Genomic DNA, 72,089 nt, shown 5'->3' with positions numbered 1-72,089 from the left:
CGATCTCTAGGATCGTTAATAAACGGCAAAAGTGTAAAATTATGAAACATGTAAAAAACGGTTTTTTGTTTTTTTTACAATAACTTTTTTTGTAAGCGGTACAGAAAAAATTCCTTCCTTGGCACAAGACCCGACACCATAACGAACCAAATAGCGAAAAAAGTAGAACAATAGCTCTTAAGATAAAAAACTAGTAGCGTCGCAAAGTTAGCGGACGGACGGACGGACGGACGGACAAAGTGGCCACAATAGCGCATTTTTTTTTTATTTTTGTGGAAATGCGCTAAAAATTGAACCTGAAGTCTGAAAATTTTTTGTTGTCGAAATTTTCGAACTTTTGCCTGAGTATTGAAGCATAAGTATTAAGTATCCAATATTGCCAATAAGCAAACGGTTGCTAAAGACACTGAAGGAGCACGTCATGTACCTTGTTGGACATTGGTTGCATCCTCACTAGAGTGTAGGTGTTTGTTGATGCACACGATTAATATCCATAAATCCATAAATGTTAATTTAGGACGTTGGATTGGTAATTTGGGCGTGTGAATAATTTACATATAGAAGTATCCGTCATTTGAATAGTTTTTAATTTACAATCATACCGGATGATTAGTGTCAATTAGATGACAGTAGAAATAGATAGGTGCAGGTACGAAATCAACACAAAATTAATGTTAAAGTAATTATTACTTGTAAGATGATTTATTTAATTGTTGCATGTTTACATAACCGGCCGGATCTAGAGTGTACGTCCTTCATAATCCAACCTTTTTCGGGATGTAGCTTTAATTATTACTAATAATAACGGTGTAATTATAACGTCACATTTCCTTGTTTGACGATTTGTGTAAAATTTTGTCATTTATATTAGTAATTACCTACGTTCAGAATGGTCCTGGTTATTTAATTGACACCCGATTTCGATTTCCTTCAGGGTGTTTTTGAACATGTAAGGATGTGTATCGTCTTTGTTGGAGTTGTTAGAGAGTTGCAGATTTATCTTGGGTTGTGACATAGTCCTTGGAGGTATCGTCTTATTAATTTTGACTGTAGATACAGGCATTGAATATCCAGAGGAGTTGGATATTCAATTATACAGGTAACAAGGTTGAAATCCTTGTATCTTGTATGCTTTTCTCAGTCGTTGGTGGAGTAAGACTTCTTAGTCTGGATATCAATTGAAGTGGAAATAAATATTTTTGTCGGGTTATTATCAGAACTTTTCACGTTTACGCTGTAATTTAAAAGAAGTTGCTGCCGTCTTATAGACAGTGGTGGTTTCTCCCGTTTCACATAGTATGCTCATTACCTATAGGACTTGTTGTGAAAGCACCTGTTGATAATCGGATTGTATTATTTTGGATCGGGTCCGGGATTTTTAAGACTTTATCCTTGGCTGAGGAATATACAGGGTGTTAATTTGAAAACTTCCCACCACGGATTTATCGAAAACCCCTTTTTTAAAATCGGTCGATTCGTTTTCGAGAAAATTAGAAAAATCTTTATTTATTTAATCGATATCTGACGTGTCTCGGCGTTTTCGATAACTCCATGGTGGAAAGTTTTCAAATGAACTCCCTGTATAATACTGCCATAGTCGATCCTTGATCTTATAACTGTCCTGTATATCTGCATCATTGTCTCTCTATCTGCTCCCCAATCAAAATTTGAAAGTGTTTTTAGGATTCTCATCTTGGGGGTATAATCATTCTTGAATTTGTGTGACCCAACTTAGTCTTTGGTCCAGGGTCATACCTAGAAATCGCACATGATTCACACATTAAATTTCTATATTAGTATATATCAGAGACTTGTATATACAGGGTCATTCTTGACGAGGGTCAGTTAGAAAAATATGGAAAACCGTTGAAAATGAAAATAAACTGATAAGTTCTTTAAGGGTCTTGGTACATGATGAATTGAACTAAAATATTTTCAAGACGGTGCCACTTCCGGAAATATCGGAAGTAGCCATCAACTTTGTTATTTTAAATAGGGACCCCCTATTTTTTCTACATTTTCGGATTCTACGTTGAATTTGGAGTACAACGATACCCCATAGTTGCTCCAAGGGCTTCGTCGATATTCAAGTTTTTATGTCAAAAATTGAATTTGCAGAGGTAATTTTAAAAATTTATTATTCGAAAACGGTGAGAGATATTGCAAAACAGTTTTCAACGCTTTATTAAGGAAAGTTTGAATTTTCTTATGGTATACGAAACCGGTTAAAAAAGTGAGACTACGTCACTTTTTCAAAGCTCTCAACTTTTAAACCTTTAAATTTCGGTAACTCCATTTTTTTAAATGGCACCCCCCATTTTGTTCTTCACTGTTGTTTTCCTTTTTCCTAAACCTTTAATTTGATGCAAAATGTCAAAAGATGCTTCAAACGGTTTCCGAGATATTCCATGTTTTAGTTACTTCTTGTAGCAAATTAATAAAAAAATTAATTCGCTTGGTGTTATTCTTTTGTTTTTATTATGATAATGTTTAAACGCCAAATTTTCGCTTGTAGTAATTTGCGAATTGTAGCCTTTGTGGGTTGCGCATTGTCAGGGTAGGTATCTTTCGGAAAAAAGACGGCAAGTCCTGGCCGCGATTCGATTACATTCACCGTGTATTATTATTAAATTCAAAAAATCTTCATTAGTGTAACCCAAACGAGCCATTATTGACAAGAACTTCAAGCAACGAACATTTGACGTTTAAACATTATCATAATAAAAACAAAAGAATAACACCAAGCGAAATAATTTGCTACAAGAAGTAACTAAAACAGGGAATATCTCGGAAACCGTTTGAAGCATCTTTTGACATTTTGTATCAAATTAAAGGTCTAGGAAAAAGTAAAACAACGGTGAAGAACAAAATGGGGGGTGCCATTTACCGAAATTTAAAAGTTTAAAAGTTGAGAGCTGTGAAAAAGTGATGTAGTCTCACTTTTTTAGACGGTACCATAAGAAGATTCGATCTTTCCTTAATAAAGCATTGAAAACTGTTTTTCAATATCTCTCACCGTTTTCGAATAATAAATTTTTAAAATTACCCCTGCAAATTCAATTTTTGACATAAAAACTTGATAATCGACGAAGCCCTTGGAGCAAAGGGTCAACTATGGGGTATCGTTGTACTCCAAATTCGACGTAGAATCCGAAAATGTAGAAAAAATAGGGGGTCCCTATTTAAAATAACAAAGTTGATGGCTACTTCCGGTATTTCCGGAAGTGGTACCATCTTGAAAATATTTTAGTTCAATTCCTCATGTGCCAAAACCCTTAAAGAACTTATCAGTTTATTTTCATTTTCAAAGGTTTTCCATATCTTTCTAACTGACGCTCGTCAAGAATGACCCTGTATAGATTAAGAATCGGTGGATGGGAATTTTTTTGTGACGTCGGTCGCCTGAACATAATTATTGTCTGGGTTTTATGGGGTGAAAATTTAAACTCCGTATTTGAATACCAGTTCTTCTATTGGACTACATGCTGCTGTCCGGATTTTTGTTTGCTGTTTTTTTTATTGTTCTTTGTGCAATTGCCTTGAATTTTTTTATAATTTATGAAGTTGCCTTGATTGGGGTTGTTTTTCCATCGATTGTAGGCTTTTTTGTGTTTCTTTATTACAGTTTTACACTGGGGAGTCCACCATGGGACTGTTTGCGCATTTTTGTTTATCACCCGTTCAGGAATACTTTTACTCAGTTCAGTATTAACTCCGTTAAACTTGTCACTATTTGGTAAACATCCGCTTCTGCCGCATCTCTGTCTATTATGAAAGGAGTTCTTAGTTGATTCAGCAAGCCTTCCACTTCAGAATAGTTAAAGTTTCTGTTAGGAGGAATGTAGACATTGCAGATTATGATGGAGTTTTTATTGAGAACCTTACCACAACTGCTTCGAGATTGGTGTTCAAAAAAAATGTTCTCAGCTACATTTCCTGTTGTACAAAGATAGACAGAAAAGGAAAAAGAAAGGGAAAAAAAGAAAAGCAAAAAAGATAAAATAAAGGAAAATGACAGATATGATAAGATAGGTGTTAAGTTGTTTCATTAGTTTCTTGGGAAAGATCGGTGTCATTTTAAAAGGATTCCTCGTAGTCTTTGGGTTTATTGGATTGATTGACAGTGACACTGATTGCACTTGATTCATTGTTGGTGTGGTTTTGAGAGATGTCTGTACAGATCTGATATTTAGATGCAATTTTTGGTATTATTGAATAGTCCGTGCATGCCGATATTCCATAGGCAATGTCCTTATTATCGCGAATGTACCCAACAGCTAATCAGCTGAGGGCACAGGCTACGCTCTTTGGTAGAAGGCGTTTATATTAATCTTAATATTAATAACACTGATAATTTTCAAAAGTACTTCCCATATTTCTGCTTGTTGGCACAAAATTGAACTTAAAACACGCGGGCGATATCGAAAGTTGTCTGTCTCACGAACCGGACACTTCTTGCCTTAACTTATTTTCATACCTACACATAAATAGTCCGTTATATTTCGGGAAGTAGGTACTTACTGATCAATTCATGGAAAATGCGCTAAAGTTACTCATCTTAGGACAAAAACCTTTTGCCGTTTTTTTTATTAAAGAAGATAAGAAATTTATATAAGAATAAACAAGAATATATAATGTAGTAGTATAGTAGTAGTGGTGTAGTAAAAGTATAATGTATACTTTATTCTGCATATAATCACAGGAATAAAAACCCATACCATCATAATTTTACCAACTACAAAATAATGTCTAAAATAGTCTTTTCATTTCTGAATGTGACATACAAAAAAAGTTTGTAATTAGCGCAATGTTGAATTTTTAGATGGTAAAAGAAAGAGTCATTTTTTGATTTTAATAATAAAAAAGAATGTAAAATCGGCTAAAGAATAATTAATTATTAAACTGATTTTTAAATTAACTAAAGCTTCTTCACTATAATGTAAAAATTTTTACATTGTTAAAAAGAATATAATATACTTACTCCTGTTAAACATATATAAAAATCCAATATAGCGTGCCTTCCTTTTAAAAAAAAGTTGCTATTCAAATGCCAATATCTTGAATTGCATCTTTATATCATTTTTGGAAAAGTTTCCCATGTACTCCACTCGATCTGGGACACAGAGTATCTGTGTGCCTCTGTACTCATTATAAACTACTTATAAAATGAAACAAAGTTTTAGAAATGATAAGCCTAACATCAACACCCAACGACAATTTATCAATTACCAAAGTGTCATTTAGTATAACCTACAGGCCATCCAAAGTTATTGTTTTCAAAACAAAGTATTTTAACAATTTCCCTTTTGCTTTTAGTTTCTACATTAGAAATTAATACCCTCAATCCACCTGGCCTTTAATTTCGAATTGAGGCTTCATTGTCGCCGTTGTGCTGCAATAAGAAGGAAAATTCATTAATAAACGATTAAGCCGATAATTAACCGCTTTTATAATTACATAACGTTACCCTTTCTTGTCATTTAATGTGTCTTGAGCTTTTTTTGCAAATTAACGGTATTAATGAGACAAAAAGGAAGTTGCTTCTTGAATAAAGTTCACATCTCGCCAATTTTATTACACTAAAATTACCTAATTACATTTGAGATGTTTACGTTTCGTTTAATATTTAACTTCCTTAAACGGATCTGTAGGTATAAATCTACTTGAAGATCGACTTGACTTTCTTCTTTATGGTGAGAGTGTTATGTACACCCGACAATCACTGCAATTTTAATCGCTCATTTACGCACTGCACTATGTAAATAAATAAAGATCAAGCTGGATTCGCCGTTCATAATGACCGTTACTACTGCAGTCAATTTAAATACTTTCTACGTTTCCACTATTCATTTTTTGATTAAATTCACCTGTTCGAATAATGCATGTAATTGTTAAAGATAAAAGTAATATTTGTTGAAGACTTTCTATGAATCTCCCTGCGTATAGAAAAGCATTAGATTAAGGTTAAATGCGTTGTAAAAACAACGCAATTAATTTCACGGATGAATACTAATAAAATTTAATATTTTCATTTGCCGCCCCCTTGGTAACTACTCACATTACCCATCTGCCTATACAGTTCTTATTGCTGTGGGGAATTTGAAGCGACGCACAAGTTTAGAGAAATTAGAGAAAATGGTATATTGCCTTTACGGTAATTTGTAGTTCATCAGTTTGCAATTAATATAGCTTCATTGATACTGCTAAAATAATTATATTCGTTATTTATAAAGGAAAACGAGATCACTGAAGCGAAAAAAGAAATTATATTTACTGCAAAATTTGAAATTTGCATATTTTGCTGGCCAAGTAACGTTTAATTAAGAAATGATTCTTCCGTTGGACAACATTTGGGTGAAAGTATGTGCTTTTAATAGAAAATGCCATAATAGAACTATCGACATGTAGAATTTGCGCATGTTTTTTTTTGGCGAGATTAAGTAATCGATTTTACTAGTTCTAGATCTCACAAGTGTAATGAAGGTTATGAAAGTCATCAAGTGGATAAAGTACGATGCAGTTATGTAAATAATCCAGTTTCATCTCGGAAAGTGATCTGACATCAATTTTGCCTTAGAAAGTATTCAGCTTATGTGACACAAGTCAATAAAACTCGAACTCGAAACGCCAGAAGCTGTAGGTATTAAAATACGCTTTAGACTTGCACGAGTTGTTCTTCAAAGCATATTCTAGTATAGTCTAGGCACCAATTTAAAAAATATTTAGTTTTTGTGATGATTTTGGTCGAAAAGAAAAAAATCATTCGGATTAGCGGATCAGATAGAAAATCAATTAAAAATTATGAAATTCCTTGAATAATAATAACATTGCTGTGCGTGGTTAGTAGATAGATGCTTGTATTTCCTTTAGTATCCTCTAGCTAGTTGCTACTGTTTCCTACTGTGTATGTGTATTTTTAGTTTTCAATCTAGTCCTGATGGTGAGATTGTGTTCCATTTTTTGTTGATCTTTTTGGATATGTTGACGGAAATAATCTATAATTGGTTTACTCCTTGCCTAAAATCGTTTACTTTTCAGTGTATGAATTACTGAATGAATACGAATTCGTATTCTGCATTCGAGATCAAAGCCTTGTCTGTCTAATTTATGCAGGAGTTGTTGTTTCCAGTCATCCATACAAACATACTTCAGTTGTAATACGCGCCGACCAATTCTGGATGCGCTGCATATTAAATTTATGAACTTTTATTTGGTACAGAATGGAAAAAGGTACCTACGCATAGCGAACATGAACGAAAAAATGTCTGGTGATAACAAGAAAAATATTACGGAAAGCAGTCTTTTCGAACCTAAAAGTTTCCTTTCGTTTTGTGAAAAATCGAGCACGTGACGGAAATGTGGGTTTCCTATTCGCTTAAAAAGGTATGCGAGTCGAGATTGTTCCGTTCGGAAGATGGGTTCCATTTCAAAGGTTCCAATGGGAGAAATTAAAATAGCGAGAGAAGTGGGAGTGCGGTAATTTCTAAGCTGCGTTTTGCTAGTGATCACGTACACGGGTGAAAATTTTTCTGCCGTTGAAAATTCATTCTATGTGGATTTTTGAAAACCACTGAGTACCATTTTAAGTGCGTTGAAATTGAATTTTTAGCTAAGTTATAAAAACAAGCGTGTACCGTTTTGTGTACGAGCAATTTTTTACGGCCGAAATTCAAAAACGTGCAATTAATGAGTGAAATTTATCCGAATGGTAGTGAAGCGGTAGCAGTTTAACTTCGGGTGAAAATATTTTAAGTAGCGAGTACTCACAAATGTGTGAGTAAGTCGTGAAGAAACGTTTAGTTAAAGTCCAAGTGCGATTTCCATGTAATTTTAACTATCCGTCAGCGTCTTGTGCGACAAATAACATCTTGTATACAACGGCATTCGGCAGGAATCGGTCCGTTTACTCGCAATAAAACCAAGTTAATAAATTGGGGACATAAATATCAACACAATGAACTATTTGGCATTTTTTTTTCTGTGCATAAGTAATCACCATCTCGAGTATTACTTTCTCGAATTTGAAGTCAGTTTGCTCGCATTCGTAGTACATATGGACACTTTTGCTTGACATTATCACGGAACCAGCTGTACCATTGCGGTCTGTTTCCATGTTTCTAAAGGTTAGCAACAGTTTTAAAGAGATAGATCAATTTGTAACCTGAATCTCATCCACGTCAATGACTGGAAGCCATCTTAAACTGTTTGTTTTGTATAATGTAATGGCCGGTTATTTTTAAGAATTAACATATTAATTTTGTTTGAAGTGATTTTAATATTCCTAAAGAAATCGACCTATGAGAACCATTTGCATGAACAGATTTTGTGCTGTATTTATTGATAAGAATCGAATCCAACGACCACTGTGTTTTTAATCATTGACATTATGACGCGACGCACCATCTGCTTGCTCATGATGTTCGCGCGTACACCTGACAACGCTGACGATGAATTTCGATCAGCGCTATTTTTTGGGCACTGAGGAACTGATCGAACCTCGCAATCGACAGGAGAAAGAATAAAAACTGCCATTGTGGTTCACTGCTGCAATGCTAATGGCATCAGTTGCGATTTATTTATATACAAATCTTCGCGCGCATACCCCCAACGATTTCTCAAAGTTTCATCGCAATCAGATAAACGGTTTAAACAAGCATAAGAGACATACATGCATACAAACATTCATTTTTATTTATATATAGGGTGGTGTTTTTAAGTGGACCATTAGAAGTATTACTGGAACGGTTTGGAATTTCGAATCGGCATCTATTACCTTTTTTGAATAATCGATCAAAAGGAATCATTTAAAAATATTTTCAAGATGGTCCCTTTTCCGGTTCCGAAATCCAGCTTTACTTGACAGACATCTCCTCCCCTATATTCATGTTGATCTAGTAATACTTAAAAACGACAAAGCAAACGCAGTGAATGAGGTCTTCAAAAATGTTATCGAGAACTTTTAATGATTCTTCCCTTGCGCTTCAACAAAAACCGTATTCCGGATCATTTTGATGCCTACATAAAATTTAGTAATAATAACCCATCTATTAAAATTTAAAAAGATGCGGACGGCGATCTATTCCACAAAAAGTACCTAATACAGAATAGTAGTGCCTATGTCTTCCAGTATTCGTTCTCTTTTTTTGTTTCCTTATTAGATTAAGTGAAAAAAATTGTTTTCTATTACACAAGGATAATGCACAATTGCATACCATGAATAGGCCCCCTGTCGGAGTGGCAGAAAATGTATACTATTTCTTTAAAATAGTAATTGCAGATGTTCAGTACATGTCCATTGTACACTATACCATAAAAGCTTTTCACACGTGTTACGTACGCATTGACAATTACTTACATAAAATGTCGAAAGATGTATCCTTCATCTGATACACAACTTAATTACAACATCTGATATTAAAGAATAATTGTTTATGGTCTCATAGTTAAAAACAAATTTAGTTTTGTTTCACAATCTTGTCATAATTTTCGGTGGAATTAAAACGAAAAGTTTCAAAATTCTTTTTTGTCGCAATTACCAATTAAAAAGACGGATTTTTAGATTTCGAAAAAACCGGAAACACGCACGTTTGCACAATTTCGTTGTATAATAATAAAGTACTTACCTACTCCTGCACCGATCTATTAATTGGTATTTTTTATGTACCACTAAATCTATTAGCGCGATTCTTTTTCGGTGCCAAGGAACAAGATCAAAGTAACAATGCTAAATGAAGGGTAATCAATTACGTTTGTTGTTTTAGTTCTATTGTCGTCAGTTATTATTGATCTTTTCTTTTATGTTCTCATTTGTAAAAATTGTTCGGTTTACATAAACACATCTTTAATATACGAATGTTACGGTCTATAATCTCTACAAATTAGATGGTTTAAGGTTATCGTCAAACATAATTTTATTGTGTTGTTTTGTTAAAGACCGCCATATAATTTATTACCGCTACTTTTCTTTCATCGCAAATGTTAGAAAACGAGAGTAGGTCTTATGGAAGTTAATTACTTCACACAGTTTAACTATTTCTTGTACAATTAATTGACTCGGTGCAGGTAAAGTGTCAGTCATGATTTTCGCACCTTCGCTATTTACATTACGAACGACTGTTTCGATTTTCTAACATCAATTGAACTAAAAATCGAAAGTTTCTCTTTCTAATGTGAAAGGTAAATGAAATGATGTTTCTGCAAATTGACATGTTCGCAAACTAGCGATAGAAACGTTGGACATTGGAGCAAAATTACCATTTAATTACTTCAAAATTAAACACGTTTATTATCCAAATTACTGGTGCATTTCGGTTTGTAGGCTTTACACGTAAACAATCTCGGAAAACCCCTACTCTTAACACTATGGTGCCGAGTGGATTATTGCCTACACAAAGATACGTGTTTATATGATCTAGGCTTTGTCCTGTGCAAAATTTACCAACGCAAAGCGCTTTACATTTTTCTCAGCAAGATTCTCTCAAGATTTGACACGAGTCTGTGCTGATAATTTATGCCTGAAAAGTCCTAACAGCACGTATATGAGCACTATGTTAGTTAGTGCCACGTCTTCCAGCAAAACAACATTGTCAGGTTTTTTAATTCCTATCTTCTAATTTTAAATACAGCACTTTTGCAACAAAAAAAAGAAATTTCTTCACTTACGATTTACAAAAAGTTAAGAGGGTAGGTATTAATGTCTTCTAAATGGATTCACAAAAATCGACAACCTCAAATACTTCAAAACTGCTGATAGAAGAGCCCGAAGCTAACTGGACATCAAAAAATTTGGATTTGACAAATTTTTCGTATCTCGCCAAATAAAAGAGATACTGGTGTGACCCTCTTATACCTCGAACGCACTGTATTTAATTCATTTTTTATATACAAGAAAAAAAACAATAAATGATCCCTTGAACTTGACCGATTGATTATTGAAATTATGGAATGAACTTTTAAATTCTTGAACAAAAACGAATCTTGAATCTACACCATATTCAATAAGCTCTTCAATTTGTACACTACAAATTTCAGCTTTACGTTAGATTTTTTACAATTTTTTTAACCTTAGTTCTTAAAGGTATCCAATATTTACATTGACATCCTAAGCATGGAATGAGTTGAAGCCCTTCTCTTTACCCTTTACATTAAAATGCCATTTTAATAGGTTTGAATGAGTAGGCTAAACCGTTCTTTAACCGTAAGGATAGATAAAGTGACCACTTTAAGCGTAAGTGTAGATAAAGTGAAACAAATGGTTGTGCATTCTAATAACATCTGTCACTCTTATTTCAAATGCACGTTATAAAATGACGTTCAGAACATAAGACAATTCTGTTTCTATAGAAACGATCGCGACGTCAGAACCTAAACTTACTATTTTTCACGTGCCTAAATTAAATTCAGAATTGTCAGAAGCTTTACAATGATTTATATGGCTTCTGCTATAAAATAAAGTTTTGTATTATTCACGATGATAAACGGAAACTAACCATCTCGTGAAACATCTGTCACTGGATGGTTAAAATATCCCTTTATCGTCTTGCATAATAAATAACTATTATTCGATTGCGGTGGTTAATTTTACTTGTAAGTGGATATTTATTTCGAAGTCTGTGATCTGTGTATGTAACTACGTTAAACGTTTACTTTGTTACTGTTTAGTATAATATTATATGAAAAAATATTGTTATGAAAAAATCCTCAGTAAGCACAAAATAATATGTGGTCTCTAACAAATAGAGTCGATAATCGATCGTCAATTGAACTGAATTTATTATTGAAAATATTGACATCTTTTGTCACAATTTTTTCACTTTTATGCGCTATTTAATTAGAGGCCAGTAGGATTAAAATTGAAATCGGATTTGAATCCTAGAAAAGGTCGTATTGTTTTAATGACTTGAGTTGGTCAAAGAGCGAACATTGCAGACTTTCAAAGGTATGGCAGTTCATAGGGTCATCGATAGCTCCTGTGCTGGATGGGCAAAATTAATGTCAAGGAACGAATCATGGGATTGAAACGACTCTACTAGGCGTAGAAAGCTGAAAATTGGCATGTTGGTTCCTTGGGGATTGTAGAGGAACGCTCAGGGATTTCCCGAAATTCATAGGGGAACGGGAAAAAACGTGATTTTAAGTTTTATATTTAAAAGTGGATTTCTTTGAAGGTGTTAAGGCATACTTCGATAGTACTTCCAGGAATTCCCACGGGAACGAGAAGAAATTGAATTAAGACAGAACACAGAAGGTAGTCTTAGTTCCCTTTTATCGTCGTGTATGATACAAAATTTTATTTTAAAGTCACATAAATCCTTATAAAGTTTTTTTAATTTAATTAGCAAAAATAGGAAACGTCGGTTCTCCCGTCAGTTCTCTGTACTGAACTACATTGTATTTCGTAGTCCGGGTTCCATTTTTCACTTATCTTCTCTTGCCGTTAAAGTTATCACTTTATGTACTGTTAAAGAGAGACGTAGCCTACCCATTGAAACCTATAAACGCTATAAAAGAAAGAATTGAAAATCCTTTCATTCGGCGTATGTCAAGGACGTATGTGAGGGTGGAAGAGAGAATGAACAAATCCTATATTTTTTTCGAAATAAAGCAAGGGTCCCGCAATGCTTCGCTTGAGAGTTACGTCTCCAAAATTGTTTGAAATTAACACCTAGGGTTTTGAGTGTGCACATTCCAATTTTGTTAAACAAATTCCAAAACTCATACCATGTAGAAACACCCCTGAAACAAGTTTGGGATAAAATAAAAATATTCCCATCTCAATGGAATCTGGTGAAATCGATTATAGTATTTTCGTTTACCGAGTTCTATCTCAGCTGTTAGATAAAAACAGCTCTGGTTAAGTGTACAATTCCAGATTTTAAGATATTGGCCCAAAAACCAGAACTATAAAAACTAAAAGAAATAGTTATTTACATAATAAGTCATGAAAGTGGTCGTTTACATGACGCGGAGGCTTATTGAAAAGTACCAGGACGCGCAGCGTCCGAGTATCTCTTTAATGCCTCCAAGTCATGTGGACTCACTTTCATGACATATTATGTATAAAATTTTACCTAAAACCGCAACATGTAGATAACTTTTCCACATTAAATTATTCATGTGTGAAATTTTGATACCTAATCACGCATGCTAAAATCACTTTATTTAATTGTTTCCATAGAGATTTCAAAATAATTAAAACAATCAGTGTCATTTTTAATGCAGTTTGCAGTTTATGTTTTGTACTTTTCAACTATACAGTCTTTATAACTAGGTACAAAAGCAGGTATCAGTGAAGAAGAGTACCTACGCAAGACGTTATAATGTAGCCGAAGCTGCGGCCGCCGTAGTGCAATATTCGCTACCCACAAAATCAAGAAAGAGGTACGAAAAGGCATACAAACCTTTTAATGACTGGCGCAAAACTAAAGGAATAATTACTTCCACACATATTCCATTAATTATTAGTAATTAAAAAACCATTATCCTTTGTGTAGGTATATTAATATTTAAAAATATCCACATAGTCTGTATTATAATTATCCAATCATGGATTGAATAACTTATTCAATGAACGATCTAATTGTAAATATGCATGTACTAGGACTGTAATGGGAGTCAGGCAAAAATATTACAGTACTAGTCAGGTAAAGATCAACTTTCTAATGTCAAAATAGCCCTGAAATTTAGATTTTCTTGACGGTTTTAGGTAAAAACATATTCAATTAACATGTATCTACGAAAAGTGACTATAAAAACAAAAGAAAATCTAAACAAGCCATTCTGAAATTGATCCCATAGTGTTGTATAATTATTATTTCAATATAACAGTAATATTGTTTTGTTTCTTAAAAGATACGAAATCATGATTTGAAGGGTATTATCGCCCCCTTCTAAGTTAAAGATATTTTTTTCCGGCTCATGGTCTATAATTATAATTTACAAGTGTCACAAGCACACCACAGAAGACATATGAACTGTTCATATTTCACGCTTTTAATATCTGCACGATCTCTACTTTGTCATTTAGAAAAAATAAAGATAAATTTAAAACACAAACGCCGCCCGGAATTTCCCATTCTCAAAATAGTGAAACCAATTTATTTAATGAATGGTAACATAGAACAATGGAAAACGCATAAAAAACTATTCTCATTTTAAATTAAGTGTATAGTCTTCCCAATTTAAATATTTGAAAGTCCTCCAATAAAAAGCGATAATTCCTGTTTCAAGGTTGAAAAATATAAACAGTCTCGAAGCGATATTTACTCAGACCAACATCTGCACGCATTGTCTTTAATCTTTATTGATAAATTGCTAATGGCACTAATGCACATTAATCTTTCCGTCTGGACCTCAAAGAATGGGAACGTTTCATTGACTTGTGAAATGTTTTGTGAGAGACTATTGTGAAACTTGCACAATATTTGGGCGCTCGGTCGGGACGTGGTGGTTTGCCAAAACGTAATGAGTAGGTAGTTGAGGTACTTACAAGTGGTGAGACAACGGCTCATTTATAATTTGAAATGTTGATGGGTGTTTCAAAATACAACTGCAAGGTATCACACCTGGACAGGTGCACCCTCACTTCAAGGGTTTTATTTGGAACGAAAAGGCTTTTCCAAAAACCCTAATTCTGGTACTGTGTTTCAACTTATAGAGCAATAATTATAAAAGGGAAAATAATTTCACCAAATCGTGCTGTCATTTAGTTTGCGTGCTGTCGTTACCTAATTATCAATAATCGTCGCAAAGAGATACTTGTCGGTAAGACATTCACGGAATGATCGATGGGAAAGTGAATTTACTAGTCTTTTTTCTGCTGATCACTTTGGGAACCTGTCTATAACCAAAATTAATGAACACTATTAGAAAACAAGGAAGTATCTCTAAGTTTTAGGTCATAAATTTAATTTTAGTTGATCATTATGCAATCGAAGATTTGTTATTTCACATTTTCTCCTTGCTTGGGTACCCACAAACATACTTGGCAAAGACCTCTACCTTTAACCGTGCTGACAATAGTTGAATTATTACTATGGAGGATGTACTAAAGACACTTTGCATAACTATAAATGTCCAAATGTGTTATGCATGAAGTAATTGATTTCGTCACACTTAAGCACTTTTTAAATGGCCATTGATGTAGAAATGTTCTACATTGTTAATTAATAATGTAACAAATAATGGATCCGGTTTCGTTTCATAAACGGGGAATAATTGGCTCAATATCGTAGAAAATAACAAATGTTACGTTTCCTGTTACAAACAGACCCGTTTTTGTTTTGTGCTAAAGATCTTGCCTCAATCAAGAACAAAATTCAAATAGAATAAATAGACTTTTTCTGTGCAGACGAATCGTAGATCTCATGTAATAATCCCTTAATTGTGTTATTAGTGTTAGTATTTATATTTATAATGAGAAGAACTAAGGCCACCTTTCGAGCATATCCTCACGCTTTAGGCACCTTACGTGAACCTGTGTTGTTTCCAAGACAACCTTGACAATGTTGTTTTGTACCAAGAATCAATATCCGGATTAAGTGATTTTTAATATTGCATGTCACCTCTAACAATTTAAATTTTGTAGAACTTAATGAAAAAAAAATTCGTTAAGCCGCTTGTGAGCAAGAGGCGAAGAGTGCACTTTCAAATTTGGATTTTCGTTTTTAATAGCCTGTATGGACATTTCCTGCCTTAACGAGAATACAAACATGAAATAATTTTTCATTTCTGATCGAATGACACCAATACCAAGGCTGTAAGTGGTGTAGTTTCGGAGCCTTTGTGACTCCGACAGACAGACAGACATCATGAGCGAAAAAGTGCACTTTTTATTCGTTGAAAGTGAAAGTGCACTAAAAAGAGTAATTTTAGAACTCGATGCAAGTGTTTTTGACATTGTTGGTGGACATTAACTGTCATCTTGTTCTTAGTATGAAGCCTAGAAAACTACATCAAATTCACTTCGTGCGGCACGAGTGCCACGATCTTCAATTTTGTCAGATAAATTCGGTTTTCCGAAAGAACGTTCAAATTTTGGCAAATTGTACCTGACCAGACTGGTTTAATATATAAAACAAGAATTTTAACATAATGTATCGAACAGAAATATCGATAGACATCGAGGCACCATGAGCGATTAATCATCGACGATAAAGAACGAAGGAGGATGTGACGTTATCTTTCGTAGAAATATGACGTGTTTATTTGAGAACCTTCTAGAATAGTCGGCTGCGTTCGGAAGCGTTCGAGATCTTTCGAGTTTGCTATACAAGCAAGTCGAATTGCGTTTTAGTTCAGTTGTAATTTAATAAATAGTTTGCGCTGTTAGAAATTGTACATATGTGGGTAATAGATAATATTTTGACTGTTATAAATCAAGTCATTTCAAGATTGTTATAATTTATTGTTAATTAATTGTAAATAAATAAACGACGTAATTATATTTACGTCTGTGTGGCTCAGTGGTAGAACGTTGGGCTACATAGCCGAGAGGTCGAGTGTTCGAACCTGGGTTTTGAGGTGAATTTTTCATCTGCGGCAGTGATGGGAATTTCCTTAGATCAGTTTCGAGCATTCTGCCGACTACTCCAAATTAGGTTTTCCTGAAGTTTTCCTAATTCGTAAGGTAAATACCGGAGTAGAATAGAACAACTTAAGATCTTCTGCAAAGGCACCTCTAAAACCGCATTATGCGGGTCACTCTGTAATTGGGCGAAAGCCTGTTGAGGGTCTAGAACAAGAGATGGACAATAAATAAATAAATAAATAGATAAATAATATGGCATTATTAAGAAAACGTGTTAATTTAATTGAGTCCACCAGATTTTAGGTGCAAATAGACTACTAAAATTCATTTCACACACAGAAACTGTTGCCGAATTTAACTTTTTGGTTATTTGGGGCAAAAGTTCATTTCAGTGGCACTAAATTTGGAATTAATCCCAATATGGAAAAAAGTACACGTATATATTTATGTAAAAAAATAAAGATGTCAATTTAATCATATAGGTATATGTGGCGTAACTTCACTTTTTTGTGATGGGTAGAAAAAAAGCACTAAATTGGTTAGTAGTGCCAATCTAAAAAAAAGTATACAGTGCGTTCGAGGTAAAAGGGTTACTGCAATATTTCTTTTAACTGCCGAGATACGAAAAATTTGTCAAATGTAATTTTATGAGTAAAATTACGATCTATCCGATCGCATATTGAAACTACCGGTATCACTTCTGGTTTAAACGGAATTGGAGGCAACTTTACTTTTTTTTTACGACAACATAAAATATGCAAGGGTGATATACAAAACATGAAGAAATTCGTGGTTGATTATTTAGAAAACTTATGAAATCTAGCATGCCGTGTGCTGTCAGGGTGCGCGCTGTCTGTTGTGTTAGACGAGTAGATCGTATAGCGCAAAAGTAAATCTTTAAAACGAATCTTGGAACAAGTTGATGTAGCATTTTTATGTGTGATATGACACACGACATGCTAGATTTCATAAGTTTTCTAAATATTTAATCACAAATTTCTTCATTGTTTTGTTTATCAACCATATGCATATTGTGTGTTGTCGTACAGCAATGATGTAATGATGTAATGATGTACAGCTGATAACTCTTTTGAAATATCTTAAAAACGCATGGACATCGCATATGAAAAACAAAAGTTGCCTCGATTTCCGGTTAAACCAGAAGTGGTATCGGAAGTTTCATTATGCGAAAGGATAGCTCGTATTGTCACATAGTCACATATATTTGACAAAATTTTCATATCTCGCCAAATAAAAGAGATAATCTAGTGAGATTGTACTTTTGTACTAAATTGATGTACAATCGAAGTTTAAAATTCGGTTTGAATGCAAAATAAATGTACGTAAAAGTCCTCGTTTTCTAAATTACAAAGGCTTTCGGATGAAACAAAAATAATTGAAATATCTTGACGGGAACGGTTGCAAACGGCGAATTAATTGCATCTTTATTTATGGTGGCGGCGGCTGAAAGAACTCCAGAAATGAAATCAAATACCATACCATACCATATTTTTCGCAACGAAGTACCCTACTTAAAACGCTTCTAGATACCGGGTGTTCATCTACAGAGTGATCACTAAAACTGGTAAACGTCAAGGCGGAAAACGAGTGTTTCGTTAAAAAATAATTTAGTTGAGTACGAATTTTAGGTGCGATTCGCATCGGCACACAATTTAACTATTATTTTATTTGGTAAAAAGTATTTCATTCAGCGGCTATAAAATTGGGATTAACGCCAAATATTGTGTAAACTACGTCATGCGGACGTTTTATTTCGTTTCAACACCTACAGTAATGATGCGTCACTCTGGATGACGCATATTTCATTTATTTTTGACCTTAAATGTAGGTTGCTAATTTAGAATGCACACAATTTCGATCAGGTTGTTTGAATTTGAGATTGGTGTATTTTGTATCGGTTTTATTTGATGTTGATTTAGTTTAAATAATCGTTTTGCTTATTTGTTTATTTTTTGTAAAGTTGAATTTGTAAAAGATAAGGTTTCTTTGGAAATAATTGCGTATTGTTTTGAAAAAGTTTATCTATTTTAAAGCCGGTCATTGCGATAAAAGTTTGCTATCGCTGCGTAAGCCATTTTATTTGACAGAGAAGCAGGTTTGCCCGATAAGAAAACACAGGTGTTTAATTTCCAAGACGCAAATTCAAGTAGAGGATAGGCATGAGACAGGGCTTGTTTGGTGGCGGACATGAATCGTTGTGTTTAGCGTATTTTCCTCAAAGTGAAAAATCGCTATTGGCTGCACTTTGTCTTCCGTCCGTCCGTCACACGTACTCCTTCTACACCACTGAACCGATTTGGGCGATAAAGGGCTCATTTGAAAGAGCTTGGTCCAAGAATTCCGTGCATAACAATATTTTTTGGTTTTGCACATGTGCAGTGTCAAAAATTTGGAGCTAACTTTTTTATTTATGAAGATATTTAAATGAAACTTTATATGTAAACACTACGAATATAAGTAACATTAACGACGTTTTCAAATGTTGTTTTGCGCTTGCGCAATGCCAACTTTCTTATTTATGAAAGCATTTAAATGAAATTTTATACATAGGCATTTGGAATAAAGACAAATCTAACACCAGTTGCAAAATTTAGTTTTGCGCATGCGCAATGGCAACTTCCTTATTTACTGAAGCACTTAAAATGAAATTTAATACATAGGCACTTGGAATGGAATACAACCAAATCTACCACCAGTTTTAAAATTTGGTTTTGCGCATGCGCAATGGCAACTTTCTCATTGATGAAAGCAGTTAAAATGAAATATCATATGTATATAGGCACCTTGAATGAAACTAAAACTAATACCGGTTTCAAAATTACTGTTTACGCTTGCTGTATGTTTCATTTATGAAGGTATTCAATGAAATTTCTAATGTAGACAATGCGCAAAGCTATTTACGAAAGCATTTAAAAAAGTAAAGGTATCGGAACTATCCTCATTTTTTAGTACACCCTGTTACTTCAATCTAAAAAGATGGCATATTTAATTTTCGTTTCAAAAATATAACACATAAAGGATGATATTAAAGTGCATCAAAATAATTAAAAAAAATTTTTTTTTAATTTAAGAAAAGGTTTAAATGATTTCAAAAATGCAAAAAATTTCAAAAGAATTTTGAAATTTAATTTGTTTGAATTTTTTAGTGTTATATTTTTGGAAAGAGATGTTAATATGCTATTTATAGATTCAAATATACAGGGTGTTCCATTAAAAAAGATCGATAACTTTTTCACCTGAATCCGTATACTTATTTTGGAAATGGTAAATTGTTCAACAACCAGTACAAAGACTCTTTTATAATAAACAATTTTCGGTATTGCATTTAACTAAAGGAATGATTTTGAAGTTGACAATTTTTGATTAAGTTTTATCCAAGAAGAGCACATGACGCCCACAATTTCAATGTTTTTGTCTATAGCACTGTATACAAACTTCATATCATCAACAATTTGTGGTTCTACTAACTGCATTTCTCTATGCCTATTTACTGTAAATCTCTTTACTTTCTGTATCTAGTTCTTTGAGAGATATTTGTAGTCGTTCTAAAGCACTGAGAACTTAGCGAATGGTTCCGGTTTCTTTAAAATTAGTATTGTAGACTAGGAAGCAGGGTAGATTTCCGGTTTCCTATTTTTTTTTGGATTTTCACAGAATCAGAAAAATCACAGATTTGTATCTTTATCTGGGGTAAAATATTTTAAGATCGTAAATATACGAAAAGGTATGACTGGGCTGTAAAAGATAGCAGTGCCAAAACAATCCCCTGTATTTAATAATTTAAAGGAAACAATGTTTTTTTCATAAATTGATGGGTACCTATATTCGACAATGGAGCAGTTCTTAGTAGAATGAAGAAGTTGTATCTAACTAAATCAAAATGATCGGTAGATTCTTTCACAAAACGATGGTGAATCCTCGTTGCGGAGGACGATCAAAATGATCCCACATTACATAAGATGAACAGCTCCATTATGCATAAAGGTTTTCTTGCGATTGTTATATCATCATTTTGTACGATTTTGTAATAATTTCCATAAATCATACCTCTGATAAAATTTCATAATACCACTTGTACCATACATAATTGGAATTTCGCACTCCAATAATGATTTAATAGGAACGTTTTGTAGAGTACGTCGACATTGAACTGCATCCATTGTTTTAAATGGTAATGAAGCTGTTACACATACAAGCATTAAATAGGTAGTATAGGTGAAAGTCATTTTTATTATACAATACTCTGATTGCCTACTGTTACGACCTACGATTAAATATGCCACGAAATTTGCTCGGCATCGCTCATTAATAAAACCTGCTGTCTTCATTTAAAACCAATTTAAGGTCAAATCATAAACTATAAACACTTCCTTTCTTTTTTGTCCTTTGCGGGTTTCAGACCACCTCCACAATGGAATCGAATCCTTTACGCAGAAGACGCATTACCAAGGTCCTGTATCATTTCAAGTTTCAAACATCTTTTGACATTTCATTTGCCAGATTGCACTTAAAGGGTAGGGCTAATTACGTAATTGCAACGCTTTTGCATTAGTTTACATGATTAGCCAGACCAAATGTAGAATAAATTGCACAAGACTGAAGTACAAATCCACCTCGGCATAGATATTCCAAAATGTTTGCGCGAATGTGATGATAACAATAACCCATCATCGTACTTGAGTAATAAGGAAGAAAGTAATCAATACAAAGTAGCAGCTACTTAATTATCCAAGCGACGAAGTGAATGCGGTATTAAAATATGCTATTCAAAGACAATAAGGTTCATGGTCATCGCTATGGTGGCATATGAATCTGAGACAGGGAAAACAAAGCCTCGCCGTCACGTAGCTATTCATTTTTTTGTACTGATTTGTGGCTGTTAGTCTTGAATCAATATACTAGACACAATAAAACATTAATGGTCAGTTCCCCGTTTTCCATGAATAGCTACAAACAAATACCAACGACCAGTTGAATCACTCGAATGAATAGAAGATGAGCTAATTGACTTTGGTTTTCTAAGGTCACGATGAAAAGGTGAAGTTCAATGAATTAATGACCTACAGTTTGTGGGCAAAACTATTCGAAGGTATATTAAACGTTAGCTGTGTGTCTAACATTCTTTAATAAATAATCGAATATCACCTATTATTTGTAGTTGTATTCAACGGTAGCGTTACGTACGAAAGGCTGTACATTGTACAATTGCAGGTCCAGGTAGGCCATTTTGTCATATTGGAAAAATCGGTACCTACAAATTTGCAACAGCAATCGCCTTTGCTGTAGGTCTGTATCATATTTCATATTTATTTATATTGTATTTACAATGGTACTACTTACCAATAGTCTGCACTGCATTTATGGAAATCCACAATTGCATCAAAGGTGAGTTTTGGACAGATCTACACTTCTAAACTTCCAAAGTCATTAAAATGGTACCGCGAAAAATCAATGCAAAAGACCTCGTTAAATATTCTGAAATAAAAACTTCTAATATTAACTATACTTTAAAAAACATACATTTTACAACAAAATCTTATAATGAATATAAAGAGTGTTAATACTAAGTCGTGATAAACTTTCTCTGTTGATTAGTTTGGGCTTTCTTCAGATTTTCACTCATCAAAATTTCTGCGTCTCTTATGGATATGGATCACAGTTTTTTCTTAGTTAACGACACCGCTATATTGCCTCAGTTCAAAGCACTTTTGAATATAGGTACTATATATAGGAAGGCGAAAGCCTTTACAAAAACATACTTTAACTGTTTTTATGTGTGTTTAGAGAGAAAGAAGAAAATTTTATCATTTTACGACGTCCAAAAATTGAATATTATACATTTTTGACCACAAGATCAAGATCCGAAAATCGGTATGAATTTTTCACAAATAAATAAAACTGAAAAACTGAGAGCTTTTACTTCTTCTTAGTTATTGTTTAAAATGCATAAGAAAAGTTCAATTGTTTTATAGAGTAATGTAGAAAGCAAATCCATTTGGAAGAAAATTTGATCCCAATCAGCAAAGATGTACCATGAAAAAGAAAAAATCTCATTCTGAGCAGGAAAGTTTGGTCCCCCAGCTATAATTGTAATCTTCCGTTACTAAGTAACTATACTAAGTTTTTTAATTGTTTAAAGAGTAAAAGCATCGTTGCCTTTGTCGAATTATAGACAAACATGAGAAGTATAATACAATGCATATGGTAACATTTCTCGCTCTCTATTAATTGTGTAATAATTACTTAAGCAAATATATCATAACAGAATGGTTTGAATAAATAAAAAATTATTGCAGATTTAATTTCTTGTTCTTAAACTTTAAATGCCGATTTATGGAAATAAGAAGAAATTCTTGAAACGCTCCTTAACTTTAACAATTTCTGGTGTCAAAAATAGTTAAACCGCGATGATACCAATATATAACTCAAACAAAACAAAAATTTGGCAATTCTTGAATTATTGATTAACCAAAATTTAATAATATCATAAGGAAGAATTCCATACAATAAATTCCTATTTTACGCTTTTATCCTTGTTGATTTTGAATAAATTACCGAAAATATTTATACATTGAGACCACAATGTGCACGTGTATCATTATAAGTAACAGTAAAGTCAGTAGATAGAACTCCGTATTCTACGTCACGTTGGTGTCATAAACGACATCCTGTAGTAACCAGCCTAGTTTTACAACGTTTGACATTATAAGTTGACCTTTGTGATTTGGTTGTATAAGAAGGATATATATTTACAATTTCAGGTTGATATTGTAGTGAAGATTCTAGAAATACAGAAAGACATCTTGGCGCCACCAGCCGCAATCGGGACGCCATCAAGTCGATAAAAAGATTAGTCGTCGGCGATAAGGAACGAAAGCGGATGCGACGTGATATGCCAATTCCAAGAATGTTCCGTGGTTGTTTCTAAAAACTCCGTTTGCTATATAAGCAAATTGAGTGTTAAAAGGAAGTTCCAACATCAATACCGAAGTGATTATTAGTGAAGTTCGCGCTCGTACGTTATTATTTAATTACCTCGTACTCGTAGTCACAGTGACTACAGCAGGGCATCAGAGACTGTACACTAAGTCGTAATGCCCAAGTTTTGTTTCAATCGGTCCAGTACTTTAGAACATTATGTGGGAGAGCCCATTTTTGGACGACAACGGCAACAACAGCGACAGACGGACGGAAATTAGTGACCTACCCTTCCGTTATGAGAGTCATATCAGAAAAGCAATTATTTCAATATACGCGATTACAAGTTGAAAGTAAACTCTATAATAATTAATCTCTTTTGATTCTCCTTCTATTGTTTCATGTATATTATTTATTATATTTTTTTATATAGTTTTTATTACAAAAAATTCAAGTTTGTGTCAAAATAACAGGGTAAATCTTGATATCCCATGATTGCCTTTAAATTTTCTAAAAATTTTAGCTACACTACTACTACCTAACATTTAGAAATTAAATGAAAGAAGTATAGCCTGAAACGATTTAGGTATGTAAAAAACATTAGTCAGATACCTTTGCATGAGGTTCATTTCTTAAGTAAAGTGGTGCATTTCGCCGCTTTCGCAAAGAAATCAGTGCATTAATAACGATTTGATACCGCTTAGTGTAAACGTACGTTACCAAAAAATTTGGGTAACAAACCAATGCGATTAGGCTTGTTGTAATAATTGATGGAGACAGCAACTTTATATATCTTGTTTATATTTAGAGCAAGAAATTGTTTAAATATTTCGTAGGTTAAGTGATAGAGCTATGAAATTGCCAATAAAAAATTTGTGTGTAGAAGGTTCTCCTGGCCCTATAATCTATAAATAAGATAACTTATAGTTTCTCATATAGATAGGTACCTATAGAGATGAGAGTGTCGTAAAAGGTACTCGCAAAGAGAATGTGGATGTTTAGTTTTGCCTACAAAATGTGTCTGCAAGTTTGTTTTCCCATTCTGTCTTGTTTAAAAATGTGTGTGTGGTGTTTATGGAGTCCTATTTAACATTACCTATGTGGTTCGTATTTTGCTACTATGTTATTCGAGATGTTATTACTCTTATTTACATTGGTTTTCTGTAACTCTCTGTATTTCGCCGTTGGGTCATCAAAAAATTTGATTAAAAAACATCGGGAAACGTGGTTCACGCGTAGCTGCAGTAATTTTGCAAAATAATGAGAAGTTAATAAATATTACTACCGGTGAATGTTGTGTTTTACTTCCATCGTGCAATGTGGTTCGACACGTTTTCAAAAAACGCAACCTAAATAACTATCAATTTTGTACACGATTATAGATAAAAGTAATTTTTAAGTACAAACGTGGTCATAAACTGTAACTACTGTTACCTATTTCTATTTCATGGTCAACGTTCAGATACAGAATACCGAACCAATCCACGGGAGTATTTTACAATTTCTCCTATTCGCCTCTTTAATTGTGACTCTTTGGATATTTTTCAAAATATGATGACTTCATAAATGGGGGAGTGAGAAAGGTGCTGTCAATTGTCATCATTAAAAATGTTTACTACATGTTTTCTGGCAGACAGGGGGTAAGCAAGGGTTCGGTTTTGGATACCTACCTACTTCATGATTTGACAATTTCACTTAGAAACTTTTCAAAGTGTATACTTAGTATAAAACTTTCAGTTGAGGCCATTTTGGACTGTTCTCTTTATGAGGCGAGCGTGGGGTAAAAATTTTATACTCCCTGCAGACGCTGATGAAGGTTTTTGAAGGCCACTAAAACGCTGTGGAGACCATTAAAAGCTAATAGTTCTGCAATACCAATAAAACTTCTTAAAGGTTATTAGACAGTCTTAAAGTTTCTTATACCTACCCACAAAAACCCTTAAGGACTAATAAAAGCCTAAGGGTCAGAAAGATCATGAAGTCTCGCGAAGACTCAAAAACGAATGAACCGATTACAATGGAATTTTGGAGGTGGATTCTTTATCAAATTTGTAGATCGGAGCAATGTAGGCCAAAAGATGTCAGGCCCTTTTGACATCTCCGTTAGTTATGGTCCGAATTACCTGAAATTCAATACGGACATAGATTTACCAATACGCAATGCCAAAAGTTAAGTACAATCGACTCAACATTCACAGTGCCCTTTTCGCATCTCTACCATTTATGAACCGAATTGCAAACTTTTTTAATTATGAAGGTATTTAAATGAAATTTGATTCTTAGGCACTTGGGATGAAAACAAATGTACGCCAGTTTTAAAATTTGGTTTTGCGCATGCGCAGTGCCAAACCCAGGAACTTGTTGTTTTATTTATTTACACGTTTATTACACGTCTCTGCGTTTAATGGAGCAGTACTTCGCCATCCAAGTTGATATTTATAAAAGTTATTATTTGCTTTTTCAAAAACACTAGAATATTAAAGATCTTTAGCCAAAACAAATAACACCAAAAACGGTCATTTTTTTGTTAGTTGTAGTTAAGCAGTTTTACGCAAAGGCGTCAAAACAAAATTATTTCCGGCGTTTCGAAGACATAAATTATGACTTTAACTACAAAACATTGTAAACTTTGAACTCTACATCGTGTATTATCATAAAATGTTTACTACACTCAGACATGTGGGCTTATCCTGTAAAGAGATATTCGTTATATCTTACATCCGCATTACAAAAAGCGCAATTTAACGTTAAAATTTATGGTTGTAAACAGTTGAAGGTGAATTAAGCAGAAGTTGGATTTTTTCAAATTGCGCTAATAGGCGTTACCGGAAAATATTGAATATTTCATTAGAGTAATAAATTAAACAAATATAACAAACGAGCTCCTGGGTATGGCTATAGAATGTGCAAAAGCAAATTTTAAACCTGATGTTAGTTTTGCTTTTATTTAAAGTGTAGGTATATGTATGAAATTTCATTTAAATGCCTCCATAAATAAGAAAGTTGGAACTGCGCATGCGCAAAACCAAATTTTGAAACTGGTTCCACCGATCCCTCCAATACGTCTCTAAACATTCCATTACCCCTCAATACGTGGCCCACCCAGTCTCTCTTTCACTCTCTAATTTTGCTTAACAATCCTGCTCTTCTTAATACTTCTTCATTTCTAACTTTTAACAATACAACCTCCTCCGAGTCCACATGTCGAATGCTTCCAGTATTTCTAATTCTCTTTGTTTTTATGTCTACACCTATTCAACAGAACACTCTAAACTAAACACTTCACCAGCATTTTTCTCAATTCTAGATCCATCTTACTGTTAAGCACCACTCTCATTTACGCTGTCTTGGCCATTCCAAGTTTGCAATTCGGTCTGTAAATGGTCGAAATGCGCAAAGGGCACTGTGAATACTGATCGATTAGGCTCAACTTTTCATGCGATTCGGTTCATAACTAACGGAGATGTCAAAAGGGCCTACTTTATTTTTTGGTCTACATTATACCAATTCACGAACTTCGATCTACAAATTTGATAAAGAATTAACCTGCAAAATTTCATCGTAATCGGTCCATTCGTTTATAAGTTATCGTGCTAACTGTTAACGGACGGACGGACAGACACCGCAAAATTATAAACTCGCTAGGAGCTCGTTAATAAAGTTGGTGATAGACAACATCTCTGCCTAATTCCTATTCCAAACCATTCAGTCATGTTATCACACACCTTCAGTGTCACCTCTTGTTTCGTGTACAAATTTGCTGATCAATCTTCTTTCTCTCCAACTCATCATTGTCATTAAAATTTTTAACAGTTTTTCGTAGGTACGTCACACAATCGAATGCGTTTTCCAGATCTACTAGGCACAGACTTATAGTTCTTCCTCGTTCTATGTATCTTCTCCAATTGTTTTTACTGCTGCTATTGCATCCCTGGTTTCCAAATCCCTTCGGAATCCAAATTGATATTCCCCCACTATCCTATCCTCCTCAACCGACCCACCGCCCACAACACAATCTTAGCAGCATGAGCGATAACAATGATCGTTGTGTTCCTCTTCTTTCCTTTCTTTGTTCCCTTCTTTTCTGAAGCGATATCATACTGTTCTAAGGGTCTTCGGGCCGCACTCAACTCTCGTGAATCTCACTACACAAATCCCTCAGTATCATCATTCCTTCTTTCTCTAAATCCTCTTCTAACCACTTTATTAACTCCACCGGTATCCCGTCTATCCCAGCAGCCCTGCCATTCTTCAAATCTCTTATAGCTGCCTTCTATTTCGGACTAAAATACTCCCACCCTTATCTTCCTCTGATACATCCGATTCTTCCTCTATATTTATTCGTTCAGGGGTCTTATTTGCTTTGTATAACTGTTCCATATATTCTTTCCGTCTATTCAGTATTTGGTTATCTTCTGTCGGCACCTTTCCGTCCTCGCTTTCGATACCAATATGAATAGCTACTTTACTTTGAGTTTGTCCTTTATCCCACACCATGTTTCTTACTTTGTTGAAGCGTCTTCCTATTAGATCGAGCCTCCAAAAGCTTTTCAGGTTCTCTTTTATATTTTAAAATATGTGTACCAAATTTGGTTCCAATCCGTTCAGCCGTTTAACAGGAAATGAGAGTACAGACGGACCGACAGACATACCGACATACCTAATGGAGATTCTGTTTGATTCGAATTTCTGGTGCTGGGGGGGGGGGGGGAGGGGGGGTCATTCTAGCCCAATGCAATAAATACCTCTCTTAAAAGAAATTCCAACTCAGTTCTCTATACCTTTTAATAACATACTTACAGATATTCTGCTCTGGATTTTCTTCGATTTTGTAGATGTATTGCCCGTGTAGGGGCGGAAAAGAGTAACCCTATCACACTCGTGCTGGATGGATATGTCCGGTACCGGGCAATGGAGGTTGTGTTATATAGGCTAGAACCATTGAATAAGTAATTACTTATTCAATGCTAGAACTCTCCGTTTCAGACGTGCCTAGTGAAGCTATTCGGCGCCGGGTACCGGATGGCACGTCACGTAGTATGTTATGGAATTGGATTGCAACGTGCATATGTGCCGTGACGACAGTCTAGTGCAGTGTGCGAATTATAGAAATTGTTCAGAGGGAAGAGGGGGGGGGGGGCACTTTTTTTATATAATCCGGAATCTCCAGATACAAGAACACATAAATGTGGTCGAGTACTTATTTATTTTTATCAATTTGGTAATTGAAGTTTGGAAGTGGTTTCTTCTAATTTAGGTCTGAAGTTTTTTATGCACAAACCATGGTTGGGCGGTTTTCGATTTTGGTAAATGCAAGGTACAAAGAGTAGTCTCATTATTGTACAGATTTTTTTTAAATTTTTTGTTTTGTTAAGTGAGTGCATTAGAAGCTTAAGGCGCCTTAGTGTCGTGAGATATGGCATGATTGTCTAAGGTTACAAGAAAATTTTGGTTTATGCCGCAAGAGTAGTCAGCGTGAAAAATGTTTTGATAGAAAATACTACCTAAATAATTAGACAAAGCCGTGCCAAAATCATTTTTAACAAACAAGTAACTTTAGATGTGAAAGTGGTCACTTAGGGAATTAAATTGGGTAATCCAGCCGATTCCATAATTTTTTGTTTCTGTTTCTTTAAAATTTCACCTACAAAAAGATATACAATGGGGCATTTGGTTCTTTATACTATGACCGTATATAATTGTGCCGAAAAAAAAAACGTTTGCCGCATGGTACCTTGTATCTTTATCGGGAGCAAAACATTGTTTAATTTAAAGGATGTTGTCACACAATATAGAAAACATTCACGATTTTTTCTACAATGCTTCAGCAGGAATTATGCTACATATACTGAAAATGTATGAAAGTTCGTTGATACAAAACGATATTTATGGGCATGTAAGGTTGAGCATTGAGAAAAATCGTAAAGAAAATTTGAAACCGTAAAGAGCCCAAATAACAATATTGCTCTATATTTTTTCATCATTTTGAAAAATCTGAGGCCCCAACAGCACTTACTTAAATTTGTACCTGTACGAAAACCGTAAGTGGGACTAGTGAAACTCAGATTGTTTAAAATAAGTTTGGGAAAATCATTGTTCTATTGAAGACAAAGATTCAAGGTCGCGTGGGAAGTACTTTCGATAAGATCCAGATAATTTAATATAATACACACGCACAGAAAAATCAACGAAAGGTCAAAGACGTAAATATTGCAACGCCACTGGTATGACATCCCCCACTGGCGAACGCTGCCTGTACGACACAAGCGCGAAATAATTTAATTCATTCGCAACCGCGGCAAATCAAACACGTAACGGACGGTCGTCTTTGCGATCGTTTTTTTACTTTTACCTTCGTTTCCGCTTTAGCTATAAGTTAGTGGTAACAAATCGTGATTTTAATAAGGCCATAAGTAACAAGGTAATGTTAAAAGTTGTGTTCAATTGTTTTCGCGCCCAAAATTTGTGAACGCGGTGGTGTTAAATGCGCGCGGTCTCGCAAAAACGTCTTCAATTTTAATTAAAGTACCAAAATGCCGTTATAATCTCACGATTTTGTCGTGATTCAATTTCACGATTTGCGAGCAAACCAAGAAAGAGATTTAATTTCAACTGGTTTAGTGAACGCACTTTGTGTAATAAATAGGGCATTAGGTGAAAGTGTTGCGCGAGACCCCGGCCGCAAATATACGGGTGGTGCCTATTTTTTGTAAGTTGATCTCTAAGGGCCTATTTCATACAAACTCTTTTCGTTTTTTCGCTTTCCATTTTACAAAATATTTGTTTCAATATTTGGCAATATTTTAATTTTTACTTTGCAAAAATTTGAAAAATATTACCTTAAAAATAATATCATTAACTTTTTGCTTAGCGAAGAACGTGGTGATATTTTCCACCAAAAATTTACTTTGTTTATTTTCAATTTAAAGAAAGTTTTCGCTTTCTATTTTTACAAAATCAGAAAAGCCGTCATACTTATGGGAAACTCACCATCCTATGCGATTGGGCGGGCGTGTACCCTCAGGAGACCTTTCAATTATTTGGAAAAAGTGTTTCGATCACCTCTATACCTACCATTAAATTCTTTACATACTGTATGCTTCTCAATAATCCGTTTTGCAGTGCCCAGTTTTCCTAATGCGAAGCCTTTGAATTTTCCAGTACTTACTTTCTTCCAAGCGCAAGCAAATTTAGCAGATTTTGCAAATAATGACAATAATGACAATTGTGTAATTTTTATGGGACAGACCACTTGTGTTGCGAAATTAAAAGTTGTAAAGTATGAGATAGGGCCCTGGTGTGACACTGTCGTCTGCGGCAGCTGGCGTTTAACACCACCAAGACAAATTAAAGCGCGAACAATGTGAAACGGTTCGTTTCTTTTTCAAACAAATATTTAAATCATTTTAGGTTAACACTTACCGCTTAGATTAATGAAATGTGTCAGTTATGGCTCTTAATCGGTGCTGTGATATTTTACTTATCCGGTAGTGTAGATTTATTAGACAATGGACTGGCACGAACACCACCGATGGGGTGGTTGGCGTGGGAAAGGTTTCGGTGCAACACCGACTGCAAAAATGATCCTGACAACTGCATTAGGTTGGATGCAAACCTTCACCAACCCTTTTAAAGCGTCTTGTTTTAGTGAGAAGCTATTTCGTACAATGACCGATCTCGTAGTGTCCCAAGGGTACGCCGCTGCCGGCTACGAATATATCAACGTAGACGACTGCTGGTTGGAAAAAGAACGAGGCCCACGAGGCCAGCTAATGCCTGATCGACAGAGATTTCCAAGTGGAATGAAGTCATTGTCGGATTATGTAAGCCTCAACATCATCGGAATCCAATCTAATTTCTCTCGCACAGATTCACGATAAGGGGTTGAAGTTTGGCATTTACCAAGATTTCGGTAACTACACCTGTGCGGGTTATCCGGGAATTTTAGGCTATTTGCAATTGGACGCCGACACTTTCGGCTCATGGGACGTTGACTATGTCAAGTTAGATGGGTGTTACGCACACCCCTCGGAAATGGATCGAGGGTACCCCGAGTTCGGTTACTACCTAAATCAAACCGGGAAGTCGATGGTTTACTCGTGCAGCTGGCCGGTTTACCAAATTTACGCGGGGATGCAACCGAATTACTCGTCAATAGTGCATCATTGTAACTTGTGGAGGAATTTCGATGATATACAAGACTCCTGGGATAGTGTGCAAAGTATCATCGATTATTACGGGAACAACCAAGATGTGATTGTCCCCAATGGAGGTCCCGGCCATTGGAACGATCCCGACATGGTAAGTTTTAAAAACATAAGAGAAAGTTTTTCTCTTGATATTTCACACTTATGTACACCTTGAAAATAATACCAACACATTCGTGTCAATTTTCACTTTCTATTTCCATATGTAAGTAAACGCAATTATCTTAATTTCAACCGATATTGTAACAAATTCATCTCAATTGTTACGGCACTTATTCTAATTAGTGTAACCTCGCAGTTGTTGCACACAATCATTGTTTGCGTGGACCACCTATTACTGACCCATTTATAGCATCGCCTCCAATTGTAAGGCTAAATGGTGGGAAGTATGTGAGAAAAAAATGTATCGTGCGATTGACACATTTTAAACTCGTTTATCCGAATAAAAAAAAAAGAAAATTTTTACACAAAGCCCTGTGGCTATTTCATCTGTAATACACGCTGAACGAGTGAAAGCATAACAAAAGTGAAATAAAAGTTTTATTATTAAGTAATTTACTCTTTTTCTTCTACATTTCTACACATTTAGCGCACTGTGTCGTTTTTTGTCAATGTTGTGCAAATATTTATCAAACAATGTGTTTTTTTAGTCAGCGATTTTATCTGCTGAAACGCAGTAAATATTGATAATGAAATTATAATAATTCCTTGTTTATGCTATCATTTAATATGCGCAGTTTTTTAATTCTCCCTCCAGCGCCTATTCAAAACCAGTAAACTGGGGGAGCGTGGTCAAAAATGACGAAGATGCGGCTCGTTGATAGCTCTGCAAGGAGTGGTCACTTGATATATCCGCCATCTATCGACTTTGAATTATGACCAATCTTTCATAAGACCTTTCGAATACCATGAAGGCCCTCTTAAATTATATCAGCTAAACTATTCCTATTCTTTGCAGCTCTCTCATCTCAAGGTTTACGCTCCACCTCCCCATCCCTATAGCAATTCCTCTCGCAATTCCTAATGGACATACCTAATCAGACTGCATTTTATCACTTACCTACCCTTTGGACGAAAACCGAAACAAAGAAAAATATAATTTGCTCCCCCTCCCCTCCCCCATAGTTGGTCTTCATTTTAAAAGCTTGTACTGAATGAGAATTGACAATTGCATTCAATTCATAGCGCCATCTGATATTTTTATATAGATAGCTCTGTACCGTACGTGTGTCCTATTTTACTTTTAATACCACAAACAGAATCAATTTAGCTACGCCTGTTTCTGAGATACAGGGTGAAAACGAAAAGTTTCACTTTTTGGGACGTTATCACATCTTACTACCCATGTAAGAGAGAAACAAGGTAAATACTGTCTATTTCAGATATTTTTACATAGAAATCCAGTGGCGTAGTTAAAAAAATGATTAGATTAGACCACCGTTTTTTTACTACGCCACTGGATTCTACGTAAAAATATCTAAACTAGGCAGTTTTACCCTTTTTCAATTTTTCATGTGGTATATGATAACGTCTCAAAAAGTCAAACTTTTGATTTTCACCCTGTATCTCAGAAACAAACGTAGCTAGATTGATTCTGTTTCACAAAAAAGTGGCACAGGCTCGCAAAAACAGCAAGTCTATCTTTAAAAACAGCTGAGATTACATTGCAATCTCAACCAAAACACATAGTACATTTCGTATTTTTATGCAAAACAATAATAATCGCTCAAACAAATAATTTAACAATACGTAATACTCCTTTTTTTATATATTCTTTAATACACAGAAGATTCTCGTTTCTATTGAATTAAACTGGGAAAACAAACTTTTACCTTCTTAACTGGGTTCTTAAATGAAAATTATATGCACTGGAATTTTCAAACCGGTTAAAAAATGAACCGACTGAATATTTTTGTTTTTTTTTTACTATTTAATCAATATCGTTAAAAAATCGGCCTTACAATAAATAAACTTTACCATAATTAGACAGGACCTAAAACTACCCTTTGCGTCATCCAACCCTGGAATACTGGATCATCCCCTAATGGGTCCCATGGATTGAAAAAGAAAATGATGGAGTATGAATCGGGGATCGTAAAGATAAGACTTCGTTGATTTCTAAAAAACGAATACTCAATATTACCATAGAGTAATATTATTTACTCTATGATATTACGTAAGTAATACAACAGTGACATAGTCGATTTCATTAAAAAAATAGCTTATGGATTAAACCTTATTTCATAACATACTCTGTGTCCAAGTTAAGGATGTCTATCATAAGGATCAAGGAAACCATAGATGATACGAAGATGGTCAAAGAAACGTTGTATTAAAAATTTCTCAACGCTGTCTTGTACAGTAGAGATTTTTTTAACTTTTTGCATCTGTTGAAATAACATCGGTAAAAAATCATCGACATATAATAAATGGACTGCGCGTGTCAATTATAAGCGCGGATATTGCAGGTGAGAAAGGAAATCGAAGAGGGCAAGCTGTCTCTTACGGTTATGCATCTGATTGGTTTTTTCCATTTAATTTGAATGCGATCGGTTCTGTTGAAAGAACCAATCAGATGCGTAACCATAAGAGACAGCGCTCTTAGTTTTCCCTTCTCTCTCACCTGCCGTATCCGTGCTTAGCATTGACACGCGCAGTCTATTTATTATACGTCGATGTAAAAAATAAAAGCAACATCGTCTAATTTCGGTTTTTCTGGCATATCTTCGGAAGTAATTGGAATTTTCTGGTTTTCTTTACAACATAATAACAACTGTTTAATTGCCCAACCTTTCCCTAGTTTGACCATCGTCGTATCTTCTATGGTTTCTTACATCCCCATAATCATCCTTATATTGGGCACATGAGTATAAATCTACTTCACACTTACAATTTAGTACTTCACGCTTTTGTTCATTTTCTTGAGGAAGGTTTCTTTTTTAAATCGGAAACACCAAATTTCTCCTAATGGTTTCTACGGATGGTTGACTTCGCTGACTCGCCGTGAATTTACGAAACACGCACTAAGTCAAATCTACACCTGCGATACTTCTCGGTGGATGACTTAAGCTCGTTCGTATCTCCACGCGGAAAGTTTTCATAGGTTTCGCGCGAAATGCCCCGTGGTTTCAAATATAACTTAAACTTCGTCACGAGCTCTATCGTAGCTTGACGCGTAATTTATCACAGACGATGTTACTTTGCTAATAAAACAAAAATTGCCCTTAACCTTTTTTCTTCAACAATCTTAACAATCTCGCGGCGCGGCGCCGGTCGACGTAAATTTTTTTAAAGAAATCTGACAAGGGGTTAAACGCACATTTTACCCTTCATGGTGTTCCAATGAAAGGTCTCACCAAAATGGAACTGGTTTGTACAAACTATAACTTTCCTCCGCGACATCTTTTCGAGATCAGTAAGTGGACGGGGGGAAATTAATTTTATCTGTCATGGTATTCTAATTAAAGGTCTCAATAAAAGGAACTGTTTTCTACCAACTACCGCCCTTCTTTCTGACTTCTTACGCCCTTATTTTAGGTCATTTAGTGGATTCTCGCGCCATAAATTGTCCAATTTATCACCGTTCAGAAAACATTGGAGACAAAATGCTATTATCCTTGTCCTGTGGCTTGTTCAATTAATAATTAATAAAATAGTTAAGCACTCAAGATATACAGTGTGTCCACGGATATAACAAATTTGTTTAGAGTTGGATCTTCATGTTGTGAGGACCGCTCCTGCTTAGTCTCAAACTAATACATATTGAAAAAATGAGCGAAATCAATTAACAGGGTGTTTTTTTTTGCCGATTTCTAACAATTAGTCAGGAGCAAGAGAGAGCAGATATAACAAAAATGTAATAAAAGAAGTTGTTTAGAATTAAAAGTTAGGTAGACTTTCAATTTTCATACAGATCAGTCTACTTTGATTTTTCATCAGCACCCAACTTTGAACTCTTGTTTTGAACAAAAAGGAAAGCGGACTGATTTGTTTGAAAATTCTATACAACTAAAACACCCTGTATATCAACATCTTAGTTTGAAACTAAGCAGGAGCGGTCCTCAGAACATGCAGATCCAACTCTTAAAAAAATTTACACCTTATATGCCTTCAATCCGTGGACACACTGTAGATACCTAATGAAATTCAAACTAAACTTTTCTGAAAGACAATAATAATCTTTGAATAAATCGCAATTGTAAACTAAATAAACCTATTAATTGTGAGTATTTTCAGTTAATTATTGGAAATTTTGGTTTAAGTTACGAACAAAGCAAAACTCAAATGGCAATATGGGCTATATTAGCTGCTCCTCTTCTGATGTCAGTTGATCTACGTACAATTAGGCCAGAGTACAAAGCAATATTGCAAAATAAAAAAATAATTGCCGTAGACCAAGATCCATTGGGCATACAAGGAAGACGAATATATAAGGTAAGTTGTCAATAAATTGTTATCTACTAATCAGATTTCTCCGTAGCATAAGGGCATAGAAATCTGGTCAAGACCGATTACGCCGCTTTTCCAAAATTATTTTTCGTACGCCATCGCATTTGTAAATAGAAGAACGGATGGCACGCCGTCGGACGTAGCAGTTACACTTAAAGAATTAGGTTTAGTGTCACCTACCGGATACCGAGTGGAGGTAAAAGCTCCTTCAGTACAGTTCAACCACTAACCGTTTGTTTTAGGATCTTTACGAAGACGTAGATTATGGTGTCTTAACTTCCCAAACCAAAATTAAAGTAAAGGTTAATCCGTCGGGTGTTGTGATATTAAGGGCCGATGTACAGCCAGATTTTAATAGACGAGTACAAATATTTACCACACCAAAAACGGCGTTCAGTCCCTTAAATCAAGTATTCCAAGTTCGAAGTAACGGATTCGATTTTACATAAAATAAGTTAAATTAATAAACTAGTTTTTTTATAAGTATATTTATGTATGTAATTTATATAAACTACATTCCATGTTGTGATTGCCGATATAAATTAAAACTTAATCTAGTAAGTATTCTTGTGTCTCTTGGTCCATGGTGATGGTAACCTTCAGTCCGCGCACGTTCTTTTTGATCCTTGCGCATTTTAAGTTTCCTTCAATTGTGTCCCCTAAATTAAATGTTATTAGTTCATTTAATATTGACTTAGGCCACTACATTCGGGAAAATCAGATATACTTCATAATTAATTTTGGAACCCTAGCTGCAAGCAATTTATGTATAAAATAGGACTTAGGGTAAAAATTGTCAAGTCGTTGACGGTGGGCCTGCGGGCTTAGATTCTGCATGCTCAGAAAGTCACTTACCATTTTTGGAAAAAGAAACGTTTATCACAAAGAAAAATTTTGCAACCATTGAAGACATTGGAAATGATAACCATATATATAAAACGCTATATTTAAAACACAAATAACCCTTATTCACCCGGGATAAACTGGTAACTTCACTAAAAATCGGAAAGTGGTTAGGAACTACAACAAAAGTTTAGACTTGTTGAAAGAGTCAAGTTAAATTCTTCAAGACATGAGGGAGCAAAAACGCATATGATGAAAATCATGAAAGACGATTTGAAAGCAGTTGGAAGATTGGAGGGGGGGGGGGCATAATAAAATCTTATATGTTCAAAAAAGTTTCAGAACCCTCTGGGGCGCGTCTATTGTATTGTAAGCATATTACAAATCTAATCATTTTTTTAGGTTGTACAATAGTTACTTGTACAAGTAGAGAAGAAAGTTTTTCAACTCGCTACGCTCATGTGTCAATTGAACGAGAGTTGAAAATCACTTTCTTCCCAAGTTTTACACATAATTTTTTCTGAAACTATAATCAAAATTTAATTTTAAATGTCATGATTAAGATTAATGCAGCAATTGTTTTTTACATTCCTCACTAGAAAGGAATATCACATTTTCCTCGCCCTTTTTAGAGACGAAAGTAGTTGTTTTTAAAGTAGTTTCAGAACGTTAAAATTAGCCCCGTAAAATCCATAGCTTTATTACATTTGATGTCGCGAGCCGGCGGTTACTTTTCCATTAAGAAATTATTCACAAGCTGGCAAAAAATGTCTACCAACCTGGGAACGTAGTTTGCCCACTATCGCGGAAAAAATTCGCCATGGATGTGCAGTTGACGGCACACAGAGGTGGCATGTTCAAGGAGACGAACCGTACAGAAGAAATAATTGTGCTCGCTGACCGAGAACATTTAGTTCCTGTTCAAGAGCTTATAAATACAGGAGACAGAACAAAGCGAAAGTTTAACTTCGATAATACCCCCTTTTTTCGTCATTAAACAATAAACGCTCGCGGTTCTCAACAGTAACAGACAGGAACGTGGAAAGTTAACGAGTGCTTTTTCCGCTCGCGAGCGTTTTTTTTTCGCTTGTGAGCGCTTTTAACCGCCCTCAAGCGCTGAAGGATTAAGCGCCGCTCGCGAGCGTTTTTTCCGCTCCCGAGCGCTTTTTCCGCTCGAGCACTTTTAGGAGAAAAACAACTCGATGCTCGCGAGCATACTCGATGCTCGCAAGCATTTTTGAGGCAATTAGATCGCTCGTCACTCGAGCGGTTTTTTAAAACGCTCGACCCAGCTCTGCACCTAATAGGAGCCCTGCAAATACAAACCTACCTTCACTAACGTTTCGAGGATTCTTCAAATAAAAAACTGTCTGCTGCCAATGCGTCTTCGTCACATGAGGGCCGGTTGAAAAAGAGACCGAAATTGGTAAATCAAAAAATGTATCAAAATAACCACCCAAAGCAGTCAGAATTCCTCCCTTGACCACTTGCAACTTAAAATCCGTACTAAATTCAACTGTATTTGTTTGACACGTTTTTAAATCTATTTCTGTTAATACAAATGGCGAGGTTATAAGGGTGTCACTAGATATGGTTTCAACATTTGGTTCCTTCACAACCTCGCTTTTCATACATTTCATACTAAATCCGTAGACGTTATTCCAAAAACTTATGTGTTTATCATATTTATCTGCAAGAAGTTAATGAAACACGCATTTTCCATTTGTGGTACCTACCTAAATCGCTAATTCCAATTAAGCTTATATTACAACGATTAGGTAATATCACACCATTTGTGCTTAAATGATTGTCTCTCGCATAAATAAAACTATCCAACATTCCTTCGAATAACAAAAAGTAACCCATCCACTCTGATATTATAATGTCAACTTTGTCCACTGGTAAAGGTGTATCCTCGATGCGACCGCGGATTAAATGGACAACGTCTTGTAAATTATTTTCCCTGAAATAGAAATGATTGTTAATGTGTATACCCAGTAACTGCGAAAATAAAGAGAACACACACAGAACATACAAGAAATCTTTTATTAATTTAAGAATTAGTTTCATTTGTCCTATATTATACAATATTACGTTCTATTTACAAACACAGCCTTGACTGAAACCCCGCCCACTCAAAAATAAAGGCAAAAAAAAAACGCGAGTGCAGTTGAGTTTAGTTGATGTTAGCAGCGGGGTCAAATGCATGTAGAAATGTAGCATGTAATTAGAATTAAATTAACTCATAGCAGCACATTAAACTTAATTATTAATAATTATAAATACAATCCACTATTACCTCACAAATTTCGAACCTGACCTGAGTATACTAGGCCAAGCTGGGTGGTTCAGGTTAGATAGGTACCTTTTAAATCATCGACCTTGAGGTTCACTTAGTTTGAGGGCAATTTAGTTTTGGGTATTTTACGTACCTAATTATATCCATTGCTTTATACAACACATCAGACTGATCAATACCATAAACCTTGGCCGAACCTGCCTGTGCGGCAAACATTGAAAGAATTGCAGTCCCACAACCTACATCCAAAGCAATTTTGCCTTTAAAAACGTCCTTATTGTTTAATATTGCATCTCTATAACTTGTAGTCCGCACCGTATCCTAAAAGTATCTCAAATTAGTGAGGAAATTGTACTAACTCAGACTTACGCTTAACATTTCATGATGAATCCCGTAATGTGCGTACGTATTAAAATATTCGTTATCATAACCGACAGGTACCGAAGCGACACTTGTCGGTAGTGAAACTTTACTGTCGCCACTTTCAACAATTGTCTTCGTGACCTCGCGCATCTTTGCCATATCTTGCATGGCACTCTTTAGTAGATTATCTTTTTCTCTAACCTACAAAATAAAGTATCGATAGGTACAGAGTCGATGCACATATGGATATGTATACCTGCAGAGTTAATTCGTAAATCTGCCTTTGTAAATCGTTTATATTATTGCTAATTGGAGTTTTTCCATCAATTGCATAGTGTGGAGTCGATGGCGTACTCCCCAGATCATCAAAATCTGGAATGTACAGAATACAGTAGGTATACTACTAAGCGAGTACCGTATAATTGTAGTCAGGAGTCTGTATACGTACTCGCGTCATTGTTTGATAAATTTTTTTTATAGATTTAACACATTGTTGTAGTGTCTAAAATTGATACACAATCGAATAAAGCAGGGCCGCCGACTCATGTCTACAAGTCATAAGTTAAATGTTAAAGAGATTGGTAAACATTTTGGAGTCTAACTTTATATGTTGGTCAAAAAGGATGCTAACTTCAAGACGATGTCTGAAATACGTTCTAAGTTTCAGAATGACATTTGAAATACGTTTTAGAACGTGCAAGCAACACGAAAACGTCCTAAGGAGCCTATTCTCTAACGCATAACGATGTTACATAGCGAATATCGTTCGGCAACGACTTTCTCTATTCTGTATGACGTATGACAGTAATACGGCATATATCTGTTGTTCAAGATCAAATCGTTACCATTACGATATCGTTTGTTAACGACAATATACAGAATGGACCCCTAAGACTTAGAAACTTTTTCTATCAATATACAAAGTTAAACTCGAAAATGCTTCTAAAACGTATTTCCAATGTCTTCCTAAAACTTAAAACGTATCTTAAATATCTTCTTAAAACGTAATCCGAGGGCCAATGACCCCGACGAAATTGGGGAAAACGTCAAAGTTCAGGCTACAACCTTGGGAAAGTTCAAAACTACGGCCTTGGAGAGAGCCCGAAGTAAAAGTCTAAAGGCCTCGACCCTATGACCTTGAGGAATGCCCGTGGGCACCATTTGACTTTCCAAGGTTAACTTGTTTTCAAATGCTAAATGGCTTTCTAATTTCAGTTAGTTTGCAACTGTTCCGGTGCGCGCATTTATTACTATTATCTGTTCACCCAACAGATGCAGTAAAGCTCCTCCCAAAAAATTCCCGCCAAATTTAAATGAACATTTTTAATTGGCCGCATTGTCAAAACCTGTAACACACGCAACTATTTGCTTTCAATAATAATTGCCGTATCTGAATTGACATCCCTAACGTCAAACCTGTCATTGCGTTTGGTATTTGCCTTGCCTCAATTTGCCGTTAATTTCATTTATACGAACAAAATAATCTTCAAAACATAACGCTTTATAACTTCGTCGTACAATGTGACATGCGATTTTAAATTTCCCGGTTTTTATAATTTCGTGACTGTGAAACGGGACTATTATTACATTGGCCAAAATTTATTGGGAGTGGCTTAACTGCATCTGTTGGGTGAACAGATTATAGGTATTAACGGTTTCACCATCATCTCTCTTTTAAAGTTACGCGATTATGATGATAACGTGCATCTCTCTTTTAAAGGGCGTGAACGATTTTCGAACACGAACTAGGATAACGTTATGTGTAAGTAAAGTTTCTTTTGTTTTGCTTGCTTAATTGGTATATTGTGTGATCAAAACTCTCTAAACCTTCCCCATATAGTTTTTATTCGTTGAAGTTTTTTTAAAATAAAAGCGACTATAGTTTCGGAGTACTGCCATCATCAGGCGATGTAAAATTTAACAGGAAAACGGTAACTTACAAACGTTGAAGACGAATAAGACGAACATTTTGTTTTTTAATTATTAACTGGCCGAAGCCAAATGAAACAACCTGAAGGGTGGTTAAACCGGAAAGGTTGTCCTAAGTTTCAAAACGAATTATTATCAATCCTTGTTAAGACAACCAACCGGAGGGTTGAATTGTTACATTAAAAGTGAAAGTTGAATTTAACACATTTCAAAAGAACCGGGGGGAAAAAATAAACTCATAAAAGTTTTGAAACTATTGAGATGACTACATATTTAAATTATTTAAGTTAAGTTTAAATTCGAGATCATGCAGACGGCATGTCTAGAAATGATTATTCATTTGGCTTCGGCCAGTTAATAATTAAAAAACAACATGCTCGTCTTATTCGTCTTCAACGTTTGTAACTTACCGTTTTCCTGTTAAATTTTACATCGTCTGATGATGGCAGTACGCCGAAACTATAGTCGCTTTTATTTTTAAAAAACTTCAACGAATAAAAACTATATGGGGAAGGTTTAGAGAGTTTTGATCACACAATATATTTCAACCCCCATTTCGAGGAACGATGGATCCAACCCAAAAAAAAAATTGCTTAATTGGTTTTTCCTCTTCTTTGTAAAATTTTTAAATGCATAATTTGTCATTTTTTAAGAATACCTTAGGTATCTTTCTCTCAGCACCTTATTTAGTTATGGTACGCTTTGGTTTTACTTTGTACGCACTCATCTTACAGATTGCAATAAGGTTACGCCTTCGTTACAGCACCTGAACAACAAACATGATCAGTCGGGGAAAAAGGTCGTGGCAAAGTCCAAAACTCAATGCCATAACCTTAGGCCAGCATCCAATGCCATGTCCTCGGACCAAAGGTCAAGGTCACGACCTTGTGAACAGTTTTCATTTGCTCTCGAGTTTACTTTTATTAAATGGTCTTATGCTCTAATGAGGTGAAAACATTTTCATCTTAAGGAAAAACTGAGAAGAGGGACCTAAAATTCAGAGGAAGACCCAAAGAACATTTTTGTCAAAAAGATTGACTGGGTCATAACTTGACCTTTGTAATACTATGATGGTGATACAGAGTGTTCCTGAATATAATGTAAATATACCTTATTTTATGACTAAAAGATAGGACTGTAAACGCTTCGCTACTGATGTACAGGGTGTTAAAATTTCAAGATTTTTTCGTGGTTTTTGTTTATTTATTTTGCCTTTATTTTTGAGTGGGCGGGGTTTTAGGCAAAGCTGCTCTACCAACCCAACCCACTATACATTTACAAATGTCCATGCCCAAACCCGGATTTGAACCAGGGAACCCTTAGCACCACAGTCCAGCTTTAACTGAACTACGCCACACGGGCCGGCGCCTGCAATTTGCTCACGTTTGAAATATAAGTGACCCTGAAGGACTTACATCGTTGGTCATATCCATGGTGATGAGAATCTACAGGGTGTTGTTTTTTCAGGTTTCATGTAAAATAAGAATTTGATTTTCTGATTTGTTTGGTAACTTTATGGTTTCGTTCGTATTTGCACCCGTTATCGAGAGAAAAAAAATTAATTTTCGGTACTTAGTTAGCTAAATGAAAGTAAAATTGTCCAGTAGGCCCAGGCTTTATTTGGATTTGTTTTAATAGTCTTGACAGTTCGCATTTGAAATTGTATTCAGTATTTACATATGTTCACAAATTAAAAGGTTTAAATTGTAAAGTGTACAGTGAAATTTTAACACCCTGTACATCAGTAACGAAGCGTTTGCGAGCCTTTGTTTATATGAATTTTTAGTCATACGATAAGCTCAAAATTTAGACACTTCAGTACTTACATCATATTTAAGGACACCCTGTATATCACGACGCGTATACTAGAATGCGGGTTTCTTCAAAGCGTATTCACTTGAAGAAATCCGCATTACATTGCTTGCAAGATGACGCAAATAATGTCACGTGTAAGTATTTATTTCGAATTTTGGACTAACCCAAAAACACAAATTAGACTACTAAGCAATCTAATCGTTTCAGATCTTTATAATCTTATTGAAAAATGAGTTTCTGTCTACATTCTCATTTATTCTTGGACCTAAAATCTCGTTTTCAATTTTCAGTGAATGAAAAAGGATAAATGCTTTAAAAATGCATAGGTACTCATAGATTTGTAATGCTTCCTTTACATTATTCTCACTACTTAACATTTAAAATATTTGTGTTGCACCCATGCGAATTATGTGTTCTTAAACATTGAGTGACAAGAAGGGACAAAACATTTTTTCCAAATCGATTGGGAGCTATGCACCCAAAAGTTGTAGTTCTCTAATTTTTTCCAGTGACAACATATACACACTTAACTAAGTAAAAATGGAAAATTAAACCAATTGCCAGTTAAACCAGAAATGACAAAAACAATTGAACGTGCGAAAAATACAAAAACACTCAGTATTATGAGTTCCATTAAAAATAAGTTGTGGGACACCCTGCATATACTGCTTGAATTGCAACTGTGATAAAGCCTGTAGTAAGTTATGGCACTAAATTAGAAGAAATTACCTTTCAACGTTTCCTTTCATAATTTTTCTAACGCCAATTATAAAAACAAACCTATTATTGATACTGGAAGGAACACAGAGTGCATCTCTTTTGCTTTGAAGATCTTTAATTGAAATTTGGAGTATGTTATATGCATAACAAACGGATCATCTAGGGGATCATACAACTAACTTTATTTTTACTTCCGGAGCCGCTAACTTTCGATTTTCCCTGTATATTATTACATTTATGAATTAATTTTCAGAATATTCAATACCAAATCTTCCGTTCTAGCTGGAAGAAATACTGTTACTTATTCTCAAAATTGTGTTCTGAGATGTCTCTTTTAAGAGTTTTTAGGTCTCAGAGGATCATTAATTCTGTCAGTGACTGTACAAGGAAATTTCATGTGCCAAATAGAATTCACTTTCGTAACTAACACAAGTAGAAGTCCCAAGGTAAAACAACCACCTACCATACATTAACCAGGGCTCCATTTCTCCAGGTTTCAAATAAACATCGTCCTCCCAAAGTGCCACACACGATTCCGTGATAATATGCGGATCAGGTTTATGAAGCCTTATGTAATTAATCATCTTAATAAACGAATAACAGTCCATATTATACTTTGTTTTCAATTCGAGTAAATCAAACTTGTGCTCGCTACGACAATGATCTAGAGCAACTGCGATCGTTAGAAATTGCGAAGGACAAAATAAACATGTAGTTTGTTCCCCAGAAACCTCCATCTCGTCCCATCCATCAGAGTCGTCATTATCGTCCCCTTCGCACAACGTTGGAGTGTCTAAAAAGGACAGCGTTAAGTGAATTGCTGTAAAGAAATACTATACCTTCAGTTTCAGTCATTGTGTCAAAATTGGTAAACAAAGATAGCGATCCTGTTCAAATACGAAATTTCACGTGTTTACGAAATTGAGGTTAAGTATTTCACATGCCCGCATGTGTATTTTACATTAGGGGTTTCTGTTTCGCAAACATTTTGTGAGGGCAACTATTTTTTTTTAATTTATAATAATATCAAACTCAAATTATTGATTACTTACTGCCCCTTGCTGTGACATTTGCCATTTTTCAAATTATTTGGATGTGTTTCTTGTATTGCATGAACGCAATGGTGCAGCTATACACAGAGTGAACTCAAAACATAGCACATTATTTTGTAATTACATAATTATGTTAATATTATGATTTTAGATAATATGATAAAATTACAAGTAAACCGCAACAAACCAGTAAATGCACGATTCATATTTTATGTTTTTCACATTTAACATTTGCACAGTCTTCTAAGCGATAATTGATTGAATGGAATATTTGCGGTGATATTTTTGCCTCCTAAAATCATAACTTATTCGAAACCCAATATTGTAGTTGATACATAGTCCTAAAATAATTTTTTTTTAAACTTGAAAATACAAACCTTACCGGATTTGGGACCCTGGATGGACCATATATGGAGGGCTTATAAAAATGCGTTCGGAAATGAAATGTCTGCGATGTTTGAGATGAAATCTTCAAACAAATTTTTCCTGTTAATCTACGATTTCCTTTTGAAAAGTCGTAAACAATAATTATAGGTACCTACTACCATTTAGTATATTTAATTTTAAATATGTGATTATTATACACACTAACCAGTGTGTATAATCAATGGTACTACTGTCATGTCATGTACTTGGGCTTCCGTAATGTATAACAAGCATTTGCAAAAATTTTCGCTATAATATTATAGAACTCTTTAAACAAATGGAGTACTCAGGGCCGGTTGCACAAACGCAGTTTAAACTTCGTTTAAATTAACGCAATGGATTAAGACATATGATTAGTGGAAATTTGACAAAACGTCAAATTTCAACCAATCCTAGACCGTAATCCACTGGTTAATTCCAAGCTAGGTTTAAACTGTCTTTGTGCAACCGGCCCTTAGTTGATGATATTATAATGCCAACATTCTTTGCGGTACACTGTATTGCAGTCGCGATTTGAAAAATTTATAGTAATTACTGGTACAACAGACACCGCCACATTACTCCACGTGCTTGCTGTCAAGTTTGTTATGAAATGTTTAATTCCAAATTTAAAAATTATTGATATTTGGACCGAACGCCCTACAACAACTTTAAGCCGTCTCATTACACAAGTAGAGTATAAGAAAAATGGAGCCTACAGGTAGATAATTTCTTTGAAAAAAATAGGGTTAAAGTATTGTCTTCAGGTAAACCGAAAAAGAAAAATCAGTATGTCAGAGAAAAGATCAATTTAAAAAGGAAATTGTCCAAGAAAAACAAGCACCGAGCACGGCTGGTTGTTCGTAATTTACCTTTCGAAGCGACCGAAGAAGGTCTCCGCAAACATTTTGAAAAATTCGGCGAAATTGATGAGGTTAAGCTGTTGAAGAAGGAAGACGGAGTACTTTTAGGTATTGGGTTTGTACAATTTAAACTTGTTCAAAAGGCTGCTAAGGCCAGGCATCATTTAAATGGGAAACCGTTTTTGAACCGCAATATTGAGTGTGATTTTGCGTTACCCAAAGATAAGTACGAGAAGAAAGATTCGACTACGACTCCTGATCCTGTCCAAATTAAAGATGAACCATTGGATGATGCTGAAATTAAGGTTGAAATAAAGGAGGAGGATATAAAACAAGAAGACGAAGACTTGGATGTTACTAAAGAAGAAAGAGAATCTGAAAAGTCAAGTGATAGTGATGAAGAAAATCAAGATGATGAAGATGAAGATGATATTGAATTTGATGAAGAAATTGAAGTAAAAGACGAAGAAAAACCTAGAAAGATCTCCAATGATGTAAATGAAGGGAAGACTATTTTTATTAAAAATGTACCATTTGCTGCTACTAATGAAGATATAAAAGAGTGTATGTCGCAGTTTGGTCCATTGTACTATGGTGTCATTTGCATGGATCAGTTAACGGAACATTCGAAAGGAACTGCTTTTGTCAAATTTAAGGTAGGTAATGGCTAATGTAGGTCGGCTCAAGTCTTCAACTTGTAAAGTTTCCTGATTTGAGCGTTTTATAGATAAACTATGAAGTTTAGGCAACCCACATATCACCCTCTCTATTCACACCTTTTTTCTGAATGGAAATAAACTTGGTTTGCTTTTTGAGGGTACGGTAACTATGTTCCAAACCTAACTAGTAGTTCTTAGATTGTTTGGAATTCATGGCGTGTCTATGAGTAACTGCTATCAATCTGGTTCTCCTCTTCGGCGTTATTGCCATATTTAGAGGATCAATATTGGCTTGCACTGAACAGGTCATTTTAGGCACTCATTTTATGTCAGGAACTGTGTGTTGTTATTTTACAGCAAAACACTGAAATTCTATGACAGGGGGAAGACTAGAGCTGTAGTTAAAATCCTCACACTTTCACAGTAAAACATTTTTCACAGAACAAAGAAGATGCAGAAGCTTGCCTGGCGAACAAGGGAATCACTTTGATGAACAGTGTGTTAGAATGTGAAAGAGCACTATCGAAAGATGAATTAAAGTCAAAATCAGAAAAGAAGGAGAAAGGTCCAAGAGATTCGAGAAACTTATACCTTGTTAAGGAAGGTGTTATCTTGGCAGGAACTAAAGCGGCCGAATCAGTGTCCGCGACAGATATGACCAAGAGACTACAAATTGAACAGTACAAGACGCAAATGTTGAGGAATTTAAATATGTTTGTAGCTCGCACTAGGTTGGTGGTGCACAATATTCCCCCTAGTTGGAGTGATGCCCAACTGAAACAGCTGTTTTTAAAACAGTGTAAACACCCTGGAACCCTCAAGGAGGCAAAGATAATGAGAAATATGCGTGATGTAGATGCAAATGGCATAGGAAGATCTAAAGAGTTCGGATTTGTTGCCTTTACAACACATGATGCAGCACTACACGCCCTTCGCGCTTTGAATAATAATCCCAATATATTTAGCCCAACAAAACGTCCGATTATAGCATTTTCTATAGAGAACAGATCAAAATTGCGCGCGAAAGAGCGACGTTTACAAAATTCGAAATTGAAAAACCCTACCAGCAAGAGCTACGATCCAAATACAGTTAGTAAACCTTTCAAAAAAGATAAAGAAAAAAGATATAAACAAGACAAGCCAGCTGAAGATACGCAGGAGGGTTTGCAAAAATTTTCGGGCACAAAAGCATCCTTCGGTGCTTCCAAGATGAGGAGCAAGTTTAATTTACGCACCCAAGCTCAAGTACACCACGAGCAAGTTAAAAAAGAGAAAAAGATGAAGAGGATGGAAATCGCGAGGCGACCAGTGAAGCAGAAAGAGAAGAAAACGAAACCTTTGAAACAGAAGTTGAACAAGATGAAAAAGGATGATAATTTCGCGAGTTTGGTTAATAGTTACAAACAAACGCTTCTAAATGCAAATTCGGCCGATACGACTAAGAAAAAAAAGTGGTACGAATAATTATAACTATCTACAATAAATTTTTAAACAACATTGTTTTATTTGATTTGAAACAAAAGGTTGATCGTCGTTTTAAACTGAACGTCAGAGCGGCTCGTGAGTTCTAAAAGAGTGTGGGCACAAGTAAAATTGTTTAAAAACATTTTTTGTACAGCTCGGACTGGGTGGTACCAATGGTACGATGATGGCGGTTCTTTTTATTTGTTGGGACATGAGACACAATTGGGAAGGGAATGGAAAAAAATGAAAAGTTTTGTACATCCGAAGAGATATGAAAAATGAAATTCGTTATGCACTAAGCTTGGTTTCGCGGAAAAAACCCTAACCACAAATTTAACAAAAAAAACCTTGCATAATTAAACATATGATTCTCATAACACAAATAAGTACAAGAAATATGTACATCAAACTAGGACAACAAAATGCAAACCAAAAAACTAAACTTCCAAACGTACATGATCTATTCTAACTTATTTCATTACGCACGGGTGTAGGTAATGGGTACTATATTATGCTTCTAAATTATACGTTATGACCTCATTTTTATGGAGGTCGTAGAAAAAAATATTTAATAAAACAATATAAGGGTATAGTTCTCGGTCACCATCCGCTCAGTGAGCGGTTAACCACATGCAATCAAAACGGGTGACTTGCTCACAATGCTCAGCTCTGACGATCACTTTTAGGAAGTTCCAGGGGGCGGGGGCCGCTCGGGTTAATTTGTCCTAGGGCCGCAACCGCAAGTACTCTAAATCAGGCACTGCAGCAGGCCTTTGATTTGTATTTGAAGTTGGCATTCAACGATCCGATAGAAAGAAATTGGAGTAGTACGCTGAACGTTCATTTCAAAGGCATCATGGATCCTTCGCGAAGAATACATTGCCGTTACCCTATGGTGCGTCCTATCTGGGACACTATATCCGTTGCCGCATTGAATATCAGGAACAGAACCAACGCAAACTTGACAACTCGCGTCTACTTTTTCGCAACCCACGCTTCCTAAACTCGCCTGGCTGTCGCCGATAAACTTACTCGCGATTACTATTCGCATGAAGCGGTATATATGAAATTTTACTCGGTGTAATTGATAATTTTGCTGTGTGCTCAAATGTTTCTATGGAATGATTTTTTATTTGTTTCTCCTATTTGTGAGAGGTCCCCATCTATGCGAGACTCATTGAGTCATTGCGTTCGGGAGGTGATTGTGGGCTATTGTCTTCAACTGATTTTACGACTACTCTTCGAGTCTTTCTGATACTCTCCTTACAACTTTACATAGGTACCTACTTCCCGCTTTCTTTAAAGTACGCCATCTTCATTTTGGCATGGGTGCGTTCACCATAACCAAACATGTTTGCGCTTTGATTACGTTTGCAAACACAAACTGTTTAGGCGCAGGTGAACGATAGGGTGCGTTTGCCAGAACCAACTGTTTGCAAACCGTTTGCGCTTTTTACATAGGTACGTTTACTGAACGCGTCGATGGTTGTTAAACTGTTTGCAAGCGGACGCCATTTTTTGAATCGCAATTTAAATTCGCTGAAAATCACAAACATGTTTGTAAGGCACGCATATTTGTTTAAACCATCGGCATATAGGTTTATGCGTGAAATTGGAGTAAATTACTAGTACCTATAATCACGACCAAAAATTGTATAATTGCACATTGCACAATGCGCTTTAAAGTTGTAAGAGATAAATCGAATAATTTAATTATGAATGAAGAAGGGAGCATTCCATGTATACAGGCTGATTCAAATTCGAGGGCCACCATGGGGATCTCGGGAACTGTAAGAAATAGAGGTTGGCAAAGTTGAGTAGTTTGATACTTAACAAAATGTCGTTTTGAAACTGAAAAAATTCCGACTACTTTCGGAGATATCCAGAAAAAAAATGACATTTTACAAAATCGTTTTTATTTGTTACCTAAGTTATTTAAAAAGATATTTCATAATAAACGGCACATAATTGTGACCACTTTTTTCCATATACAAGATGCTAGTTTTAAATTTTTAGTCTGACGTTTCGTCTCCGGTTAACCATCATCAGCTTTGTTTTTTCTTATGGAAGTCATTTTTACTTTTTGTGTCATTTGATACCTAGAGCTTTTTCCTATCAATAAATGGTGCTGTTAATCCGTAAAAACGCAAGAAACTGCGAACGTACACTGCCCACGACAAAGTTGCCAGACAAAAAAGAAGATATTTTAACAGTATTACTTCAGCCTACCACAACCAGTTTTCTTTTTATTGTGGTTTCATAATTATCCCGAAATTTCCGATTCAAGTCTTCATGTAACACATCATGCCCTTTTTCTTGAAACACGTCTTACATTTCTGACCAAATATTTTTTTTCCTTTTTGGATCTCGAATGTCAAATTTGAAATACTCGGCGAGTACCTAATAACTTTGTAGTGAAATCGTTCCACACCAAACTTCTCTTCGAATCTAATTAGGGTACATTATTCGTATACTAATGATTAACACAAGTATCTCTATACTGGCTGAGTGCTTTCGATTTCATTTGGACTTGTACTGACCCCTTCATATGCGGTTTATGAAGGCTCCAAAAAAAACGTCTTCTAGTAGATTGCTGGCCATCAAACTCTGCCTTGCAACACTATAACCTATAACCAACTATAACCATTTACTCAAGGATCCAGTGAATACGCATTTAATACTCCCATCTTGATTTTCTATAGGACAATTCAATTCATCTCGTATAGCAGGATGTATTTAAACTGTAGAAAGGTTGCCATATTTTTATTGAAATCTACAAAAAGAATACAAAACGGTTTTCTCAAATTTCACTCAAATTAAATTTGACGTGTGGTTTCCAGGCAAATTGTGCGCTTAGGACAAATGCGCATGCCTGATCAACATGTTTGTGATTTTCAGCGAGTTTGAATTATGATTAAAAAAATGGCGACCGCTTGCAAACAGTTTGACATGGGTGCGTTCACCAGAACCAACTGTTTGCAAACCGTTTGCGCTTTTTATATAAGCATATTTACTGAACGCATTGCTAATTGTCAAACTGTTTGTAAGCGGTCGCCATTTTTTTAATCATAATTCAAACTAGCTGAAAATTACAAACATGTTGATCGGGCATGCGCATTTGTCATAAGCGCGCAATTTGCCTGGAAACCACACGTCAAATTTAATTTGAGTGAATTTTGAGAAAACCGTTTTGTATTCTTTTTCTACATTTCAATAAAAATATGGCAACCTTTCTACAGTTTAAATACATCCTGCTATACGAGATGAATTGAATTGTCCTATAGAAAATCAAGATTGGAGTATTAAATGCATATTCACTGGATCCTTGAGTAAATATTTTTTTTCCATAAATTGTACCTGCTTTATGAGAAGTTTTTATTTTCAGATTGTTACATTTAATAAATTTAATAAACTCACCACATAAGTATAGTCATTTTAAGGAAAGAGTTAAGATTTGTATAGGTGAAAAACGTATAGTTATAGCACAGATATACGTCGTATACGACGTATATCTGTGGTTATAGTGTTGCAAGGCAGGGTTAGATGGCCAGCAATCTACTAGGAGACGAGCAAATCGTTCGTGCCGTTTTGGAGCCTTCATTAAACCGCATATGAAGGGGTCAGTACAAGTCCAAATGAAATCGAGAGCACTCAGCCAGTATCAGTTATAGGTTATAGGGATACTTGTGTTAATTATTAGTATACGAATAATGTACCCTAATTAGATTCGAAGAGAAGTTTGGTGTGGAACAATTTCACTACAAAGTTATTACTCGCCGAGTATTTCAAATTTGACATTCGTCAAAGGGAGGCTGAAGTAATACTGTTAAAATATCTTCTTTTTTTGTCTGGCAACTTTGTCGTGGGCAGTGTACGTTCGCAGTTTCTTGCGTTTTTACGGATTAACAGCACCATTTATTGATAGGAAAAAGCTCTATCAAATGACACAAAAAGTAAAAATGACTTCCATAAGAAAAAACAAAGCTGATGATGGTTAACCGTAGAAGAAACGTCAGACTAAAAATTTAAAACTAGCATCTTGTATATGGAAAAAAGTGGTCACAATTATGTGCCGTTTATTTTGAAATATCTTTTTAAATAACTTAGGTAACAAATAAAAACGATTTTGTAAAATGTCATTTTTTTTCTGGATATCTCCGAAAGTAGTCGGAATTTTTTCAGTTTCAAAACGACATTTTGTTAAGTATCAAACTACTCAACTTTGCCAACCTCTATTTCTTACAGTTCCCGAGATCCCCATGGTGGCTCTCGAATTTGAATAAGCCTGCATATATGGAATGCTCCCTTCTTCATTCATAATTAAATTATTCGATTTATCTCTTACAACTTTAAAGCGCATTGTGTGCAATGTGCAATTATCCAATTTTTGGTCGTGATGTATAGGTACTAGTAATTTACTCCAATTTCGCGCATAAACCTATATGCCGATGGTTTAAACAAATATGCATGCCTTACAAAATTACAAACATGTTTGTGATTTTCAGCGAGTTTAAATTGCGATTCAAAAAATGGCGTCCGCTTGCAAACAGTTTAACAACTAGCAACGCGTTCAGTGAAATATTGCTTATAGTCCAGTCAAATAAGAAAAAATAAAAACATTAATTGGTAAAGATCTGAATTTTGGTAAACATGTTCATTAGTGTTCCCCATTGGACATACTAAAAGTCCCCGTCAAAATCTGTTGCGCTCGAGGCACCATCTTGGAAAAAAGGAGCACTTGTTCAGTTTCTTGCCTATATATCGGCAACAATTATTGACACGGAAAAATAGCTCAGATAAAAAATATAGTTTATTAAATTGCCCATAAAAAAGCACATTAACATTTTTTTGTATGTCCAAAACTTTAGCTATAATCCGACATCGAATAGGGAATCAAGTATCCTGAGCTCTCGAAACAGGCGCGCAGATATTTTTTTACAACTTTTTACAAATCATTAAATTTATTGAAAACTGTGCCAGTATTTCTTATATATGAGAAGTCGTCGCACTCAAGCTTGGTATGAGACACGTTTAAAGGTTTCTCATAAAACTCTCTCTCTCTCTCTCTCTCTCTCTCAATAGAACTTTCATCTTCAATGTGAGCAGTTAAGCACTGAGTGTGGACTGGAAGCCTTCAGTGACCGAACAGGGTCAAGGAAATCGTGGACTCTCCTTCAACTCCACAGTTCGGGAGATTTTTCATATCCACAAACCTTCTGAATTTGCTGATTAATACGAAACGTGTGTTGCTGCGCCGCTGCAGCCGTAGGGGGTAACAGTGCGGTTAGATTCGGCTGACCCTTGTATGCGTATTTTCTGCAGGTCTGATAACGATGTCGGTTTAAATATCTCTCACTAGCAGGCACGTTATATGCAGAGAACGGCGTTCTCCAGTTTCAGAAATCATTCCGTGGGTCCAACAATTTTAATCATTTTCGCTTACCTTTTTGAAAAAAAAACATGATGTCGTATCATGAAACATTATGTCATTGCTAGAATGCTTTATCGCAAGACGATTCTGTTCATTTTTTGGTGCTTTTACAGCTTTCGGTGTAGCCATAAAAAAGACGGCCTCCTTCCTATAACTACGATGCGGGGCCTAAACGCTTTCTGACGCATTCAACGTGAGATTACAGCTAAAGTATGGGAGATACAAAAAAATGTAAATACTCTTTTTTATAGGGAATTTAGTAAACTATATTTTTCATGTAAACTATTTCTTCGTATCAGTAATAGTTGCCGAGACATGGGCAAAAAAGTGGAAAAGTGTACCGTTTTTCCAAGATGGCGTCTCGAGCGCAACAGATTTTGACAGGGAACTTTTTAGTATGTTCAATAGAAAGTCCAATAAATGGTGTATACCAAAATTCAGATCTTTACCGATAATGTTTTATTTGTCCAAAATTGCGCTAATTTGACTGGAACTATTATATAAAAAGCGAAACGGTTTGCAAACATTGGTTCTGGCAAACGCAGCCCTAATCGTTCACCTGCGCCTAAACAGTTTGTGGTTTTGCAAACGTAAATCAAAGGCGCCAAACACGTTTTGGTTCTGGTGAACGCACCCGCTTCATTCTTTTGTCAAATAATTCGTTTTTATCATCCTTTTACATCGCCCTCCCTGTCCTGTATGCCATTTTGCAACACTTTTATTCAAGCATTTTTTTCATGTTTCCTTTATATTCCCCTTTACTCCCTCCTCCCTGCATCAACAATTGACACCTCTCTATCGGCACTCAAATCATGGGCCTAGGAACTGGTGTTACATAGGTACTTTACCACATACGCACTGCGAGAAAGAAAGTTATAAATTTTCAAACCCGAAAACACGGACATGCCCCATTTGGAACCTCGTGCAACTGCAAAACTTGCACACTTTCTAGTTACAGGTTTGGCTTCAGAGGTGGAAGTTGATGGCAAACATAATATAAAAGTAAGCAGAAATCTTCATCTGGCGATGGGGATTATTACTAATTTTTTGCACGTCGGTTATTGTCGGCTTACTTACTAATTCATTTTTCAGGCGGTAAGTGCCGCTTACCAACCTAGGGCGGTAAGTGTATCATCGAAACGTGCTTAGCAACCAAGTGACAGTTATAGTAACATGCGACAAGTAGATAGTATCATATGTGTCAAAAATCAAATGGATGTTTATTAATTAGAAGTAAATGTAAATTTGCAAAGTACCTAAAAATTGGTTCGGGAATTAAACAGCAATGGAAAAACACGGGTTTACAGATTCTTCACATCAGCATCGATAGAGCATTAATAGTACGATAATGAATAGCAGGTTCTGTTGATGGCAACGAGATATGGAAGTTCCCTGGATTCCCACATATAAAATGATTCTGATCATGCCTAGCTTACATATTAATGTAAAATCAGTGACTGAGTTACATACTCTACCTTTTCATCAATGTACGTGTCATCGGGTCTTCCGTAAAAATTTATGGAAATCTGCTTTAGAAAAACGCTAGATTTTTTTTGGCTGAATACGATCTTCTTTATTTTCAAAAATCTATCAGCTACTGTATTTAAAATATCAACACCCCTTCTTAGAAAATACATAACTTTTTCAACATTCGGAATAATCACACATAAGCTACTGGCGTTTCTAACTCCTTCACATCTTGAAAGGCGAAATTCTAACACAATTTTCCTTACCTATGTCATGTTTGACATTTACTTTCACATCCATTTAAAAAATCATAAGGCCCGCTTCATACCTACTTTTAGATTTTCGGAAATAGTCACGCGCACAAATACTCCATGCATTTTCTATTTCGATTTTCTGAATCTTCATGTTCACTATCTCAACCAAACCACGAGTTCGCGTACGTGTTTTTTTTTCAAAAACATAGAAAACGTAACTGTAGCAAACCCACTAAAAAGTACAAACGAACCCATTGGATGCTATACCACATTTGATACATCCGAATCTTAGTTTATATCCAATAATGATTGATCGTGCAAAAAAATAGCGTAACACCAGGCCTAGTGCTTAACCATTCGGAAACTATTCACACCTCGAGCTGCCTCTCATCGGTTTGCAATTATTTCCTCAATCGATAAAGTTAACTACTGACCTTAAATACTTAATATACTATTAGATATAATGTTCCAGAAAAAGTTAAACATTTACTTCTAATTAAGTTACCTAGTACTTATATTCAGTGCTATAATGCATATCAGAAAGTGGAAGTTGCAATTGGTTGTCAGTCGAGGAGGACCCAAATGTTAGATGAGTTGGATCCAAGTATCACTTTTGTAACGAAAGACTGCAAATATGCTTCAATTGGCGTAAAAAATAGAAATTTCTTTTACTTTCCAGATTTGCTATGCCGAGAATGATCGAAAAGTTACAATTTGTCCTTTTCATCTCCTCCTGTTCGAAAATCAACTTATAGGGTGCTGTCATTCGAAAAACACACACCTTCCGTTTTCGCCATCGTTAGCATTACTATACGCTTACCGACATTATCGACCTGCAAAACGTTTCCGACACTCACGCGATACCGTCATAAATCTACGACGTGTCATAATATGAACCAAGAATCCTAATATAAGCATTAGGTGATCCAGTAAGAAATTTTTGGACATGCCATTCATAATTGCTCTTACTAGAATATCTGTCTTGTTATTCCTGGACAATGTCATACAGAAAACTTGTATTAATATAAGCGGAATATGCTAAAAAGCCCTAGTCAACAACGAAAGCTTTAGTGCCCGCTGTAAACTGCACGAAAAGATATGGGCAATTCCATATTTGAAGCACATTAATAAACCCCCTCCACGTCTCCTTACGCTATCTCATTACCAAACCCCAATATCGTTTCCTGCCTACTCCAGCTATAAGTACAAACTTCAAATGTTTAAACCTAACCCACGCTTGTAGTGTTACTTAACGCGTATATTAATATCTAGCTGATTGGTTCGTCACACGACCCAGCACCATTAACAACAATATCCAAACCACCCGCAGTGGGAAGAGACGCGTAAACCCTCTGAAACATCATCCGTACACACTCACCAGAAACACGCTACCCTCAAGTCGCTCCGCTCACTAACGTCACCTTGCAAACCAGATCACCTTTCCTCCCAATTTTCAGTCAGAACTGAACGGTCTGCATTGCCTCGAGCGCATTAACACTGACCATGGTAACACCCTAAAATTCCGTAGCGATACTTCACCGCGACTCTGATGCTGCCTCACCCATTGCGAGTAAAAGCGGGTGGTAATACTAAAAACCGATCCTCACTGCTCTCCCGTTACCAAACGCAATCTTTCCACTAAAATCGTACTCCTGACCCGCGCACAACGCAAGTAGTGCTAAAATGCTACGGCATTCTTGAATCATCTCCGTTACACACTGAAAATGAATTAGTTTATGTATCTGCTCTGTTATACACGCCGAGACAAAAGTCCACTACTCAAGATGACCGAACGCTGTAATTAACGCTTGTCAACATGACTTGTGACTAGGACTTCATTAGTATGCTGTACACCTCACACTTTCGGGTTAAAAAGTTCTTCCTTTTGTAATCAAAAGCATTACTAGAGGAAGTCATCTTCGACACATCATTTTCTATGGAAAAAACAAAATAAAGAAAAATAGCATTCTAAATTTAATACAAATGTGTAATACCATTTCAAAGTCTAGGAATTATTACGCCTAATAATAAATACCAGCGATTCCATAACACAGCGCTTGAATTCATACGCGTGACGCAACTTAAGAACCTGTTAAATTGTGTACAAGCCGACAAATGTCAGCTCTAGCGACGTCAAAGTGAAAGAGACTTCTTCTTTGCTTTATGCCCAATTCAATTTTTTACCGCTTGTGTTAATCTTACCGTCACATTTCACATACTCCTACAATCTCTATGCGTTTTATACCTTCTTCAATCATTATGCATTAACCTTTATCCGGCCTTTCCACCCTCTTGTCCTAGACTCTTTTCTTGTACACCTTAACACTTCTTTATTTTTTTTCACGCCTTCTTGAATTTGTTGCTCTCACACTATCCTTCCCCTTCTTCGTAACTTCAAAGAACTTTATACTCTCTTTGCCCTTAGGACATCATCGACTTCTTAAGGTCTTCTTCCTTCCGCCCCTTTCTTCATATATTTCCTCTTTTATTATACGTTTTTACTCCTCCCATTTTTATGCTTCCTAGCTGTTGCTAGGTAAGCTATTGCGATAGCCGTTTTTTAACATTTCAAAATGTCACAAATGTGACGTTTAGACCATTTTAAGCAACTTTTAAGAATAAAATTTTTTTCTCCGTTGTATTACGTACGTAAGTATGTCGTTTGTTGGCAATTTTCTGAGAAACGGCTCGACGGATTTTGTTTGAATTTTTGTATATATGTTTTAGGCATACCGAACAGAAAAAAATAACGGCCGGATTTTGAAAAAAAAATTTTGGAGCCGCATGCCGCAATCAACTTTTTTTTCAAATAGCAACTAAAATTTTTATTCTCACGCGATCAAATGATTGGCATGCGAGCGCCGTTTGGAATTCAAGTTAAAACGATTGCCATGTAACAAAATTCCAATAGCACTAGACTGCCAATCATTTTGATCGCATTTAATTTGGGGAAGACTTATTTTCCTTTGTACAACCTACAAAAAATTGGCCGGGTATAATTAATCAAAAAACGGAGAAAAAATTGTCCAAAGTCAAAAAATTGTGTTGCATATGTCAAAACCAACGATTCTTGTTTCTAACAATTTAAACAATATGTTTGCAATTTTTGGTTCAGCTAGGAAAGGCTATCTGCCAAGAATTGATCACCTTGTTTTTATTCTTCTCAATCTTAATCTTTTAAAGTTTCTTCTCTCCTTTTACAGTTCTCCCCTATTTAACCTCGTTCATCACTTGCCTTCCTCGGCAAATTTTCGTTTTTTATCTTTTAATTTTCTTAAAGTTCCCTTTACGTCCTCCGTCATTTAGTGAATTTTACTTGCCTTCATCCATTCTCCTTTGTCCTTTGGTAGCTAACTTGTTCGCATAACACGTTGTCCTTTACACCTATTTGACGCCTTTCGGGACAACACCTGCCTTACTACAACGCATTTCTTGTTTAGTTTCTTTCCTGTAGGGTTCCCTTTCAGACTCTCATCATATCACCTTCTTATCAGGCTTCGATTGCTAAACTTTCTTCTCACATCGTTTCCCATCACATCCTGTTTACATGGCAAAGGGTGGTGTACTGTTGCAGCTCGAGTTACCCACCCAATGTTCTAAGGGAGGTAAAAAAATGATCTACCATTATCAACAAATCTCGATGATGTCGGTTTGTCTGTCTGCACTCAAATTTATTCCGTAAACAAATTTCGCTATGTTTTAAAGAAGAGGTTCACCTTCTGTAAGATACAACCTAAACGACAATGCTTCCATTTTTGAGAGCTGACACCGCGCGACTTAAAGGAAAAAGCTCTCTACATCTTCCCGGCACTAACCCTTCTTTCCGTTACATCTTGTTTTACGGCAGATGTACCTAGAGCATCGTTAAGTAAATGCGTTTGTTATTTTTGTGTGTTTATTTAATGCAGGTATGTAGTCTTTTGAATTTTCATTATAATTTATTTGTAGGTAATTTTATTGCATACATTTTATATTTTTTCTTAATTTTCAATCTTTGTTCTTTGAAATTGGCATGGATTTACCCTCAATGCATCAGTGTATATAAAATGTCGCGATGCTTCTCATTGTTTCGAAATGGTTTTCATTTTTGGTGTAAATTTTTGCTCAATTTATGGTCAGGTATTAATTACATGTCTTAGTCCGAAGTTAAATTTATTTTTTGGCCAATTATTTAAATATGCCGAAGCAAAGACTATCCGGGGAATGATAGTCTTTATTGGAGAGGTAGGAAAATTGTTTGCTGTATCTACTGACGTGGTTGTACATTTGATTCTCAATTATTTAATGCAACAAATTCTTACAACATTGACAACATTTCACTATTGCCGGATTGATTTTATTTCCGTATCTATAGTATGAAGTTAGGTGTAAAACCTTGGGGTTACAGTACTCTAATATATTTTTTAAAACATTCACTATAGGTGTTTCGGGAACACTTTAGATCCCGCTTTTGGTTAAAACAACTGAGGGATTCTTGATAAAACGTTTATTGATTTTTTGACAAATTCTTTAAAAGAAGAGCTATTTTAGAGATACTTTAGAAGTTATGGCAGACTCTTTAAGAGGCTTAGGTTAACCCAAAAACTGCCCCTAAACTTTCAGAGTTTTTTGTAATATTACGTAGGAATATTTACCTCCACATTCTTGAGTGAATCTAAACTCTCCAAAAACCCATCAGGAATTGGGATCAAATATTTCCTAAATTCAATCATCATACATTCCATTGGGAATTGTGTGATTTTTATTTATTTTTGGTCTTATTTTTAAGTGGCGGGGTTTCAGCCCAGGCTACTCCACCAACCCAACCCACTAGACATTTACATATAGCCATGTCCGAACAACGGATTCGAACCAGGAACCCTTAAGTATCCGAAGTCGGGCTTCCATTGCCAACTGCCCACAACAGGCCGGCATTATTGTCTTACCTTAACGATTTCTGAGGCTTTCTTCGATACTAATCTTGTAAACATCTTCTTTTGAAATTTCTCAAGAATTTTTCAAAGGTCACAGAATATTCGGAATGTTTTTCCCAATAAGATGTCGCCCTTCAGAGAACTTTTATTTTACCTTATTCAGTGATTTTAATAGGACCGTGTAAAATCTCGCATTCCAAATACTACTGTATAAATTATAAAAGGACCTCTAAAAGCTCGAAGAGGCTAGTACCTTAAAGGTTGTTCAATCAACGTCTAAAAGTATCTATGAACAATTCATAAGGAACGATTTAAAGAACCTCTGACGCATCTCGAAGAACTTCCGACCAAGTACCTAACTAAAACAATATTATGAAGAGTACTTCAAGAATCTCCCTTTAAATCGATAGAATTCCTATCGAAGTGGCATATTTGCAGGAAATTCTGACAGAATACAGGATGATTTTAATGATAGATGCTTAATAGGAATACCTGTAAAAGTCTGTACACTTTTTCAAATAACTCTAAATAACTCTCTTTGAAACCGTGAACATACTTAATTTATAAATATCCAAACAATAACGGAAGAACTTCCGAAGAACATTTACGAGCTTTGCAGAAGAAATCGCTTCACGAATGTTTTAAAACCCACAAAGATATCTGATAATTGTGTGAAAATCGTTAATAATCCAAAGAATATATTAGGGAGCGTAATGAATCTATGAAGATCTCGTACGAACCTGTACAAAAACCTTGACGGCTCATTGAAGATTTTTGGAAAATTCCTAGATCCACTGAAGAAGAAATAATAAACAGTTTATTACTATGTATAGTTAGGCGCAAAAAGACCGAAAACGGCCATTAGCGAAAAAAACGCCAACAACGCGTTTTTGGTATTTCAAAATTGACCACGAAGCGTTCCTGACGTTTTTTTTCGGTTTGTGGGCGTGTTAAAAAAACAGCCACTATCGCGTTCTGAATAATCTAACTGTAGTACCATTACGCGAATTGTGGGGTTTTTTTTTTGGGGCCGGCGGGCCCTCTTTAAAACTTGTTTTTTTTTTCCAAACCAAACAAACGCGTTCTAAAAATAACCAAATATGTAGAAACCCATTGTGTTTTTCCAATGCTACGACGTGATTATTAACATTCAAGCGGTAGTTTTTTGTGGAAACGGGAGGAAACTTTAGCTTAGGAACCACAACTTACAGAGAGCTACTTACAGAGAGGTACATACGATTTTTTGATTACTATACTCCTTCCTTGCAGTAAGTGTTCTTATTTTAATTTTTGCAAGAGGGCTGTTGGAGTGGCATTTTGAGTTACATTTCACGTCCTTTGGATTTGCACTTGCACTTTTTGTCGCTGCAGTACGCTGCAATTGCAGCTGACAACCCCTGTGGTGATTCCCGACGATTTCCTGAAGGCGGTCCTGATGGTTACGGTATTCGTTGGTACGTCGTTCTCATTCCATGCGTGTTAACACTGTTAACATCAGCGTGAACTCGTTCAGAATAAAAGCCGTTTGAAGTGTGGTATGTGTGCTAAATAAGGTCACAAATGGGTTCTGAATATTTAACTATTTTTTTAGAATGCGTTGTGTTGAACAGTTAACAGCCAAACGACGAATTCTCTTAGTAATGGTACAGTTGGATTGTCAGAACGCGTAAGTGGCTATTTGAAACCCCACAAGCGAAAAAAAACCTAATGAACGCTAACGTGGTCAATGACATTACCCAAAACCGTTTGTTGGCCGGTTTTTTTCGCTCAAATGGCCGCTTTTCGGTCTTTGCCGCCTAAACATATACATTTGGTAGTAAATTTTTTTGAGAACTTTTGAAAAACTCTCCAAAGAGGGACTTTTGGTAATGGTCTCTGAAAATGCACACAAAACCGGAATAACATAAAAAAATTAACAGATTTCGTAATCCATGCAACCATCGAGACATTAGATGAATTACCGTAATATGTAAAAGACAAACCTTACCCTTATGCACTTACGGGATCATTTTCTCCCACTGCGCTCTCAAGCTCTCGCTCGGTTGTCGCAAAGGTAAACTTTCTGAATTAAATAAGCCTCAATACATGCTCGTATCTTATAAAAGAAGATGTGCGAGAATTTTAAATTGTGGAATTAACAAAACAATTGCGGCACTAGTCTTCGGATGAACGAAACTGTGAAAGTCCTTGAAGAAATTTTGGGAAATCAATTTTTGCTTATGGATGGAGTTTATCGAAGCTGCTTCTCCTCGACCTACTCAACCCTAAAAATTGCTACGTTCGAACCCTGAGTTCGAACTTGGTAACTTCTTGGTCGCAGCCGAGTATCTCACACAATTCGCATTGCCGTTCAAAGAGCAGGGTTCCCCTATTTTTGTAGGTGAAAGTTGTAACAGAAGTACTGGTCACCTTGTGGGCTGTGGCTCTCTTTTGGGACATGTGAAGGAGGGTGGATATTAAGACTAGAAGGATTTTAGCCAATTTATACGGTAATTTGACCTGAGCTAATGTTGTACATCTTGTTTTTTTGTTGAAGTTATTTGAAATTTTGAAAAGAATTTTTGATACCAATTTTTTTTGGTTAAGAGTCCTTGAAGAATTTTTTGGGAAATCTATTTTTTGCTTATATTTCTAAGCGGATGAAGTTTTACTGCGTAGGGCGACGGACGGGGTGGACCAAAAAAAATAAAAGCCAAAATTTATGCGCCCTGCGTCACTTCTTGCAGGTTTTCAAAAGGTTTATTATAGTTTGAAGACATTTTTACATGCATTGCAATCGGGGTAAAAATGACCCCACATATTTTTTGACGAAATACACGTTTGAATCAAAATCTGTCCGGTCCGTCTGTAATTGTCATTTTCGGCTAAACGGTTCCAATTGATAGAACAGAAGAGCTGAAAAGCCGTCTGGGCGCAATCACGTATGCGCAACTGTGTCAAACTCATTTCCGCTAAACAGCTGTAAACCGGATTGAAGCAAATTTGGTACACATATTCTTAAGGGCTTTAAAAGTCTTTGGACAGAACGCGCATGCAATACCTCCCTTATTAACGTGCTGTGTAAAAATGATCGAAGTGGCGTTTTGGAATTTTTAAAAAAAGCGCTAAATCAAAAATGGCGCAGGTTGTGATGTAAAATCAGATTAGGCAATTTAATTTTTAATAGCAGACATTGAAAATAAAAAATGTGGTGGTTTTTATTCAATGATACAGATGAAAATGAAAATGATGTCACAAGAGGATACGAACAACTTATTCAAATGAAAAATGTTGCAGGTCAATACAAATTTGAAAATAATATTACCAGCCTTTGAAAATTATTAAAATTTTTCCTACCTACTGCGTAGCGCAGCATATGTAAAATTTGAAACTGGAGAGTTTTAAAATGGCATACCATATAAATAACTTAATTAATTATTTCTAAACGTAACAAATTAGTCGTTTCTTCTTTCGTAAACCTTAAAACTTAAGTTCACCTTCCGGTGCGTACATGAAAGTTATTTTGTATTCCAAAGGTTGATGAAAGTACTCCAATTTGTACGAACGAATTAACTGAAAGAAAGTTGGGGTATTAAGATGAAAGTAATAATCGGTAAACCGTTTGTTACCTTTGCAAGTAGTATTTGTATTTCCAAGGTCAGCAAATCTTCTTCGGACACATTCGCGCGCCGTACCGTACGGTAAGGAAGCGAAAAGGAATGAATTTTATACTCTTCGTCCGTTCTTTTTCATCCACCTTTCTGGCGTGAACTCGTTGGGGTTACTTACATACTCACCCTACTTCCCGTGACTAAAGTGGGCAACAACCACTTGAGTCCTACAAATTAAATTAATCTCGGAGTGTTTTTATAACAGTCTTAATATATACCCCTTTAGGTATGTTTTGTAAATCCATAAAATGACGGTGTCCTTCTGTAAAGTCGCTCCATTACCCGATTACAAAGTAGAAGTAAACACCTAACAAGCGTTTAAAACATCATTAGAACAACTTTCGAAGAGATTTCGGAAAATTACCGGAAACTCTTTTACAAAGGATTTTAAAAAAAACACCATCTCGTCGAGCATTTGACATTTAGAGGGGTATCTGGGCCAGGCATTAGTCGCTGAGTTCCCTGGTGGAGTTTTTCTGCTGTCTGGGCGCGTCGCTAATTGGTAACAAGAACAACAAACCGCCATCGAAATCTGAAAAATAAGACAAAAGTAAGAAAAGGCACATCAGCAAACCTGGACTGATACAGTGTCAATTCCAACCAATATCAATCGAGAGCGAGAATCGTTGCAAGTTTTGATTTTGGTTTCTTTGCTATGGATTCGTTCGATCAAACGAAAGCTCGGACTCGTTCACAATTTGCTTAAGCTTGCAAGTCTTACCTATGGCTTCTTCAATATATCTTGGTGCACACTCTGTAAGGAGCATTGTCTAGTTAAGCTAATGATGGGGTCCGGACTCACTCGACGAAGTAATTCATGTTGTTTAACGTTTTGTGCCAAATTGTCGTAGGGAAGTAGCGCCCACGGAATTTCAGTTCCCAAATCGCGACGTTCCTAAGGGCGTTACTTGGCAGCGCAATAATTTCTGAGGCTCCGAGTTTGGAGGGCAGGTTTGGACTAAGCACCCAACCGTGCATCTAGGGCACTCGCCCGATGCTGAAAATCCAATTGAAAAAAATGTCCAAAGAAGCCTTCTTAACTTACAATCCAGTGCCCACTTGTGGACTTCGTTATCAAAAAAATCGCTCCGGCATTTCCCGTTACCATCTTTTCATCTCCCATCATCCTATAAAACATGTTTGACTGTGCTAAAGTTAGAAAAAAGGGCGCTTACCAGCTCTGAATGAAGTAATTCGTTACTTCCTCCACTGGTTGAATGTAACTTTTTCAACCGTTTGAATTTTGCAGATCGGTTTTGAAATTTGGTACGAAACTCCTTCCAAGGCTCACCATGACTGAAACAACCCCAAAGTTAGGTCTTAAAAAACACTCAGTTATAATTACACTCGCCACAACCCCAAGGTAAATGTTCAAAGAAATCGTTCTAATCAACACTCTTAATATTTAACAAGGCACGGCATTGACGGCTAAAAAAGGTGTCGGACTTCTTGCTGTACACCCTTTCGATCATCGGCATCGTAACACGATAACAAATCGGGACGTCAATTAATCCAGATATATTTTCAGCATTTTGCCGTTAGTCCCTCGTAGAGTAACGCGAAATTTTTGGCCACACACATATGTCGTACTGTCCGATTATTGGTAGAAAAGACGGCCGGGTTTACCAAAATTGGTAAAGGCTTAGGACCCGCACTTCAGAGTAGTTTGACTGTATTATTTGTTAAATTTCGTAGGCATACGTCGTCGGGTGGTAACGGCTACCGGGTGTGATCGTTGCCGCTTTATTTTATTTAATACACTTCTTTCTACCGTAGATGGAATTTAAAATTTTAAAAATTCTGTCATCTTAGCAGTTGGGGAGAATGTCTCGGGAAGCATAGAATGGTTTCGGTTAGGTAGGTGAAATGAACAACTGGCGAATTCGTAACATTACTAATTTGTAATTCACTGCTTTATTTAGGATAGATATTTTTACCATTTCCATCTTTTAGTAACCCCATTTCCAACCGTGCATACTAGAGGAGGGCTCACCATTTTACGTGCTGCAATCATCCGTGGCATGAACAATTCATTTCTAAAAACAAATCTTTTTCGGCCTTGGTTAAACGTTGGCATCTATGAATCATTGAAGTCACTCAAAGCAGTACCCATCTTAATTTATAACAGGTAATTGCAGTGATGATATCTGCAGGTATTAAACCATGAATAATTAAGAAAGTAGGGATCGTTTGGTGTTTAAATATTTAAATCATTAAAACAGGAAAATGGAACGCTGTGTTTATCTACACACGAGTGTTTGTTTACTACAAAAACGAATTGAATTGCGTGAACTACAAGTAATTAAAAAAGTAAAAGTTAATAAAATTTAAATTTATGAGTAATTTAATATTAATCTTTCAATTCACAGAGTTTTCTATACATGGACAAGGCATGTTCCAGCTCTTTCGTTTAAATCGCGATAGATTTTATTAAGCATCTTATACAGAGGATTAAACTCGAAACGAGATTTTGTAATTTTTGGTAAAAAAAAAAATTTTTGTTTAAAATATACGTCCATACAGATCGCCTGGGGGGGAGGGAAAAGTTTAATGGAACTATAACTATCTTAAAGTGGAATGTCTTTCTTTGCGATTTTATTTTTTATCAAATTGTAAATTAACAATAGGGTTGTTGGTTTTAGAATAAGCCCATTTGCCTTTTGGAACTTTTTTGGATTAACCTACATTTGACCAAAAATAAATAGACAATTGACAGTACTCACAGACACGCAATTTTAACGCAACACTGTGTAAGAATTACTTCCTTATTCTGTCCGGTACAAGAGCACAGGCTCGAAGCTTAATCTAAGACTTGAAATCAATTAAAGCGTGTGTAATCCCTTTTTGAAAGGTGTATGAACGGCAACTCAGAATGCTAATTATAAGAAGTTCCTCATTTAGAGAGTTATAAAAATAGAAAACGCGCGATAAAATTTGGCATATTATTTTAAATATGTTATAAAATGAACCCACCCCCTAACATGCATTCTCAAAAAGAAAGAATTCAACCGATTCAAATTTTAGTATCTGTCAATAGAACCTTTCTCAAGAAAATTTGCAATTTAAATTTTTGTTGCTGCTTATAAATCCATGTAAATGAAGCTAATTAATAAAACAATTAAAATTAATTTTAAAAAGCATAATTTTATACATTTTTCAAAACATTTTTAATTGAACGGAGTTTTTTACTGCGGTGCCTGCTACGATATGCGGCTGCAGATCGAGGCGTATGTACAGTGATCGATTTCCAGGGTCCTAATGTGGTCATTATGGTTTATAGCCCATTTTTAATTATGGCCCACTTTATTATTAATTTTTTTTATTTGCCTTTATTTTTGAGTGACGGGTTTCAGTCCAAGGCTGGCTCTAACCACCCACCCATCTATACATTTACAAATACCATCCCGACCCGGATTCGAACCAGGGACCCTTGAGGCCTACCTGCTTCCTTTGCGACCAGGTTCAAGAATCCGTTCCTCTCAAATAAAGAATCACGATTAAATTGGCTTCAAATAATGTGCCATTTGCCATAGGAATTCAATTTTAAAATTTAGGGGTTAAGCTCCCTATGTAGAGGTGTGAAGACTTGGTTCGTGAATTTGTATTCCAAAAGTTGTCGCCCCCCTCAAATACAAAATTGACGTGTTTCGAGGATTTTTCGAAAATTTCTAAATTTAATAACCCAAGCCCTCTGTATACTTCTGGTTGGGCCCACTCTGATATTATTTTACTGAATAACAATTCATTTCAAGACGGTCATAAATTTATGTTAATATTGTAAAAAAATCACGTAATTAAATTTACGCTGCATACGCTCATAACCCTCAGTTTGAGGAACGGACCTTTTGAGTTCACCATGTTTCATCTGTTGTGGGAGAGTGACTTTACTTTCATCGTTTTTCAGTAAGATTCTGCTGTCGTATTGGGTTGCAGGGAAATTATTTTTTCTTTGGTACGCCATTACCTTTTCTAACTGACTTTTGTCTACCTGAAAAAAGGGCTTATTGCTTTTGGCTGTTACATATCTCTTTAGAGTGTTTTTTTTCTTCTCTTTTTAAAGTTTTCTGGGGTGTGTGCTCCATTGGAAGGCGCTTTATGCCGGCTTTGTATTGTAAAATAATCAGTACGAGGTATGATGCGTTATGAACGCAAGGATTTTTCGTATACGTAATTTTAGGGCTTTATCTTCCTTCAAGTTTCCTCAAATTTTTCTTAATCGTTTTCTCTTAGATCACCTTTTATCGTTATTATCTACACTGGATATTACTACTAACCTACGCGGTACGTGAACGACATCGGCATTTTTACCTAGACCGGCCATTTCAATTCCACTGCATTTCAGTGAAAACCAATCATGTATTCTACGTACGGGGGAATCTACTTTAATCATCCCAACACCGTGGTTGATTAAAATTTTTGCTTATCTGAAGTATTAATTGCGGTTTTAATATACGATTTTCGCAAAATAATTATTGTGCCCGCTATTCACTACCTCTCTTGTTGTGGTTCGTGTTGTTACCTGTTACAGATCGGCAGAAAGCGCGCCTTCTGAATTCAAACGGCCGTATACGACTGAGTTGTTTGTTGTGTTATTTTTCTCTTACAGATTTGCAGAATGCGCCCTTTGTGACTCAAGAAGGTTGCCGAAACCGAAGTAATTTTTTGTATTCGACGACTCCTGGATATAACGTTTGATTACATACTGGTTTTCGATACAATCGAATTGTAAATTACTACATCGTCTGAATCCTTAAATAAAATAACATGCAATTAGATAGACAATTTTAGAGCGAAATGCAACCTTGGTCAATTCCGGGTTCGGCATGACGTGTAGTGGGTTGGATTGGTAGAGCAGCCTTGGCTGAAACCTGCCCACTAAAATAAAGACAAAAAATAAAAAAAATAAAAAATAAGGAGCACTAAATGAAATAATCGTTACCACTCACTGTATCATGTAGTAACTTCTAATAGGGTACGCCTTAAGAGTTTGATGGGTTAAAATACTTAGTTTTGAAAAAAATAACTGAAATGAGTATATGCAAACTTTAAAAGGCTTCACTCATTTTGACCTTACAGAAAAGAGCAAAATAAATGTAATTAAAGTGTAACCATGTAATATAAGTTAGATCTTTCCATATTTTAAACGTGTCGTTTTCAATGTAAGATGTCGTTTTCTTTTAATTCATTTTAAATGATTTACGAGTAGAAGTTTCGTATGAAGCACGGTTTAGTACGTGTCAACGAACGTGTTAAATATAGGTATTAAATTAAAACTAATGTTTTACGGCTTAAACATGCAGTAAATAAACATACACTTTTTCAATTTCCTCATTATAGTGAAATTAGTTTTGTAAATTATGTCATTAGGCCGTTTTCAGTTCATTGTCAGTCACGACTTCTCTTTTCTTAAGAATGCACCTCTCCCTCTGGGAGCGGAAGTTTTCTTCGAAAAAACAATTTAACGTACAATAATACTTAAATGTTATATACGTTTTTTCACCAAAGGAGCGCATTAGCACTTTTTCCCATAAGCATCTAAGAAAAAGCGATGATTGTTCCACTTTCTACCTTCCAGCCTGGATCGATTCTGATCCATATTACTTACAGTTTTATAACACCTGTCGTCAACTATAACAAAACACTGATATATCACCCAGAACTCAGGAGTAACAAAAAAAAATAATCAGACCCCACAAGACATCAAAATTGTTATAATAACTTCGCAGCCCAAACAAAATAAGCATTGATTCTAACAAAGAATGTTTTAAATCAACACACTAGTATGCCCAAAATTACACAGGACCTATATTTACTGGGCTCGTGATTACACGTGACAAAATTTAAAAGCAAGTACAAACAAGTTAATTCTAACATTAAACCCACTTTTCTCTAAGCACTGGGCTAAATTAAAGCCTATAAAACACAAACAATTGAAAAACCTTCTCAAAAACCACACAGACATAAATTTAAAAAAATCTTTGCTGTTACGCGGGCTTTTTTTTTATATCAGACGCTATCTTGTAAGTGATGATTCTGTGGATGATCTTCAGTGGCTTAATTAAAAAAAATGAATATAGAACGAACTTGACTGAAACAACTGATACCGATGGTAAAACAACCTACTTTTCCAAGACAAGCAGATCTCCCGCTTTTCCTCTAAGCGTATCGTGAACCCCTACTAAACCTAGCAATTATTCACAAGATAAAAAATCCATGCAAAAACGCTTGCAATTTCATCATTTTACCAATGCCTATGCAATTATTTATCATTTTTAATCTAAATAAGGCATAATTCACATTAAGCACAAAACATCCATAGCGTAATCACTCTTCTCTGGTAAAGCATAACATAATTTATAGGAGGGGTGGGGTTTATTATAATTTAAGGAAGGGTGAGGGGGGTTGAATGCTAAAACTAAAGGTAAACCTTGACCTTACCATTAAAATTTCCCCTTCACTAGCTATCTAAATTTTTCAATTTTTTAAATCAATTTATACATAAATTTAAATTTACCCTAATCGCTAAGTTCGGTTTGAGATGAAAGCCCACCACCCTTTTGTCTATGACTGAAGAAGAATTTTCTATTTTTAACGCCCATTGTAAAGTAGGTACGCCTTCAGTACCGTGTTATGGAAAGATGCATGATCTAGGCTTATGTAAATTGGTAAAAATTTTAATACTAGCATCGATTGGATTAGCGAGTGGTGTCGTTAAAGCAGAAGTTAGCACCAATCGAGAATCTTACCGTGAAAATCACAACTTTTAGTAATTTCATAATTCCCTTCGCGAAACATCTCAAAAAACTTAAATTGGTTGGCAGTTTTTAGCATCGTATTTTGTAATAGCTTTCATTGTATCTCCAGCAGACTGTAATTTAACATGTTGCGACATAATCAACTACGCTAAGAAGCGATTTTATTTTTTGCGGTGGAATACAATGCAAGATAATAATTAGCAAAACCAATTACGCACCGTGAGCTACAAATTTCCTTTTTCGTGTCAAGCGCTATCTAAAAGAAAAGATTTGTCTGTTCTATCTATAAATATAAGTTATGCCTTCCTAAACCGTTGCGATGAAAACTTTGGGAATGCTGGACGTAATGCCTGTTTAGTAAAACACCTCGAAATTCCAAACGGGAACGGGAAAAGGAAAAAAATGTCGCTTATCGTCGAAACATGCAGGAAATAGAGACTTTAACAATTTAGGCGGAACGTTGGGATTCTTTGAAGGGGTTTTAAGGTGTATTCCGAAAGCACCTCCCAAATTTCCCACCAGGAACGGAAGAAAACAAGAGTATAATGTTTAGTAATAAAATAGGTATAATGAAAAATAAAAATAAGGGTGCACATAGGATTACAGGAGAAGATAGTGAAGTGACACCTACTCGATAGAAATCATTCCAATAAGGTCAAATGCCAAATTTCTAAACGATGCAAAATATGGAAGACATTCCCTAATGGCATCATTGACCTTGTTTTATCGCTAGGTATCTATATAAATTTATGCTTTGTTAAGGATTGAATAACGAGAAAGTGAACCGAATTCAAAGCTTGTTGAAACACGCAATCAATGACATAGATTAACGAAGGACAGCAATGTACACCGAGAGCAATTTATGAAACATTAATGCGAGTAAATATATTCGCTTTCATCACCCCATAATTAGAAGAAAGTGATCATTTCTTTTGACTTTTCCTAGTTTTAACAGATGCTTCTATATGAGTAAATATGTAATTAATTAACGTTTTCCTATATGTAATGAATGTAATAGAATTGAATAATCAATAGTAATACCTCGTTTTGATAACAACTACCAAGAATAGTCCATCTCTACAAT

At 35.5% G+C, this 72,089-nt stretch overlaps 3 protein-coding genes and 1 pseudogene across 4 annotated transcripts; 2 read left to right on the top strand and 2 right to left on the bottom strand.

Moving 5' to 3' along the window:
* Positions 1 to 29,736: 29,736 nt before the first annotated feature.
* Positions 29,737 to 36,687, top strand: LOC116168065 (alpha-N-acetylgalactosaminidase). Of its 2 annotated transcripts, none has more exons than XM_031483716.1 (7): positions 29,737 to 29,888; positions 30,878 to 31,069; positions 31,116 to 31,290; positions 31,337 to 31,768; positions 35,911 to 36,108; positions 36,155 to 36,319; positions 36,366 to 36,687. In XM_031483716.1, exons 2-7 carry the CDS (start codon positions 30,906 to 30,908, stop codon positions 36,570 to 36,572), a joined length of 1,341 nt encoding a protein of 446 aa, XP_031339576.1. In that variant the 5' UTR covers positions 29,737 to 29,888; positions 30,878 to 30,905; the 3' UTR covers positions 36,573 to 36,687. The 2 variants fall into 2 exon arrangements, with proteins under 2 accessions (XP_031339576.1, XP_031339577.1); XM_031483717.1 differs by lacking the exon at positions 29,737 to 29,888 and adding an exon at positions 29,972 to 30,176.
* LOC116168064 (protein arginine N-methyltransferase 1-like) lies at positions 36,593 to 45,200 on the bottom strand. Its single transcript, XM_031483715.1, has 8 exons — positions 44,932 to 45,200; positions 44,556 to 44,885; positions 39,885 to 40,000; positions 39,635 to 39,829; positions 39,399 to 39,586; positions 38,703 to 38,929; positions 38,297 to 38,656; positions 36,593 to 36,782 (listed from the first exon to the last, which is right to left on the bottom strand). Exons 1-8 carry the CDS (start codon positions 44,945 to 44,947, stop codon positions 36,673 to 36,675), a joined length of 1,542 nt encoding a protein of 513 aa, XP_031339575.1. The 5' UTR covers positions 44,948 to 45,200; the 3' UTR covers positions 36,593 to 36,672.
* A 905-nt stretch (positions 45,201 to 46,105) lies between these two features.
* On the top strand, positions 46,106 to 48,568 carry LOC116168799 (RNA-binding protein 28-like). The gene is made up of 3 exons (XM_031484789.1): positions 46,106 to 46,270; positions 46,317 to 47,068; positions 47,513 to 48,568. The coding sequence occupies exons 1-3, from the start codon at positions 46,258 to 46,260 to the stop codon at positions 48,533 to 48,535; spliced, it is 1,788 nt and encodes a 595-aa protein (XP_031340649.1). The 5' UTR covers positions 46,106 to 46,257; the 3' UTR covers positions 48,536 to 48,568.
* Positions 48,569 to 64,446: 15,878 nt separating this feature from the next.
* LOC116169051 lies at positions 64,447 to 65,388 on the bottom strand (annotated as a pseudogene).
* Between the last annotated feature and the right edge of the window lie 6,701 nt (positions 65,389 to 72,089).

The sequence above is a fragment of the Photinus pyralis genome, unplaced genomic scaffold (assembly GCF_008802855.1).
Source record: "Photinus pyralis isolate 1611_PpyrPB1 unplaced genomic scaffold, Ppyr1.3 Ppyr1.4_LG4, whole genome shotgun sequence".
In the NCBI taxonomy this organism is placed as follows: domain Eukaryota; kingdom Metazoa; phylum Arthropoda; class Insecta; order Coleoptera; family Lampyridae; genus Photinus; species Photinus pyralis.
This window is presented reverse-complemented; position numbering and strand designations above follow the sequence as displayed.

What these genes read in the sequence shown, in the direction of transcription:
- LOC116168799 (XM_031484789.1), top strand. An exon ending in CTGCTTTTGTCAAATTTAAG is followed by an intron (nt 47,069 to 47,512) that starts GTAGGTAATGGC and finishes CATTTTTCACAG; the next exon opens with AACAAAGAAGATGCAGAAGC.
- LOC116168064 (XM_031483715.1), bottom strand. An exon ending in TTTACGAATTAACTCTGCAG is followed by an intron (nt 39,830 to 39,884) that starts GTATACATATCC and finishes TTTATTTTGTAG; the next exon opens with GTTAGAGAAAAAGATAATCT. An exon ending in TCCTCGAAACGTTAGTGAAG is followed by an intron (nt 36,783 to 38,296) that starts GTAGGTTTGTAT and finishes CATTTAATTTAG; the next exon opens with GGGACACAATTGAAGGAAAC.
- LOC116168065 (XM_031483716.1), top strand. Translation starts at nt 30,906, where the DNA reads ATGTGTCAGTTATGGCTCTTAATCGGTGCTGTGATATTTTACTTATCC. An exon ending in GATCCTGACAACTGCATTAG is followed by an intron (nt 31,070 to 31,115) that starts GTTGGATGCAAA and finishes GTCTTGTTTTAG; the next exon opens with TGAGAAGCTATTTCGTACAA. An exon ending in TGAAGTCATTGTCGGATTAT is followed by an intron (nt 31,291 to 31,336) that starts GTAAGCCTCAAC and finishes TCTCTCGCACAG; the next exon opens with ATTCACGATAAGGGGTTGAA.